This window comes from Lycium barbarum, chromosome 1, assembly GCF_019175385.1.
Source record: "Lycium barbarum isolate Lr01 chromosome 1, ASM1917538v2, whole genome shotgun sequence".
NCBI classification, from domain to species: Eukaryota; Viridiplantae; Streptophyta; class Magnoliopsida; order Solanales; family Solanaceae; genus Lycium; species Lycium barbarum.
Window position 1 is genome coordinate 140,758,641 of NC_083337.1, and position 72,089 is coordinate 140,830,729.

At 35.5% G+C, this 72,089-nt stretch overlaps 3 protein-coding genes across 3 annotated transcripts; 1 reads left to right on the top strand and 2 right to left on the bottom strand.

The window, feature by feature from the left end:
* Positions 1-24,606: 24,606 nt before the first annotated feature.
* On the bottom strand, positions 24,607-26,132 carry LOC132640449 (RING-H2 finger protein ATL52-like). The gene has a single exon (XM_060357045.1). It carries the CDS (start codon positions 25,777-25,779, stop codon positions 24,703-24,705), a length of 1,077 nt encoding a protein of 358 aa, XP_060213028.1. The 5' UTR covers positions 25,780-26,132; the 3' UTR covers positions 24,607-24,702.
* Positions 26,133-55,518: 29,386 nt separating this feature from the next.
* Positions 55,519-56,021, top strand: LOC132615158 (secreted RxLR effector protein 161-like). Its single transcript, XM_060329738.1, has 2 exons — positions 55,519-55,727; positions 55,832-56,021. Exons 1-2 carry the CDS (start codon positions 55,519-55,521, stop codon positions 56,019-56,021), a joined length of 399 nt encoding a protein of 132 aa, XP_060185721.1.
* A 6,591-nt stretch (positions 56,022-62,612) lies between these two features.
* LOC132640457 (protein RGF1 INDUCIBLE TRANSCRIPTION FACTOR 1-like) lies at positions 62,613-64,908 on the bottom strand. The gene is made up of 4 exons (XM_060357056.1): positions 64,663-64,908; positions 64,373-64,561; positions 63,873-64,088; positions 62,613-63,481 (listed from the first exon to the last, which is right to left on the bottom strand). Exons 1-4 carry the CDS (start codon positions 64,663-64,665, stop codon positions 63,245-63,247), a joined length of 645 nt encoding a protein of 214 aa, XP_060213039.1. The 5' UTR covers positions 64,666-64,908; the 3' UTR covers positions 62,613-63,244.
* Between the last annotated feature and the right edge of the window lie 7,181 nt (positions 64,909-72,089).

The window sequence follows — 72,089 nt, forward strand, 5'->3', positions numbered from 1 at the left end:
AATCTTTAAATTTTGTCCTTCGGCTAAAACTCATGGGTTCTAGGTTCGAACCCACACACAGTCAAAATTTTAAAAAAAATTCGCAAGGCAGAGTTTAAATTTCGCTATGCCCCCACCGGCATACACTTGTGAAGGAATTACCAAAGTTATTCCGGACCCGGCATAGTTATGCCTTATGGGCAAACTTGGCATAAGTATGCCGGATCCGGCATAACTTTGATAATTCCTTCACAAGTTTATGCCGGGTCCAGCATAAAAGTTTGTCCATTAAAAGTATGCCCCCACCGGCATAAACTTGTGAAGGAATTACTAAAGTTATGTCGGAGGGGGCATAACTTTTCCTCAAGGCATAGTTTAGTTATGCTTTATGGGGCAAAACTTTTCCTTAAGGAACTATGCCTTATGGGACAGACTTTTAATTAAGGCACAACCAAAAGTATGCCTCATAAGGCAGAACTTTTCCTTAAGGCAAACTTTTAGTTATGCCTTAAGGAAAAGTTCCGCCTTATGGGGCATACTTTTAGTTATATTTTATGGGGCACACTTTTAGTTAAGGCATAACTAAAAGTATGTCTTATAAGGCGGAACTTTTCCTTAAGGCATAATTAAAAGTTTGCCTTGAAAAGTAAATATATATATATATATATATATATATATATATATATATATATATATATATATATATATATATATATGTCTCAAGGCAAAGTCTGCCCCCTCCGGCATAACTTTAGTTTTTCCTTAAGGATTGTATGCCGGATCCGACATACACTCCCCAGCCCTGCCTTGCGAAATTATTTTTTTATTTTATGCCTGAGCGGGGGTTCGAACCCTGAACTTCAGGTATCCAAGCGAAGGGCAAAACTTAAAGAACACAAATATGAGGGGGAAAAATTAAAGACCACCCCAAAAGAAGGGCAATCCGTGCAAAAAAATGGAGAAAAAGCACTGAAAACATAGGGAAAAGATCACGGATGCTCCCTCAAATCAAAATAATTACTCACCTAAACTTTTATTATTTTCGTATTCCTAAAAAAAATTAAAAGTATTTACCTGAGATGTCCCCAATTATGATACCAACATGGTATATAAATATACTGAAATAGTATTATGGAAGATGCTTCAGTCCTTCTCTTAGTCCTCCATGATACCATCATGGTATATAAATATACTGAGATGGTATCATGGAAGATGCTTCAGTCATTCTCTTAGTCCTCCATGATACCATCATGGTATATAGATATACTGAGACAGTATTATGAATGATCACGTTCATTTCCTAAAAATGACACACTTTGCTTGAAAAAAAACCTATATAATACCATCGTCTTATATAAATATATTTAGGGGCAAATCTAGTAACTAAATTTGGGACACGTGAACACATGGTCTCTTCATAAAATTAGATACTTTATGTATATATTTTTTTTAAATTGGTATAATATTACCGGCCGGAACGCATACTACAAGAAGGCTAAATAGTGCACTTGCTTAAAGGTTGAATTATTTACCAAGTGGACTGGGGATCAATTCCCACTAAGCACACACCCATGTTCTAAAAATCCTAGATTCACCTCTGCATATATTGTGATGGTATCATGGAGGACTGCTTCAGTCCTTTAATGAGACACTCCTCAGAACCATGGTATCATCGTGGTATATAAATATATTGAGACGGTATCATGGAGGAAGGGGTTTGGGTGAGGGGGCACATCGGGTAATTAGTTTGGGCTGGACTTGGCAGAAGTGAAAATAATTTGGAAAGAGGCATGGACACAGAGGCGTATGTAGCCTATAAGGTTGGGGTTCAACTGAACCCCAAACTTTGGACGCGGAGCCTAAATTTATGTGTAAAAAATTATTAAAATTGCAATAAATAGTAGATATGAACCCCTAGTTTTAAAAATATAATGGGTTCAATGCTAAAATTCTATAGATTGAACCCATAAAATTTAAATCCTGAATTCGCCTCTGCATGGACAGGTAATTAGTTTGGATTGGGCGGATAAATAGTGATGTTTTCCCGAAAACGTATTGCTCCAAGAGGCCCAGTTGTATATTTCTCGTATAGTTAATCAGTGCATTTCGTTTTCTCAGTGTAGATGTTGACAATAGTTCCTACTTTGGTTTTTTGATGAACTTTTAATGCTTTTAAAACATTAGAGATTCATATTGCTACTTTTCAATAATACGCTTTAATTCTAACCCTATTTTCTAATTGTACAAAAATTAGTACGACATAAATAATGAATAATGTGATAAAGCTAAGTAATAATACCAATATTATAACAATAATTTGTTGTCTCTGGCTTTTTGAAAATGTGATTGGCCGCTTTAAGCATTAGTAGAACCAAAGTCTGTTTTCCAGGCCCTACGTAATTACCCAAATTTTAACATACTTCATTATTAATCATTATAGAGAATTCTAATGACATCGATTACTTATCAATTGATATACTCTAATGATTCTTTCCTAAGCATATTACCACCGATTCCAATATAAGCAATATTTACTACTAAGTTAATCGCTTTCATATATTTAAAGAGTGAAATCACCTTCCTTTTTGAACTTTTGGTTTGAAAATGAAACTCCGAAGTGTTTTTTCTTTTTTTTTCTTTTTTGATGTTACATTACAAATTGGTCCAAATTAACTCTCCATAGCGCACAAATTGACTGGAAAAAATGCCAAAATAGAAGTGGGATATAATTCCCGTGTTCAAATGCTTTAATAGACAAACTCTATGAGATTTGAACAACAAATAATCTTCCACTCCCCATCCCTATCCTCCTCACGCAATTTAATTTAATGCGATTGACTCACCAAAAATATTACCAAAAATAGTAGCTTATGCTTATATTATAAAAAAGTAAGTAGGAAGGAGCGAAAGCTATACGACCAGACGGGAGAGGCAACCAAAAGAAATCGATTCACCTTCTCTCCTCTTTTCCAATCCTGAATGAAAATATTCCAAAGATGAAGTCAAGGAAGAAAGTTTGCGTCCTTAAAAGATCGATCTGATAATAGTGTATATAAGGTTTACCTTGATAATGATAATGAAAAATACAGTTACATTCGGAAAAAAAATAATTAGAATGAGGCGCAGATAACTCGCTTTTTTTAAGGAGATTCAAGCCTACAGTGATAGAATCTTCATCGATAGTAATACTCTTGACTTACCCCCTACGGGATGCAACAACCCGAAAGCATCATATAACTCAAACAAGCTTTGAACAAGTTGTTGAGTCCAAAGCTCCAAAAAAAAAAAAAAAAAAAAAAAAACATTCCTTCAACAAATAAAACTCTCTTTTTTGACATTACTAACCTCACTTTTTGATCATACCCTCTATAATTTTTTAAAACTTTCTCATAACAGACACAGAAGAAACACCACTATTTATAGATGTAGAATTTCTAATATAGAATAAATAACAAAGTAGTGGGATAATACAATTGTAGAACATATGGGTTGGTGATTACAAAATTTAATTTTGTTGGGTAATTAGTGATATATCATGGCATGAATTACACCAAGAAATAATGACCACTTTCTTGTCAATTTACACTAACATGAGAAGAAATCAGGGTTGGCTTGGCTCAACAAGCTTGGGACCTAAAGTCAAAATTCACAGAGAGGCTCTAATTTTTATTTTTATTTTTAAATGAAATATTGTCATATAGTATATTTTTATTTAAGTCTACTTTCTAGCCTTTATAGATGCAAAGCCATTAGTTACTGTTTTAAAATTAATTTTTTCTAACAAATCATTTTCAATTGATAATGTAGCTATCCGGGGCTCCTTTTTGAGATTTAATTAATTCTTCGATTTTTCTCCTTTAATATATATATATATATATATATTGCTAAGCCCGAGCCCAAACTCAAAATATCAAAATAACTTTTTTTTTTGCGCGGATTGGCCTTCATACGGACTGGTCTTTAATTTTTGGCCCTCAAATCGCTAGTCTTTAATTTTCTCCCTGCTTCTCATTTAATAAAAAATTGTGGGCCAAAGTACCCTTATTCGATAGTCTACGAAACCAGAGATTCTGGGTTCGATCCCCATCAGAGTAAAAAAAAAAATCGCAAGGCAAAATTTCATTGTCTGACATAAGTCGTGTAGAAACGAAGTTATACGACATAATTTGTGTAGTAACTAATTCGCTCATCATAAGTTTATAGAAACTTTGCCTTGTCCGGCATAAGCTCAATAGCAATGAAGTTGTGATGGATAACATAATTCCTACATAACTTATGACGAACAAGGCAATGTTTCTATGTAACTGTAAAACCTCGTACCTTTAACGTAAGTTTTGACCATGATCCTAGACTCAGAAAATCAGATAAAGAATGTGGGAATTGAAATTTCCCTATTCCGTTGTAGGATGAGAGTTTACGCCCATGAACAGTGACCGTATTTCAGTATACGGGCCGTAATTCAAGTCGTAAACTGGTACCAAGGATTTCTGAGCATTCTGGAATTTGGCATTTGGCATTTGGATGTCAAATGGTTAAATACGGATCGTATTTCAAAATACGGCCCGTATTTCAAAACGTATTTGGAATTTGGGAAAACTTTCCCATGAAAGTTGTAGAGCTTTGAAATACCTTTCCAACGGTATATTATAGGGGTCAAACGGACATTTGTGCAAAGAGTTATGGCCATTTTACTGAAGAGACGCAGTGCAGTCCGTATTTCAAAATACGGTCCGTATTTCAAAATACGGCCAGTATTTAACTGGGCGGAAATTTTAATTTTCCAGAGCAGTATATATTCGTCCGTATCAGATCACATCATTATTTTTCATTCCTTCAAGCCCTAGAACGACCTCCTACCCTCCTCCATCATCAAGAACACCAAGGTAAGCCTACTCTAATTATTCCAAATCAATTCTAATACATATCCTTGTAATCTAAACAAGAAATTATCATTCCAAAACTAGGGTTTTCAAGAAAACCCATCTCAAGGTTCAAGAATTCAAGATTTTGGAAATCTTCTTCAAAGCTCAAGTCTTTAATTCAAGTTTTGGAGCAACTAAGGTATGTAGAGTTACTATCTACGTGTGGGAACATCATTGTTCTTCCCCACGCCTCATAATCCATAAATTATGATTCTTTACGAAAACTAGAGTTTCTATACCATGCTCATGATAACCCTAGATCCACGTCCATGATTATATTATGTATGAATTGTTATAATTCCATCATTGAGTTCTTAATATTTCTTTATGATTATTAAGAATCTGTCCGTAATCTATGAAAAACCCATATATCTCATTCCATGAGTTCATGCATGCTAGTTTATGATATATTATGTTATTTTCAAGAAAATACTATACATGTTTTACAAGTTCATGCAAGCAAGCTATAATTCATGATATCCACATACAAGCAAGTTATATTCATGAAAACCATGGGCAGCAAGTGTTGACACCCAATTTTGTCCCTCCTTTATTCCAATTTATTTCCTTAGGCTTCTAAATTTATTAACGAGCTAAATACTTTGTTTTCACTACTATTTTTTATTGCTACTACTATTAATATCGTTATCCCTCTTATTACTTACATTACTAGCATTACTTTATCACAAATTTTTAATGGTTCGTCATCATTTCATTTTAGGATTTGTACTCGCTAAATTAATTATAAGTCAATACTTTAGTAAGTCTTTTACTCCCTACATATTAATTACTAATTGTCTTCACATAGTATATATTGTACTAGTTATTAAGTTAGAAGCCCAAGAATAATTAAAATGAAGGAAGAAAGACCAATATTTCAGCCAATTAATGGTCCAAACGACAAGCATAATATGCTTCAACATTTATGGCCCAAACAGTCAAGCCCACTACCGTTTCAACGATCAGCCCACTACCCGGACAATGATCAGTCCATATTTTTAAAACTCATCAGCCCACTACTGTTTCAACGACCCAGCCCACACCCGCCTAAACTACCCGACCCGGCCCGTACTTTTTCATTATCCTAAACCTAGTGAAAAGAAACTCAGCGCCGCTCTTGCTTCTCCTTCTCTCTCTCTTCTTCAACGAAGAGGGAAAAAATCACAGAGCTCTTTTGTGCTAACAGGCCATGCATGGTCATTTCGGGGAAAGGAAATTAATGCTCGTCCTTTTCCCGTCAGCTCTCAAACCGTTGTAAGTTTGTTTGTTTCTTCCTTTTTATGTTTCGATCTGAAACCCTTAATGGGATTTGTCCAAACGTGAATTTGAAAAGCTCGCGCTTGGAGGGATTTTTCCATCTATTTCTACTCGCCTATCAACTAAAACAAAGGAAGATTAGGGTTTCCGGGGGGGGGGGGGGGGGGGTTCTATATAAAGAACCCCCACCCCCAGTGTCGATGAGAAGTCTGGATACCTAAATTTCTAATTGAGTTTCTTTCATTTAAAGCCTAATCCCGTTTAATCCATAAATCAGCTCTAAGTAGAGTTTCCGACAAGTCCAGTTCATTTCTCTTGTTTTTAAAACCTTCTTTTGTTTCGTGTGTTTGGGTGTGTTGAGGTTTGCACTCAAAAAGATTCGAGCATCGTTCGTGTTCGAGCGTAGAGGCGAGACCCCGCACCCTATTCATTGCACACGAGGAAGGTCAGAAATTCTCTATTCTTTTTATCTTATTGCATTTTACATTCCTCTGTATGTTTTAGTGTTTTATCTGCTTAATTTGGTTTTGCTATGTCTATTTTCTGTTGCCTGTCTAGTTTAGTTATCATGTTTTAGGGTAATGTTTATCTTCTGTTTAGTTTAGCTATCATGTTTAGTATAGTTTAGTTTAGTTATCTGTGTTTAGTGTGGTGTTTATCCTCTGCTTAGTTCAGTTATCATGTTCAGTATGGTTTAGTTTAGTTATCTGTGTTTAGTGTGGTATTTATGTCCTGTTTAGCTTGGTTATCATGTTTAGTTTGTTTAGCTTAGTTACTAATGTGATTATGTGATTTGTCCATAGGATAGCTGACTTTAACGAGTGTTACGTGTTGCCTTGTGTTAATCCCAATTCCTTGACAAATGATTCAGTTTGAACATGGTGCTTAACTTAAGTTTTGAATCTGGTTCCTGTGGAAGGCTATGCAAATAGATTTCATGAATTTGTAGTCAAAATACTGTGTAATTAGCATTGTTCATTCTTATTGTTAGAATGCAGTAAAATAGTTTAGTAGTAGGTTAAGACTGATATCACATATTAAATTGAGAAACTGTTAGTTCCCTTACAGGACTTTATAGTTTAACATTTTTGATAAATTCTCGGTTCCTATGAAAAGAGTTTAAGTTGTGGTGTGTGGACCTTGGTCATGACTTGCTTAAATGTCTGACTGTATACTCTCTTAATGATTCATGAGAGTTTTTAAACTTAACAAGGGTCTTCAATATGTTTCAAACTAATTGTGAAAGTCCCACGCGTAAAAATGAACTTGAAATACTATTTTAAGACTGTAACATAACCTTTTAAACTTGTCTTCATCTAGTTTAACATAAAAAACTGCCTGGAGTTTGCTTAACACTGAGTGAAGAGATTTTTGTCCTTTAATGAACATTCCCTACTTTGTTTTCTTTGGTTAATATGAAATCTTGGGGTCTGTGGTGCATTCAGTGATGGTCTAAAAGTGTTTTGTTTGTTCTTATGTGTTGATCAAAGTCGCTTTTAGTCTATTAAGGTAGTCCATAACTCATTTGGAAATAAGTATACTTCATCCATTATAGTAGCCAATAATGCCTTTGCATATTTATAGTTTCTTGATATCAGCTTCTGTGTGCCATCATTTGTCCATATATGACTCAAGTTATCCTATCTTAATGAAAACTCAACCTATTTGTTCGAGAAAATTCAAGGCTAGCATAAACCTTTCTCTGAGAATTGATGTGTGACATGTTTGGCCATGCTCTTGCCTTAGGAGACTTCATATGCCTATCTTGAGATTGAATTGATCCTGCTATATCTAAAAGTGGTTTAAATCTTCTTCTATGAACTATGTGTTTGCTTAGTTGTGTATCTTTTCTTGTCTATGACAAATGTAGAATCAGCATTCTCCCATATTGTAAACCTCTTTGCTTTCTGATAAACCTTGTCTTTTGATCTGTATTAGCATGATGGGAATTTGAAGTTTGTTTACTACATAAATGTGAAACTCATGTATGCATTATGATGTATACATGAGAGTATACCCTGTATATACTATGAGTTCATTCCGTGAATTGGACATAGACATGATATGTTTAGGCCTGCCTATTATCATTTACCAGAATAGTTTCTGAAATCTTTAAGTCATACCAGAATACTTAAAGTCATACCAGAATACTTAAAGCTATTTACCAGAATAGCTTCTGAAATCTTCAAGTCTTTAAGGACATAGACATGATATGTTTGGGCCTGCTTCTGAAATCTTTAAGTCATACCAGAATAGCTTCAGCGAGAGTAATTTAACATTACGTGACGTAGTGTAAACATTTAAGGGATCGGCTTGGATTTTCTAACTACTTTATATGATGACATGCTTTTATCCCTGTGCTATATAAATATCGTGCTTTCTTATGCATTGAAGTTGAAAAACTAAGTACCATGTGATTTTTAGTTTTCATCTTCATATATTATTCCAAATCAGATTTCTCCTCTAATTATTTTGTCTCTTTCCTGTTTTTGCATGAACACCGGAGCCGAAGAGTTTCACTTCGAAACTCAACGACACCGCTACCGCATGGAGTATCCGCACATCCTCATTCTCTCTCGTCTCCCAACGTCGAGTTACAAAGGAGATTTTTGCCTTTCTGTTGAAGCCTAACATGGCCATTGATCATATCGCCTATTTTCGCTTCTTTGCTTACTCATGTTGTTGAATGATTTTTATTTTTATGTGTTCACTGTTGAAGGTAGAATCGTTATATAATTAATTAGTGACTAAGCTGTCATTAGCTATTTAAAATCTCTGCCTCATAACATAAGCTTCCAAAACCAATCCCGAAGTCCTGAGTTTTTCTTTTTCAAAGCTTAAACTCTTAGTCAATATTTTCCTAGTATATGCCTTTGTTAAAATAAACCTATTCTGGGCTTTAACAGAATTCAAGAATCCTTTTTAAGTTTAAGGGCCTTCAGGCGTTTATACCGGTTAATGACGATTTTCCTAAAATTGAACGAGGATGTTTGACTTCCATTTCATCATTGTCTAGTTTCACTTTATACTTATTAAACTAATTATATATTTATCACTGCTGTCCTAATCATGAATAACTATCTTATCTAGACTTATATTCTGCACCGTAACACTAGCCTTAATTAATCAACATAAGTCCGGTCGGTTAACCATTTTTAATAGATCTTAAAGGGTGCTTAATACCTTACCTTTAGATTAATTGAACTCTTACCTAGAATCTTAAATTAGTAGACCTTAAAACGGAGTTAACTTTAGAAAATAACTTTAATGAACTTTAGGTGTCCTAATTCACCATAAATAATTAGGTGGCGACTCCTTAACTTTAATTAACCCCGGAATTACCGAAATGTTATAAAACATTTTGATTCCGGTTAAAATGGGGTATAACAGCAAGTGCCACTTATTTTACATGTTCATGTTTTTGGGAGTTGCTTTAATTACCGAGGAAGGCTTCAGATAGCCTGAAACTACGTAGCCACCGTAAGATGAGGATCGCTTCACCCATGTCCCGGACGATCTCTCATAATGACTGGATCCTTTCATATTTTATTAAATCTCATGTTCCCTGGCAAGGACTGAGTGTTCTGCTAGCGGGACGCAAGCACCAGACCATGGATCAGTTATAAGTTATTGCACTCCCTACCTATAATATTTTTACCATGTTATATATGTATTCATGTTCATGACCAGGTTTCAGTTCTTATCATTATTATTTCATATCCCATGTTATTTCTTTCAGTTGCTTTACATACCAGTACATTCAATGTGCTAACGTCCCCTTTTATTGCCCGGGGGCCTGCATTTCACGATGCGGGTACGGATTTACAGGACGACGCCTCTGCTCAGTAGGATCTGCACGTACCAGCTTATTGGTGAGCCCCATCTCATTCGGGGTTTAGACATTGTCTTTCTTTATTTAGTTTTGCATCTAAAGGTATGTTGGGGGCCTTCTTCCAGCAAGTATGTTACATGTTTTTCAGACTCATGTTAGAGGTTTCATAGACGAGACAAGTGTCATGTTAGACTTCCAGAGTTGGTTAGCCGGTTTGGCTCATTTATGATATTGTTCGCATTCATGACTTAACCAAGTACTTATGTTTAATATTATGACTTACTATGTTTTATAAAAGCTCATCATGCACTTCACGTTATATTTCCGCTCATGTATGCCCCATGATGATTTAGCAAGCCATGTGGTTCGCGCGGTCACATGCAGTTAGGCACCGAGTGTCGTGTTTCGCCCAGGCCATGGTTCGGGGCGTGACAAAACTTGGTATCAGAGCCTAGGTTCAAGTGTCTTAGGAAGTCTATGAAACCATGTCCAGTGGGGTCACTTTTATATGTGTGAGGGCCCCATACATATAAATAGCTGACCACTAAGACATTCTGGATTGTCTCACTTCTTTCATACTCTAGATCGTGCAGTAAGAGCAGCACTTCAGGAATCCTTCTAACTCGTGCGAATTTCGTATTTCAGAAAATGCCTGCAAAAAGGAAGTGTTGACACCCAATTTTGTCCCGTCTCTCTGCCGAAATACCTATTTTGCGCTTCTAATATTTTTGGAAAAAATAAATATATATATATATATATATTATGTTTACTATAATTATTAGCCTCTTATCAATACCGCCATTGTATCATTCTATCAATTATTATTATTTACCGTATTTTATTATTATTATTATTATTATTATTATTCACAATTTTTATCATTTCGGCATTTTACCAGCTTACGCGCACGCATCGCATTTATCTTTGCATAATTAAATAAAAAGTATTTATTTTAGTGCGGATTTTCGAAGAAAAAATAATATATATTATTACACGGCTATCATAACACCATATGATCTTATTACCCGAGTCTAATAATCACACATTTTTTGGTATTAAGTAATATTTTGTCACCCTCGGTATATTCATTAATTAAATGGGTCTTTTATTCAAATTTAAAGCCAAACTATTTCTTGCACTCAGTCCGCATTTTGACTTACCGGACTCCAAATTAAAGCCCGATTGACTCTTGGTAATTTTAGGACTAGTCCGTATCCCTTGTCTCAATTTTTTAGAATAATCCATGTTTAATTTACTGGTCCGTTCTTTTAATACCCAGTCTAAAATTTGACCCGGTCCACAAATGGACCGGGTCCAATTCATTTTTCAGCTGAATAAGGAAACCCTTTTAGGGTTTCCCCATGACTTTCCTCCTTATCACCGCCGCACCCCCTCCCTTTCTCTCCCTTTCCCTTTCTCCCTTTTCCACCTCATCGCCGTCTCCACCATCCCCTCCATCATCGCCTCCACCACACCACCATCTCCCCATCGTTCCCTTCCTCCCCTTTACCCCTAAACCCTAGCCGCCACCCCATCCTCTTTTGTTCCCACGTTACCCCTGTCACACCCGCGCTACCTTCGCCTTACCCCTGTCCCTCACACCTCTGACTTCGCCCATACCCCCCACGACGCCTCCACTACACCATGCGTCTGACACCTCCACTACACCACGCCTCTGACACCCCCACTTCCATCTTCCCACCACGCTCACTGTCACCGCCATCTTCCTCTGTTCCCCGCTCCTCTTCTCCCTCGATTCCCTTTATCATTTTCTTTTCAACCCAAAAACCCTATAAAATGGGGTTGAATAGTCTCAGATCGAGGGGGGATTTTTCGGGTTCATGAAATGACCCTCAGGAAACGGAGAAAAATTGGAACTAAGTAGGAGCCGCACAAAATCCCTTTAAAAGTTAAGTCCGTTAGCCGCCTATAATCCCCTAAAATACGAGTTCGATTAACAGTTTTTATCTTGTTTTGTTATCAAGTCAAAATATCAAATCAATCTTGTTTTCTGTCGATTACTGTGGTGTTTCTGCGAATCCGAACATCGCGAGCTCGAATTTGGTAGTGTTCGAGTGTAGATCGAAGACTCGAAGCCTCACTTCGCTGCACCCGAAGCAGGTAATTCTCCACCCCTTCTTTTATTATGTATTTTGCATTAGTTGGTTGCCTTGTTTATTCTGGTTTAATATTCCGTGATTTCAGGCATGCTAGTTTTAGTTAAGTTGATTTAGTTTGATAGATAAGCCTGCTTCTGTGTTGGTTTGTTTGTGCGATTAAGCATGTTTGAGTATGGTAATGCAGTCTAGTGTGTTTAAGTATGTGAGATGCTTTTCCTTTAGTGGATTTCAGTTTTAACGGTTTAACGTGTGGTCGTGTGTTTATATGCTAAGTTCGATTCATGTTTAGTTAGACACGCTTCCGCATCAGTTGTTTTACTTTATGCTGTTAAGCCATGTTCTGTGCAGTTTAGTCGACTGCTTTCGTGTGTTGTTGTTCATACTGTTTATGCTATATGTTTATTCCTGTGTTAGAGTAAGCTTGATTAGGATAATTATGTTTATTTTGGTCAGAGTCACAGTAATAGGCGTTATCGGGATTAAGTTATGTTACTTGTTTAGTTGTAATTATAGTAGTAAGCATGATTAGTGGTTAAATGCTTGTATGCCTATGTTGCTTGGCTAAGATTTATTGTTTAGATGCTCATATAATGAGCATGATTGGGGTAAAGACATGCCAATACGATTGTGTTGTTTGATTAAAATCATAAGAAATGTTATTAATAAGCTTGACTATGAGTCCTTAGAATGTTATTTAATCCAATGTTTTCACTAAATGTCCATTTAAGTGGCCTATCCGTTGATTAATTGGACTATGTTTGGTTTAAAGCACTTGCTAGTTTCCATAAGCATGTCTGATCTCCAGATGACAATGTTCGAACGTGTTTAGATGTGCTGTGGGATTGGACCTCTATTAATATAGTTGGTAACTCAAAAGCGATGTTTATCTTAGAGTGTTCGAGTCCTGCTCCTTTACTCAAAAAATGAATGCTCATATGCTGAACTTAAAAAACAGAGGACTAGTTTTGATTCGGTCTGTTTAGTATGGGTCTGTTCCAGAATTGTGTATGCTCACGGAAGCGAATGTGAATGATGTTTTACTTCTGTTTGGAACTATAAGTTGTTGCTTGTTCTCGGGTCATGGTGTCTCCTTTGGTTGTCTAATTTGAAGGCGGCATGCTGATTACAATATAAGTTGTTTTGTTGGCATTGCTGCTGAGTAATTTAGTCTCTGCTGAAATCTCAACTAGCCTCGACATGCTTACTGCTTAAGAATGCTGAAATAAAAAATGAGGATGTAGAGCTAGAGTATGTCTGTCCATTCAACTAGCCCCCTTATTTTAAGAGATAAAGAAAATCTGTTATAGGCGTTGTTGCCTTCCTAATTGTTAATATTAAGTCTTTAAGTTGGCATCAAAGTTCTGTGGTTCGGTATTCCAAAGTCGCAGAGTGTGTATAAAAGGATTATTAAATGAAACTTGTAGCATCTGTGAATCTATTCTGGGAAACTTACGACACATGTTGAGGTTCTATTTTGGTCAAATTTGATGAATACATGCTGCGTGAACCCCCTCGGAACCTGTTCAATTCTTGAAGGAGTTGCTGTGCTTAAATGTAGAAGTCCATTGTGTTGGTTAAGTTACATATCAGTTAGTTCCTATCTATATTTGTAAGAGGTCTTTAGTAGTTAATTTCTTCTTAGCAGATATATTTTAACTCCACGCTTTTGAATTGCCAAATTGTTTTGAATAACATTCGAATATGTATCTGTGTTTAATGGAGCCTATTGTATCATGCTTTGTGTTTTTTTTACTGTGATACCATGACTCATATTCTATTAATAAAACTAGCTGTACGATGCATCTTTATCAACTCAATGACTCATATTTCCACTATTCCTCTATGTTCTAGAGATTATATTTGTAGCTTTAATTTAGTTGCTTAGCCTCATTTTCTCTTATTGTCTGAAGTTGTGTCTGGTGTGAAAATTAGTCTTAGTGTGTTAAATGTGCTTTAGTTTCCAATTGGTTGAATAGACGAAAATGTATATTTATTTTTATCATCCTTCGGCATGCTATTAGACTTACAAGTGTATTTCTAATCTTTATTTCTCTTTTTATGCATGACCATCGCACATGAGTCCGAAGGATTCATCTTCTTCCGCATTCGGAGTCGGGCAAAAAGCCCAACAAAACCATCTCCGCCCAGCCCAATCCGCAGCAAAAACCCAAAAGAACGAAAAAAAATGGAAATTCTGGGCCAAAGCCCAATAGCGTGGACAGTTCCCAGCAGTAAAAAAAATGGGCTGGCCCATTCGATATTTATTTACCTCTTTTATTTTATTTTGTGCATTTAATTTGTATTATGCAACTAACTTTTGTTTGTTTTGTTTTCTTAGTCTAGATAAATCCTAATGAATTAGTAGGTTTAGTTTTAGCAACGGGTAGTTAGTTTAGGGAAAACTAACAATCAATTCCATAAGTTTTATCCTCTTCTTTTCATGTTAAAACTATTTATAAGGTCTAACATTTATTTCATTTGGAATAATTTATTTGTAAAATGGCATGACTATATATTTTAAGTAAAAGGAATCATGTGTTATTCTTACTATCACATACCTTTTAAAATGACACTAATACGCAAATATAAACTCAAGTATGTTTCATAAACACTATTTTCAAGATTCATCCAATTATACATATTTTTTAGCCAAGCATAATTAAATAAAAAGATAAAGAAAATTCATCTTCTTTTGCATTCTATTTATAAAATAAGTTTTAGATTTTCTACACTACTACTCATATAATGTAATTTTATTCTAAGTTTAAATTGGCTAGGTCTTCTCTTAAAAACTTCTATTTATATGCGAATCATTATATTTTGCAAGTCTCATTTTTAAAAAAATAACATTATTAGTTAAAGCTTAACAATATTTATAGTTTACTTTAAATAACATTCAAAATCTCTTTTTGTGCAAATTATCTTACGAATCTTGTTCTAAAAATAGCATTTTATTTAAAGCCTTATCATATTTCTAAATTTTATTTTAAACAGTGTTATTATATTTTAAAGCCTTAGTAACTTTACAAGACATTTTCTTAAAATTTAAGCACCTTATTTAACTCTAATTAATTAACTTAAGTTTGGTCGGATAACCGTAGTTAACGGATTCTAAAGGATGCCTAACCCCTTCCCTTTAGGATAATATAGAGCCCTTACCTAGAATCATATTGGTTAAGCAGACTATTAATTGAGGTTTAGTTTTAACTTTGCCTTAGTTAATCTCTAGGTGTCCTAATTCACCGTTAAATTAATTAGGTGGCGACTCCTTAAAACAAAAATAAACAGGAATCACCAATACGTCATACTCCTAAATCGACCCGGTTAAAATGGGGTGTGACAGGAAGTACACCAGAAAAGCCACAGCCACCAGCCAGGGGGCTACTGCAGAGGCAACTGGCGAAGAGACTGTTCCGACTCAGACAGCAGCCCTCACTGCTCCTACAGCTACACCTCTTAACATTTCGGATATGGATGTTAGAGGAGCCATCCTACTGCTTACTCAGATCGTTGCCAACCAGGCACGGCGACAAGAATCAGCCCCTAGCTTAGGTGCTAGTGGTTGGTCAAACAGTTCAAGAACTCAGGAATTCTTGTGGATGAAACCTCCCACTTTCACAGAACTATATTGATGGCCTACAGAAAGTGTTTCGTATTATGCATGTCACTGAGACTGAGACAGCAGAGTTTGGTGCTTTTCAGCTACAGGATGTTGCTCATATTTGGTATGGGACATGGGAACAATCTCAAGGGGAGGATGCATCTTTTGCTACTTGGGACGAGTTCGTTGACGCTTTCCTTGACCATTTCATGCCTATCGAGGTCCGGGAAGCAAAGGCTATGGAATTTGAGAGGTTGAGGCAGGGTAGCTTGACCGTTCAAGAGTACTATCTCAAATTTATTTCGTTGTCCAGATATGCTCCTCACATGGTTCCCGACATAAGGGAAACGATTAGAAGATTTGTACTGGGGTTGAAACCCGAATTGTATAGAGATGCCAAGACTGCTGCTCAAAATAATAAGACGACTATCTCTAAGATCTTAGCATTTGTGCAAGGTAATGAAGCTGAACTGAAGGAAGAGGAAGCTCTGCAGAAACAAAAGGATAAAGAATTCAACAAGAGGGCTAAATCTTCAGGTAACTTTAGTTAGGGAGGAGGTAGGCAGTTCTTTAAGAACAGGTCAGCAGGACCCGCTCTATCTACAGCTAGTGCCCCAGTCCCTAATTTCATAAATGACAAGAAGCAGAACTTTAGACCATCAAGTTCTTATTCTCAGGCTAGTGTGCGTCAGTCAGCCTATACTATTCCAGCTTGTAGCAAGTGTAGCAAGAGACACTTAGGTAAGTGTCGTATGGGTACAAATGCGTGCTATGGTTGCGGCCAGAAGGGCCACATTCAGAAGGACTATCCATCAGCCAGACAGGGTACCGGAGGTAATGTGACGCAATCCATAAATTCAGCAGCTCCTCGTTACAATCAGGCCCAGCAGGGGTGTGGCGCGACAAGGTCCGGCAATACAGGCGGTGGTCAGAACCGTTTGTATGCATTGACAGGTCGTCAGGATACAGAGGCTAGAGCAGATGTTGTCACAGGTACACTCACAATTTTCACTTTTGAAGTATATGCCCTTATTAACGCAGGATCCACCTTATCTTACGTAACCCCTTTTATTGCTAAAAAGTTTGGTATTAAACCTGAAAAATTGTATGAACCCTTTGAGGTGTCCACCCTAGTTGGGGAGTCAGTCAAAGCTAGGCGTATTTATAGGGGTTGCCCAATTTTAGTCTATCACCGCAGGACTATAGCTGATTTAGCGGAATTAGAAATGGTAGATTTTGATGTGATCATGAGTATGGACTGGTTAGCTTCATGTTATGCCACATTATGTTGTAGAACTAAAGTGGTAAGATTCGAGTTTCCTAATGAGCCAATCATAGAATGGGAGGGTAATTCAGTAGTACCCAGGGGTAGATTTGTTTCTTATCTAAAAGCCAGAAAAATGATTTCCAAGGGTTGTATCTATCACCTAGTTCGAGTCAAGGATTCAGATGCCCAGACTCCAACTCTCCAGTCTGTACCAGTTGTAAATGAATTTCCAGAGGTCTTTCCCGAAGATCTTCCAGGAGTCCCTCCTGACAGGGAGATTGAATTTGGAATTGATCTACTTCCCGATACTCAGTCGATATCTATTCCGCCATACAGAATGGCTCCAGCAGAGTTAAAAGCCCAGTTGAAATATCTTCTTGACAAGGGGTTTATTAAGCTCAGTGTTTCTCCTTAGGGTGCGCCAGTCTTATTTGTTCGAAAGAAGGATGGTTCCTTACGTATGTGTATAGACTACCGTCAGTTGAACAAAGTCACCATTAAGAACAATTACCCTCTTCTTAGAATATATGACTTATTCGACCAACTTCAGGGCGCCCAATGTTATTCCAAGATTGATCTCAGATCAGGCTATCATCAGTTAAGGGTTAAGGAAGTTGATATTCCGAAAACCGCTTTCAGAACCCGTTATGACCATTTTGAATTTCTTGTTATGTCATTTGGGTTGACAAATGCGCCAGCTGCTTTCATGGATCTTATGAATAGGGTCTTCAAGCCTTATCTCGATTTATTCGTCATTGTCTTCATTGATGATATTTTGGTGTATTCTCGTAATGAGGTTGATCATGCAGAACATCTCAAAATAGTGTTGCAGACCCTTAAAGATCGCGAACTCTTTGCAAAATTCTCAAAGTGTGAGTTTTGGCTTAAGTCAGTGGCGTTCTTAGGCCATGTGATCTCAGGTGAAGGTGTAAAAGTTGATTCTCAGAAGATTGATGCCGTAAGGAGTTGGCCCAGACCCACCTCAGTTTCTGATATAAGAAGTTTCTTGGGTCTGGCAGGTTATTATCGACGCTTCATAGAAGGATTTTCTTCTATCTCTGCTCCGTTGACTAAGTGGACTCAGAAGAAAGTTAAGTTCCAATGGTCAGATACTTGTGAGCGAAGCTTTGAAGAGTTGAAGATGAGATTGAAGCTACGGGAGGGAACCGAAGGGTTCGTAGTTTATTGTGATGCTTCGGGAGTTGGTCTCGGATGTGTCTTAATGCAATATGGCAAGGTTGTAGCTTATGCATCTCGTCAGCTCAAGGTTCACAAAAAGAATTATCCGACTCATGACCTAGAGTTGGCAGCTGTAGTTTTTGCACTTAAGATATGGTGTCATTATTTGTATGGAGTGCATGTCGATATTTTCACTGATCATAAAAGCCTGCAGTATATCTTCAAGCAAAGGGAGCTAAATCTTAGGCAGATGAGATGGCTCGAATTGCTTAAAGATTATGATGTGGATATCCTCTATCATCCGAGAAAAGCGAATGTTGTAGCTGATGCTCTTAGTAAGCGTTCCATGGGAAGTTTAGCCCACGTGGATTCAGATAAAAGAGTGATGACCAGGGAAATTCACCGTTTGGCCAGTCTTGGAGTTCGACTTTTGGACTCCAAGGATGGTAGTGTGGTTGTTCAGAATAGAGCTCTTTCCTCTTTAGTCGTTGAAGTTAAAGAGAAACAATATACGGATCCCTACTTGTTGCAGCTGAAGGATGGGATTCACAAACATAAAACAACATATTTTGAACAAAGGGGAGATGATGGTACCTTGAGGTATCGAGGCAGATTATGTGTTCCCGATGTAGATGGGCTCAAAGAGCGAATCATGTCAGAAGTTCACAACTCCAGGTATTCCATTCACCCAAGTTCCACTAAGATGTACCATGAACTTAAGGAGATTTATTGGTGGAATGATATGAAGAGGAATGTAGCAGATTTTGTAGCTAAGTGTCCGAATTGTCAGCAAGTGAAAGCCGAACACTAGAGGCCTGGTGGCTTAGCTCAAAATATTGATATTCCTGTATGGAAATGGGAAATGATCAATATGGACTTTGTATCAGGTCTACCTCGTTCAGCTAGGAGGCATGACTCTATTTGGGTGATCGTTGACCGGCTTACTAAGTCGGCACACTTTTTGCCAGTCAAGACCACAGATTCAGCAGAAGATTATGCCAAACTGTATGTTAATGAAATTGTCAGATTGCATGGGACACCAGTGTCCATTATTTCAGATCGTAGTGCTCAGTTTACAGCGAACTTCTGGAAATCCTTTCAGAAAGGATTGGGCACCAAGGTGAACCTCAGCACAGCTTTTCATCCACAGACAGATGGCCAGGCAGAGCGTGCTATTCAGACTTTGGAAGACATGCTGAGAGCATGTGTCTTGAATTTCAAAGGTAATTGGGACGATCACTTACCTCTCATTGAGTTTTCTTATAATAACAGTTATCATGCTAGCATTGGGATGGCACTGTTTGAAGCTCTGTATGGGCGAAGGTGTAGATCACCAATTGGTTGGTTCGAAGTTGGTGAAGCAGAGTTGTTAGGACCAGATTTGGTTTATCAGGCTATGGAGAAAGTCAAGTTAATACAGGAGCGTTTGAAAATGGCTCAGAGTAGCCAGAAGTCTTACACAGATGTGAGGCGAAGGGACTTAGAATTTTTAGTTGATGATTGGGTGTTCCTTAAAGTCTCACCCATGAAGGGTGTTATGAGATTTGGCAAGAAAGGAAAGCTCAGTCCCAGATATATTGGACCTTACAGAATCCTACGAAAGGTCGGTCTAGTAGCTTATGAACTTGAGTTGCCACAAGATTTGGCTGTCGTACATCCCGTGTTTCATGTGTCCATGTTGAGGAAGTGTGTAGGAGACCCGTCGTTGGTTGTTCCTGCTGATACTATAACAGTTAAGGATGGTTTGACTTATGAGGAGATCCCCGTAGCCATTCTTGACCGTCAGGTTCGCAAGTTGAGAACTAAGGAAATAGCCTCAGTGAAAGTCCTGTGGAGGAACCAGAAGGTTGAGGAAGCTACATGGGAAGCCGAGGAGGATATGAAATCCAAGTGCCCATTTTTGTTTGAACAGCAAGCAGAGAACTTCCAAGGTAACTTTCCATAGCCCATGTCATGTTATGTCTCATGTTTCACGCTCATGTCATGTATCCAGCGCTCATGTTTCATGTCTCATGCCAGAAGTATCCATGTTTTCATGTAATCACATCATTTCATGTCCCATGTTTCATGTCATGTTTTCTTCACATTCATGTATTCAAGTCATGCTCAGCCATATTCTTAACCATGACCCATCATTCGAGGACGAATGATCCTAAGAGGGAGGTATTGTAACACCTCGTACCTTTAACGTAAGCTTTGACCATGATCCTAGACTTAGAAAATCAGATAAAGAATGTAGGAATTGAAATTTCCCTGTTCCATTGTAGGACGGGAGTTTACGCCCATGAACAGTGACCGTATTTCAGTATACGGGCCGTAATTCAAGTCGTAAACTGGTACCAATGATTTCTGAGCATTCTGCAGTTTGACATTTTGATGTCAAATGGTTAAATACGGACCATATTTCAAAATACGGCCAGTATTTCAAAACTTATTTGGAATTTGGGAAACCTTCCCTCATGAAAGTTGTAGAGCTTTGAAATACCTTTCCAACGGTATATTATGGGGGTCAAACGAACATCTGTGCAAAGAGTTATGGCCATTTTACTGAAGAGACGCAGTGCAGTCCGTATTTCAAAATACGGCCAGTATTTCAAAATACGGCCAGTATTTCAAAATACGGACAGTATTTAACTGGGCGGAAATTTTAATTTTCCAGAACAGTATATATTCGTCCGTATCAATTCACATCATTATTTTTCATTCCTTCAAGCCCTAGAAAAGACCTCCTACCCTCCTCCATCATCAAGAACACCAAGGTAAGTCTACTCTAATTATTCCAAATCAATTCTAATACATATCCTTATAATCTAAACAAGAAATTATCATTCCAAAACTAGGGTTTTCAAGAAAACCCATCTCAAGGTTCAAGAATTCAAGATTTTGGAAATCTTCTTCAAAGCTCAAGTCTTTAATTCAAGTTTTGGAGCGATTAAGGTATGTAGAGTTACTATCTACGTGTGGGAACATCATTGTTCTTCCCCACGCCTCATAATCCATAAATTATGATTCTTTACGAAAACTAGAGTTTCTATACTATGCTCATGATAACCCTAGGTCCATGTCCATGATTATATTATGTATGAATTGTTATAATTCCATCATTGAGTTCTTAATATTTCTTTATGATTATTAAGAATCTGTCCGTAATCTATGAAAAATCCATATATCTCATTCCATGGGTTCATGCATGCTAGTATATGATATATTATGCTATTTTCAAGAAAATACTATACATGTTTTACAAGTTCATGCAAGCAAGCTATAATTCATGATATCCACGTACAAGCAAGTTATATTCATGAAAATCATGGGCAGCAAGTGCCACTTATTTTACATGTTTATGTTTTTGGGAGTTGCTTTAATTACCGAGGAAGGCTTCAGATAGCCTAAAACTACGTAGCCACCGTAGGATGAGGATCGCTCCACCCATGTCCCGGACGATCTCTCATAATGACTGGATCCTTTCATATTTTATTAAATCTCATGTTCCCTGGCAAGGACTGAGTGTTCTGCTGGCGGGACGCAAGCACCAGACCATGGATCGGTTATAAGTTATTGCTCTCCCTACCTATAATATTTTTACCATGTTATATATGTATTCATGTTCATGACCAGGTTTCAGTTCTTATCATTATTATTTTATGTCCCATGTTATTTCTTTCAGTTGCTTTACATATCAGTACATTCAATGTGCTAACGTCCCCTTTTATTGCCCGGGGGCCTGCATTTCATGATGCAGGTACGGATTTATAAGACGACACCTCTGCTCATTAGGATCTGCACGTACCAGCTTATTGGTGAGCCCCATCTCATTCGGGGTTTAGACATTGTCTTTCTTTATTTAGTTTTGCATCTAAAGGTATGCTGGGGGCCTTCTTCCAGCAAGTATGTTACATGTTTTTCAGACTCATGTTAGAGGTTTCATAGACGAGACAAGTGTCATGTTAGACTTCCAGAGTTGGTTAGCCGGTTTGGCTCATTTATGATATTGTTCGCATTCATGACTTAACCAAGTACTTATGTTTAATATTATGACTTACTATGTTTTATAAAAGCTCATCATGCACTTCACGTTATATTTCCGCTCATGTATGCCCCATGATGATTTAGCAAGCCATGTGGTTCGCTCGGTCACATGCAGTCAGACACCGAGTGTCGTGTTTCGCCTAGGCCATGGTTCGGGGCGTGACAGTAACATTTTGAAGAAAAAAAAATCATTAGATTATGACATAAATTAACATTGGGCAAACATATAACATGTGGATTGAACAATAAATAGTAGCCTAAAGAAATGCAAAATAAATACATTTTGGGCTATTTCTTAAAATAGTTTGGGTCATAGACATAGATTTAGTCCTTTCACTATGAGTGCAAATATATAGGACTATATTAGTACATAAATAACACTTATATAATTTTAGAAATAGAATCCTATCTCTTGCTCGATATTTTTAAAGGAGAGGTACACAAAAAGTCATTGCATCTGGTCAATTTAGCAAATATACAATGAAAAGGCTTGAACTTTCTTAGAGTATAGTTGCAACTTTAAAAAATTAAAAAACAAATGGTCCCTAAAAATGTAGAGGGAGATTGGACAAAAAGACAAAATATGTGCATGTAGTAGAGTAATATGTGGACCCTAAGCAAACTTTTGAAAAGAATTCAAGGACAGCTGTCAATTGTTTGTTGATCCCTGACATCACTTATATTGTCTTTTGGAGTATAATTGTCCTCCATCTTTAAAAAAATTATCAAAACACATACATGGTAGCTATGCAAATAGAGGCCAAAACAGGGGCAAAAACGAAAGTTCTAACTTTTAGGAAAAAATGAGGCCCTACAAAAGTCGAAGCCCAAAACATTGTTAAAGTGACCTTATGGTAGAGCTTACCTTGCAAGAAATAATACACTTTAATATTATAATTTTAATATTAAAATACATAAATCTAATATATCTAACTAACCCCTAAAAATAACTTTAAATCCTTGAGCTCTTATAGATATGTTTTTCCGAAATTTTGGCTTTCATTAAAATGGTATCAGAGCTTTATTACGAAGATCACATCTAGAATATATAATTCCACTTATGATTAGTCGTAATTATCTTTTTAATAGTTATATTGAAATTTAGACTTTCTTTTTTAGTTTGTTTAGAAAAGAATGTCACCATTGATATCATTAGTACTTCAACTTTTTAACTCCAACATCTCACATTTATAACCACACCATTTGAGGCATTTTGATACATTTTCGTTTAAGAAAATCTCAAAGTCACATTACTTTTATTAAAATTTATGTTCAATCAAATTAAGACAGATAAATTACATTGAGAGGGAGTAATATACAATAGACACTATGTCACCTCTCACTACTTTCTTACCCCACGATCGAGCAAGTGCATTGCTTTACCAACATTCACTAGAGAAATGATTAAATTGTTCAAGCATACTAAGACACTTTTTTTTTCTTTTACAATATCCATGGTGTGAAGATCAATTTGTACACACCTCGATTCCCATATGATATTTGCTATCTTTCACCAATATAAATATCACTGAGATTTGAATCTAAACCCTCGTGATTAATTCTTCACTGATTTCATTAACCACTAAATCATACCCTTAATTGATGCAGTAAAACGCCCATGACAATGGCTTTGTAGTTTCAGAGATCTCATGGCATTTAAATGATACACATCTCTTCTAGTGCTAGTAGAAAATATTTGTTTTTGTCCTTTTTAATTTTTCTTGCAAAATGAAAATTAAAAGATAATTTATATTATAAACATTTATAGCATGAAATAATTATTAGTAGAGTAAAGAATGGTAGTGGGTATTTTTAAGGTTAACAACACTCAGTTACTATAAACAAGGTGTAAGTTCCTATTTTTTTTTTTTTAATTTCATCGCATTACATAAGCATTGGTATATGTAATATCCTCATAAAGTATACTATTAACTTTGTGATGATCATTGTATATTTGATCACATCTAGTTCTAGTGATGTTGAGATTAAGATTTGTCTTGTCCTCACTGGGTAGGGCTTGACCTACTTGCTTGTATTTTCTTGTTGAGGTTTTTTATTATTACCAAAATAACATATGAAGGCATACTGCCTGGTAGTATATTAGCTCTAAAAAAAAGAGTTAAATGTAATATGGTAAACTAAATTATCCCTATAATACTCACTCGCAACATTCCTTTTTTCTTTCCATGGCTATTAAATCCAGCTACAACAATCCAACTGCAATACCACAGTTGTAGCTGGACTAGCCTCTCATCAAATAGGACTAGCCTCTCATCAAATAATCAAACAAACAAAACTCAAGAAAACATGCCAATGGAATCCCACAACATGGAACTCTCCCGTAATTTTTGCATAGAACAATCGTCCACTCAGTCCCCCATACAAAAACAGTGGATGCAAAAAGAACATAAAAACTCAAATTCTAAGAAGAAATTAAAAACCTTTCAAACTCATGTTTTATCAACTCTTTGTTCAATAGCATACACAAATCCTCCTAAAAATTGGCATAAAAATATTCAAACATTTGACAAATGATTAACCATGTTTTGACCTCTCCCACGTTTGGAAAACAAGAATCTCCCACTTGATAATGATCTCTTCATCACCATAGGACTTGCTACACAATATTGTACTAGTACATTGTTCCTAATCACACTTCTACTCATTTCTTCACCATTGTTTTCTTGTTTTGATGTGCCAACATCTCTTTGCAACTCGCATTCGTCTCCCGTTACACAATCTTGAAATTCATCGTGATCAATTCTTAGTATATCGGCTATAGATAAACGACCTTGTGATGCACAATCCAGTGATACTGATCTCCTCCTAAATAATTCTTGATTGATACGGTTCGTTACATCTTCTCCTTCTTGTGTTTGTTCTTCTCTGATGCCCATTTCAATATCGTGTTCCGGTTGGATTTGTGGAGTGGTTTCAATTTCTTGAGGAGCTTCCATTACCGGAGGAGGTAACGGAGGAGGCAAAGCATTTGGAAAAGTTATATGAGCGCGACATAACGGGCAATTGGAGTGAGATTTAAGCCATGTATCAATGCACATTACATGAAAAGCATGGCTACATTTTGGCAAAAGTCTAAGGCTTTCATCTTCTTGAAATTCACTTAAACAAACAGAACAATCTGTCCCTTCTTTCAATAATCCATCACCTTTCTTGTACTTGAACACTGTAATAGACTTGATTAGAGCTTCATCTAAACCACCTACACTGACATTCCATGCCTCATGATTTGAAGGATCATGATCCTCTTCTAGTTCTGATTCTTCTTGATGATTTTCCCTTCTTCTTGAATTCCCACAATACTTTGATATTATAGCATAGTAGCTAGCTAATAGGAAAGCACTTGCAAGAATTCCGATGATCGCGATAACTAAGGGAGATAAATTTGGACCAGAATCATCATCATCAGGGAAGTCAAGTTGAGGTGGTGGAGGGAAAATTATGTAACACCATTGTGGGCAGTATAAACTGCAAAATCCTTGAGAACAATCCCTAGTGCTCATATAGGGTACCCAAGTTCTTGGATTACTTACTGGCACCAATTTGTCGTCGTTGGAAAGACTCTTGCTATACATAGGGATGCAGAAAAAAGAAAAATAATATGGCCCCAAAACAGGGGAAAACAGAGGAAAAACAGAGGAATGAGAAGAATTTACCTGAGCGTACTGTGGTTATATTAGATACAAAATAGGGGAGCAGATCAAAGCAGCTTAGAAGGAAAGCAGTTGATAAAGCATAAAAAAGGAGAATGCTTAGCTTTTTTTTTTTTTTTTTTTTGCCATTTTGGGTTGTGTTATCCTTTTGTTTGCTTTTTCTTTGTTCTTCTCTTTTTTTTTTCTTTAATTTGCTTTATTGGAGATAGTGGTATGTTGACTAACATGGTCTTGTTGGTTGGGCATTCATCAAAGTAATCAATGCTTTATTATGGGTTCAAGCCACTTGCTACTAAAGTGAATTAATAGTATAGATTACATGTAGGTCTTGGTCTTTTTATGCTAAAGAAGTATAGATTACATGTAGGTCTTTGTCTTTTTATGCTAAAGAAGCTTAAATTTGACATTACTCACTTCCAAATATCTTCACTCTTAAGTAAATCCAATAAAACTTGTTCAATACCAGAGGTCAACTCAGATTATGAAGTTTATGAATTTCTATAATGACCTCAAGTTAATACTATAATTGTAACTGGATTCACAGATAAATATTTAGTAAATTTTTTACCAGTATATATACAAGGTATGGACTAAAGCTAGTGGATTTATTGTGAACCATGGCTAGGCCTCTAGATTCAGTCCTGTTTAATACTAGCCACTAAGTTGTATCTAAGATTTATCAGTTTTTAATTACTGTTTAACCAACCTAGTGAGGACCAAAGCAAGCATGTACTATAAAATTTGCAAAGGAATTTCTTCATGTTGTCTTAGAGAAATGGGAAATGGGAATCTGCTTAAAGCCACAAGATAAAAGAAGTATATATTCTATGCTTTGGTTCTTGATACTATATTTCAATTCAAGATGTTGAATTCAATGCTACTTTTCTGGTGTATTCTGTGCCTGGTTTAAAGTTTTATTTTATTATTTTCTTTTATTTGGGTGTGAGAGAAAAAGTGAATGAAGGGACCATATAATGGAGACATGTATTGACAGAAACTGAAGGAACTAAGAACTGTAATGGAATTTTAATTCTACAAATCAATCATGTGGGTGAAAGAATCAAGAACAGTCAATAATTGGCTTTGCCAAATGTAAAAACCAAGAAATTCCTTCTTCCCCACTCCCTATCCCTCGTCTTTTTCATGCACTTAGATAAATTCTTTTCCACACATAGTTCTGTTGCATCAACCGTTGCTTAATTTTCTGCTCGAATCAGTGGTTGAGTTAGAATTTTTCTCTAAAGAGATTATCAACATCTATTATATATGCATAAAAAAATGACGTTATATATATAAATAGGCATATAATGTTACTTTTAGTAAAAGAGATTCGGGTGAATCCCTTGCCACCCAAGCTCCGGTCATGGCTCGGACTAGTCACTCCAGGGTCAAAAATAAGTATCCTTTTGGTGATATTTCCCTTTAGCTTTCACTTTTCGGAGTACCTTGAGAAGTTATCACAGGTAGAATGTGATAATATTCTAACAAAGTCGCCAATACCTGAAACAATTCTAGTGTTCCACAACAGAGTCAATTTTTCCACTGAAATTCATGCTTCGAAAAACGAGATAATTATTGTGATTGCAATTGAATATCAAGGACATTCCAGATGGTGACAAGAAGATAATAGAGTGCTTATTTATCCTTTTCTTGCATGCCTTGCTTGTCTATACACCGTGAGGAAGACATGTGGGCCTTTTTTATGATCATCAATTTAACAAGAGTCTTGCTCTTCTTTTATTTTTTTGGGGGTAGGCGTGGGATGTTTTCATAACTTTTCCATATGAATATTTTACACCACACACCAGTCCAAAGTAGCACATTAAAAAAAAAGAAAATTTATATGGTATGGCTAACTCTGAGAGGTATTTATGGTTAGTAACTACTATTAATTTAATTACCTAATATAGCTATATTATGTATTTAATTACCTACTATAGCTAATTATGATGTATTCATCCACAAGGATAAAAAATACTACCAATTATTTCATTCTCACACACAACTCTCTCTCTCTCTCTCCTTCAAGCAACAATAATCACTGTTCATCTCCGCTGCTGCCAACCGCCGCATATGATGTCAATCTCTCCACCGCTGTCGCTAGAAAAGTATATTCAACAGCGAATTGGTAGTTTTCGAGTCTATTTTTGCAAATAAGGAGTTCAAGTTTCTCTGCCAAATAGTCGATCTGATATAAAAATCGTCGATCTAAGTATATTTGATGTGAAAATTGTCGATCTGATGATATGGGTGGCCGCCATGCCCTCGAGTCGTCAGAATCCATGGCGATTGAGTAGATCTGATCTAAAATCTAACCGCCGGAGTTGGATCTAATATGAAAATCATCCATATGAGGGTATTTGATATGAAATCGTCGATCTGATCTAATATGGGTGGCCGCCATAGCCTCAAGTCACCAGAATACAGTGTTCAGAGTACATTTTCCCCTCAGATTTGGTCGTCGCCATGGTCTCGAGTTGACGGAATACCTTCGCCCCTCAGATCTGGATATTTCTTGTATCTCCAGATCTGAGTGTATTTGTGTGTATTTATGCATTGTAGTATCTATTTAAGTCTGTATTTATATCAGATGTATTTCACACAGATACATGTGTGTTTTGTCTGAATTTATGCATTGCAGTATATATGCAATTCTGAATTTCTGACCAATGTATTTCATACACATACACATGTATCTGTCTGTATTTATGCATTGTAGTATCTACGCAAGTCTGTATTTCTGACTGAATTTTCTGTATTCAACTTTTATATATACATAGCGTGAAGAGTAAAATGCATAAATACATTAATAACCCATATCAATACCAACTAACCAAATATCTGTACATTATGAATAGAGTCAAATACATCAAGTTAGCTCGTTCAAATACTTAGAAACAATGGAACAATATATTCAAATACAGTCAAATACACCAAGTAGCTTGCTAAAATATTGAGATACAACGGAACAATATATTTGAATACATTCAAATACCCCAAATTAGCTCACTGAAAGATCTAGGTACAACGGAACAGTGTATTCGAATACAACAAACACATCCGAAATAGTATAAAATTAGCTGCGAAATATAATTAACAAAAACGTAGCTACTGTTGGTTAGAAGCTCCTAAACTATAGCTATTTACGTAAATTCCTAAAATAACCCTATTTTTTATTTCTTTATAAAAGTTGGTCAGTATTATTATTGTATAGTCTATGTACAATCAGTGTGTATATACTTATTAAACAATCATTATACCCTTGACATACACTAGCTATACATTGAGTATATAGTTGCCCCCAGCTATAAATGGTTACGACTAGGCACGCATAAATATTTTTGCCGCCGGGCTAAAACAGTAAACTTTCACCTTCCATATTCTGTATGCTAATAATCAAATGATGGGTATATATTTTGCCTTGGAGAGTAATGACATGTCTTCACGTTGAAGAAATCATTAGTGGAACAAAATTACTATACTTTTTGCGTATGCTGCTGAAGATATTTGGTACCATTGCAAATTATATTATATATGTTCATAAGATAACAAGGATGAAGGGCTGAAAGTTCGGCAAAAATTACCAGCAGAACAACCATATATGTGAGGTACCAATCTCTTATAAGGCTAAGACAACAGGACTGTTATGATAATTGATAATAGGGATAAGACACTATTACTCCCCTGAACTATACCCGAAGTTACTACGACACACCTTATCTTTCCCTAGATCCTATTACTCCTCTAAACTTATTTAAAACGAAATAATTACCCCCCCTAAACGCTGATGCCCACTCTGATATGGGAGAATGACATACACTCTCCTTGCCACATGTGTGTTTATTTGTTTTAATTTTTTTTTTCAGCTTACTTGTCAATTTAAAAAAAAAAAACTGAATTTTCTTTAAAAAAAATGATTTTTAAAACCCCTTTTAAAAAAAAATTGAAAATTTGATTTTTTTTAAAACCAAAAAACAAATTGAAAACATGGATTAAAAAACTGAATTTTCTTTAAAAAAAATGAATTTTAAAACCCATTTAAAAAAAATGAAAAATTGATTTATTTTAAAACCCGTTTGTTTTTTTTTTTTTTACAAAACTGAAAACATGATTTTTTTTAAAATATGAAAAAATGGATTTGTTAAAAATATGGAAAACTTGATTATTTTTTTAAAATGTCTTAAAAAATCTTGATTTTCATGATTTCATTTTCTTAGGACACTTTTATTTTTCAAATAAAATCCGGAAAAAGTGTTTTTTCTTGTCAAAATGTGAAAAAACTGAATTTTTATAAAATTTTGAAAAATGTGGAAAACCCGTTTTTTAAAATTAAATTTGGAAAACCAGATTTATTTTCATATTTTAAGAAAATACAGATTTTTAAGAAAAAAATTAAGTTTTCCCGTTTTGTATGTTTCTCACTTTCTCAAAGAGAGTGAAACACACTCTCCTTGCCACGTCAGCATTTGGGGGGCTAATTATTCAGTTTTAAATAAGTTTAGGGTAGTAATTATTCCGTTTTAAATAAGTTTAGGGGGGTAATAAGACCCAAAAAAATGTAATGTGTGTCGTAGCAACTTTGGGTATAGTTCAGAGGTAATAGTCCCTTATTCCTTGATAATACAAAATCTCCAACATGAAATTGACCTATGATTCTAAATGGAGATAGGTGTGACACAAAAGTAGTACTCCACTCCTGGATGGACCTACGTTTACGTTATGGAAAAACCGAACTTATGGTGAATGGTTATTCAAACTATTACTAGTAAAATTGGCTGTCCGATTTTGTCTTGCAATTAGAAAAAGAACGCTTTGAAGTTATTGTGCACAGGGGCGGATCTACAGTCCATTGAGGGTGTTCATCTGAAAATTCTTGGCAAAAAATTACACTGTATATATAAGGTATTTTTATATGTTTTATGTATATATATAGATTTTGAACACCCTGAACACAAGAATAGGGGTTGGTTTAGTGGTTTAGGGGAGGTCAAAATTCACCTTAAGGTTCCGAGTCCCAAGCCTCAGGCACTACATTTTTATTTTTCGAACCCCTTCAGAGAATATTCTAGATCCGCCACTGATTGTGCTGTGGCTAAATGCAAAACATTTCACCCTCATATCCTTTCATAAGAGAATTATTTAGAAGTTTGAAAGAAGGTCAAAGTAATATTTTTTTGCATGGATTTTTTAATGTAAAAATCTTAAACGGTTGTTAATTCAAGTAGTCCCGTGACATCAATAAAAATCCCCCGCTTCTGTGTAAACCAATAACTACAGAACCAACATCTATCTCGGCAAAGGTATGATTAAAATGGGCATGTCAGCAAAAAAATTATAAAATAAAATAAAAAGATTCATAAAGTTAGGTGGATGATGAACAAAAGTCGAGTTCCAAGGTTCTAACATGTCCTAAATTGTGATCCACACAAGTGCTGTTGGGAACTGATTTACGGATCTTCAGGATTTTCCTAAGTCACTGCTTCGTCGTTTCTGAAATTTAACCGAATTGATCTGCCCAACACTTCCTGCATTTTCAATAGATATAGAAAATCCAACATGCCTTGTTTGCCAAATATTTACACCATCAAACATAACGGAGAAAAAGTCAAAAATTGCCTCTGAAGTATGAAAAAAGGACCTAAATTAAAAGTTGGTTCAGATGTATTCTTGCCCTTGCAATATGCCACCTCCATCAGTTATACGTATTTGACTTAATAAGTGTAAAATTTCAGGCTTATTTCAACTGTGGCTGATCTATATTTAAAGGAGATTGACATGTTTTTACGGTTAACTTAACTACGTAATAGACGTTTGAAAATACACGCAAAAGTCTTTCCAAAATTTAAACCGTAAGTGACTATTAGGAACACTTTATTATGTGTTTAGGTGTTCAATTGGAATAAATTTTAATTCGAGTGTCTAAATAAAATTTACTAGTAAATTTAAGGGGCTGTCTATGTATTAAGCTTTAAACTTTACAAAATTGTTCATTTCTCTTAGGACAATAGCGTTCATGGTGGAGAGTAGTGTACTGTAATAGTTCACCATTAGTAAGGGCAAATCTAGTCTATCGTTGTAACCGTAAGTTAGATATGATTCCATTATTAACGAATAGTAAATCAAGACTATTTCTCATAGTTAAGGACAAATTTAGACTTGCCCGACATATATACATTAAAAAAAGAAAAATCAGACGTAAGTTAGATATGATTCCATTATTAACGAATAGTAAATCAAGACTATTTCTCATAGTTAAGGACAAATTTAGACTTGCCCGACATATATACATTAAAAAAAGAAAAATCAGATATTTTTATTAAACATCACACTGAAACAGGGCCATGTTTAAAGATCGTATGACAGAAACTAAGCTTTCCATCCCTATTATCTTTACTCGCTTTGTTGTTACTCTACTTACGGCTATACAAACCAAAACGATAAATCGCACCAAATCGACAAATCGAATCAAATCGGAAAAAAAACCGACTAGTGATTTGGTGTTGAAAAAAAAAAACCGATCATTATAGGGTAGATTTGGTTTTAACTAAAAAAAAAAATCAAATTGAACCTAAACCGACCCGATTATATGTATACTACTTTTAAATTATTTAAACATAAAAATATTTAATAGAATGTAATTATTAATATTTTCTTGATTGTTTTCATAATTTCTATATTTTTACATTCAGATTTGGACTTAATTTTGTGAAATTTGGTCCCATATTTGAAGCTCATACAAAGAATACATAGAAAGCCCAATAAAAAACTAAATGAAAAGGAAATGAAAACATATGTAATGTAACAAAAGAAACCCTACGGCTACAATACATTTTCTCCTAAAATCAGAAACGCTCTTTCCTTTCTCATTTTACATTTTTTTCCCTCTTCTCTTTCCTCTCAAATCAGCAACCTGTAAGGCTCCAATTATTGTTGTTCCTCTTGGTGTTTTAAAATAGAATCAAATCAAATTTGAACCCAGATTACCTGAATCGAAGGAGGGTCCCATCAATGAACTAGGTGTAGAGGTTGAGAACAACATTATTCTGCACTTTGAGAAGGTGTTTTGGCCAAATGTTGAGTTCTTGGGGGTAGTTGTAGAGAGCTCATATGAATGTAGTTACTTTTGAATCTTCACAAGGCCACTGGCCAACTTTTTTGCTTCAAGTTTATTATATAGCATGATATTACATTAATCCAAATGACTTGGATGCTTTAAAAAATGTTTTGATATGAATATTCTGTATCTAAAGAAAATAGTTTTGAGTGAGAAGTTTGCAAATTATCAAGTAGATGTTGTTGTATGATGCTTTTCATTAAATACAATGAAAAACCCGAGAAACCCAAAAAAAAACTGAAAAAAACCGAGAAAAACCATTATTGAAAAACCCGACTTTTATTGATTTGATTTGGTTTATAGATTTAAAAACCCGACACAAATAATTTTTCAAATACCAAACCAATCCGATTCATGTACACCCCTTACTCTACTACTAATTTCGTTTGGTTGGTTGGCACACAAGCTAGTGATTTAATGTTTACTTATCCATGTTATGGCACTGTTGCACAACTGGGATCGGACGTACCACCAGAAAAGTAATGGCTTAATACGCAAATTCTTTCAATATATCCCTCTGTCACAGATAACTTTTAACACATCAAATGTTTCGTAGATGTGTCTAGTACCTTTCTCCCTTTTATAATAGGAAAACTGCTCCCTATTGATAGGTTATTCATTTCCAGGACCTGAACCTGAATCATCTAATTACAGATTGAGTGGTCCCAACCATCTCACTAACTCCTCCCTCAGATGGCATTTATTTTCTTTGCCATATTTCGTAGTCTCCATAGACTATTAAGTTTGCCTCGTGTAGGTAATAGCCCCAAACCATATACTCCTTCCGGTCCAAAATAATTGAGGTTTTAACCTCTAAAAATTGGTTCAAAATAATTGATATTTTCTTTTCCAAATTTGCCACTGACGCATTCTCATATTCCCGTAATAATTATGTCAACTGAAAAATAAAAGAACATTAAGGGTATCTTAGTAGGCGTTTGGACATGCGATTTCAGAGATGAAATTCCAAATCATCCAAAAAGGTATGATTTGGGATTTCAAATCATGATTTAAAAAAATTTAAATGTAAAACTTGACCCATAAGTTTATATTTTGTAAAAATAGATCCATAAGTTGGTAGATATATTTATCAATTATGTTTACCAACCATTTATATTAAATATTAAAATATCTACAAGTTGATAGTATATTTATAACAAATTTATTCTTACCAACCATGTGGGAGGATTACAGTAAAGAGTAGTTACGCTACAACTCATGTTCAATTTTTCATTTTATTGAACTAAAGTTTGTTGAATTGATGTTATATTTTTCAGTTAGTAGAGTATTAATTTTGTTATGAACTATGTCTTGCTCATTTGGTAAGATTGTATACGAATTGAGAACGTTTTGATTATAAGAAAAAATATAACTTAAGAAATTCAAATTGCATGTCCAAACATGATTTCATTTCATAATTTTAAATTATGTCCAAACGGCTCCTTAATCAAAAGACATCTTAACTTTTGGGAGTTAGTGAAATCTTTAATTCATGCGCCAAGCTTAAAACCTCAATTATTTTAAACCAGAGGGAGTATGAATTAAAGTAGGACATAAGACCAACATCAATCAAACTACAGAAATAAAAATTAAAGTATAATAGAGTTGTTTTTTCCGTCTCTCAGCAGGTAATAAGGAGAAAAGAAACAGAGAAATAACAATAAGTGCGTGCTACTACTAGAATGCTAACTGAATCGCATAAATTAATTTGAAGAGATCTAGAACTTGCATCACCACATGTTGTCTACATTTCACACTTATGTTTTCCTTCTACCATTTATCTCCCTATAACGCACTGCATCACATATTCACGTTACATTTTATCATTTGAAAATTTTAATGTTGACATGCTGATATATTGATCATATTTTATAGAACCAGGAATCTTTTAATGAAATATAAATAAAATACTGGTAGGTCATGTGCATCTGAATTTCATTATTCTTTGAAGCATACAAATCAAACGGATGACTCTAGTTGGGAGTTGGGATTATTTGGTGAAATCAGTGGGACATTATTGGAGAGACCTCTACGGGCTCTACTTAAACTTACTTTAATTGAACTATCTCATTAATCCAACAATTTGAAGCTACTCAAGTTGACTTTATCTTTGCTAAATTTTCATGCAGCTTTAATGTCCATTGAGAAAGAAGAAAAAAGATAAAAAGACCATAATGTTGGTTAGAATTTGACCTCATGAAGAAAAAGAAAAAAAGTGTACAACTTCAAAAATTTCTTGTAGTCTTATGCAATTTATACCAACGGAAATCGTGCATATATACCATTAAATTTTCTTGAGGGTCGACATTTTCAGTGAGGATTTATGTAGCTGGCCCCAACTTGCTTGGGACTGAGGCGTAGTTAGTTATTATTGTTGATATTTTCAATTGTTTAGATTCAGTGTTCTTGTTCTAATTGTTCCAAAGCTAAGTCGAGGTTTTCTACTGGGGAAGAACACTAAAATGCTTTGAGACTTGTACTATAATTTCGTTAAGGTGTCTAGAAAAAATTGCTTTTTGATACAAGTGAAGGAGAGTTTTGGAGCAACAGTAAAATTATCTCCGTGTGACGGTGACCTGTAGATCACGAGTTCAAATGGTGAAAGTATAAATGCTTGCATTTGATTAAACTGTCTACATTACATCTCTTGCTAATGCCGGATGTTTGTGCATCAGACTTTTTTATTTTTATTTTTTGGTAGGGTCCCCTGCAACTTTGCGTTTTATGAATTAATTACTTCTTCTTGAAAGCAATATGATCCCACCCTGAAGTGAGAGGTTGATTAGATGGAAACACTAGTCATGGCTTGGTATTTTCCAACATTGACTTGTCTACTAGTACAACTCTATACTATAATTCTCAATCTTATCACTTCTCTTGGGCTTATCTCCAATCATGGACCCAACACCATAAGACATAGTGCAATTCGCAGAATTGCCCTTCTTTTGGGGTGGTCTTTAAATTTTACCCCTCATATTTGTGGTCTTTAAATTTTGCATGTTATATTTGTGGTCTTTAAGTTTTGCCCTTAGCTTGAATATCTGAGGCTTTGGGTTCGAACCCCCGCTCAAGCATAAAATAAAAAAATAATTTCGCAAGGCAGGGCTGGAGGGAGTGTATGCCAGATCCGACATAAAGTCCTTAAGGAAAAACTAAAGTTATGCCAGAGGGGGCATAACTTTTCCTCAAGGCATAGTTTAGTTATGCCTTATGGGGCAAAACTTTTCCTTAAGGAACTATGCCTTATGGGCAGACTTTTAATTAAGGCATAACCAAAAGTATGTCTCATAAGGCAGAACGTTTCCTTAAGGCAAACTTTTAGTTATGCCTTAAGGAAAAGTTCCGCCTTATGGGGCATACTTTTAGTTATATTTTATGGGGCACACTTTTAGTTAAGGCATAACTAAAAGTATGCCCCATAAGGCGGAACTTTTCCTTAAGGCATAATTAAAAGTTTGCCTTGAAAAGTAAAAAAAATAAAAATAAAATATATATGTCTCAAGGCAAAGTCTGCCCCCTCCAGCATAACTTTAGTTTTTCCTTAAGGATTGTATGTCGGATCCGGCATACACTCCCCCCAGCCCTGCTTTGCGAAATTATTTTTTTATTTTATGTCTGAGCGGGGGTTCGAACCTAGAACCTCAGGTATCCAAGCGAAGGGCAAAACTTAAAGAACACAAATATGAGGGGCAAAATTTAATGACCACTCCAAAAGAAGGGCAATCCGTGCAAAAAAATGTAAGACATGTATTTGTTTTCTTTTTTTTGCGCGAAATGTCCTTCAAAAGGACTAGTCTTTAATTTTTGTCTCTCTTGGTTTTTAATTTTTTGACCTTCGCTAAAAGCCTCTTAATTTCACGTTCGAACTCTTGTTCAGTCAAAAAAATTTTAAAAAAAATTACAAGGCATAAGTTGGGATTTCAAACTCTGCCTTAAGGCATAAAAAACAAAAATTACTTCGCCGGAATTTAAGGCTTGTTTTGGCTAAAAGTTTGCCAAGTCGGGGTCCAACTTATATCTTGCAATTTTTTTTTATTGGTTTTTTTGACTGAGCTTGGGTTCGAACCCAGAACCTTGGATATTAAGCGAATGACAAAAATTAAAGACCACCCCAGCGAAGGCCATTCCGGCAAGGCATTCTTGGGCTTAACCCAATTAAATGGGCCTTGACAACCAACCACTTTGTTTCTTCAACTTGGCAAGTATAGCATACTATACTACAAAGCTATACCGGTTATTAGATTACTAGCTTAATCCTCCCTATAGAAGATAGTTTAGAGCATAGAATTTAACACCCCATAGGCAAGTGGTCTCCAATGTAGTGGTCCTATTGGAGAAATAGGCTCATAGGGATGTTATAAGATTTTCTACTTGCTAGAACTAGAACCAGAGACTTTGAACCGACATATCAACATTAATTTTACTTTAGCTAGAATATGACTTTGAAAAAAATTGGCTTCTAGTAGGTGCATAGCAAGTGCAATGCTTGGTTTATTTTGGTAGAAATGAAGCGATGAAATTCATGCATGTTCATTATCCCTCGAGTTACGGTTCTTCTGATCCACCTAAAGTTATATTCTAATGCCTAATTTTCTTTTGAGTGAAAAAAGGTAGCAAATAAGGGAAAGTACGAGATGTGATTTTTTTCCCCACTCAGTGTTCTGTATCCATTTTGGGGCTCGATTAATTATTCAGATTAATTTGCAATTCCAATTTGGGGGTAAATTTTCTCTACGAAAGACAACTTCATTATCAGGACTTGAACACGAGACTTTGTTAAGCTCGGAGGGACACTTATCACTCCATCACAACCTTTGGGGGTAGATAATGATTTTTATTGTTTCATTGAAACGAAGATAATTCGCTAGTGAGGTGTCACCCTTTTTGGGGTTTTGACTAGATAGTGTACTTTTACCGGTTGATCTGCAAATACTAAAATAAATCCAGATATTTAATTTTAGCCAGTAAATCTAAGTCCTAAGCCATTAGGATTAAGAAGATGTGAATGTACGTTAATAGCCCTTATTCGTAGCTTCATTAGAAGTAAGCTGTGTTGAACACGGTAGATCCCATAATGTACAATAGTACAATACATATGTCTGCCTAATATGGGAGTACAATTTGTTATTCCTTTTAGTAATTATACAGTCTTTCTACTGCATGAAAATGTGAAGTTACGTTGTACATGAAACAACATATAATTAAATCAAAACAAATTAAATCTATTCATTGAGAAATTTGATTTTCTGATGTAAGTTGATGAGAGATTAGAGTTTCAATTAAGTGATTAAAAGTTCACCCTACATGCACGGTTACAATTCAATGAAAATTCATCCACATTCTATTATTTTTTTCTTCCACTATTCACATGTCATTCCACTTAAAGGGATTTTTTTCTTTTTAAAGTGAATCCATTTGGAGTGTACAATGGCCATGAAAATTGCTAAAGCAGTTAATGTAGGTAAACTGACAAAGACTAATACATCATCTGTAACAAATTAAATGGCGTTTATAGAAGCCTCACAGAGGAAAGATAGTGAAACAAAAACATCATCAACAATTGCCCTTTCCTCCGCTTTATTTTATTGACGTATATCATTAAAAAAAGGTGGTAAATTTAAGTGATATCATGGCTTGGGCAACTTACCGTTTGGCCATGAAAATTTTTCAATTTTTTCCGAAAAATATTTTCGCTTTATTTGGAAATTAACATTTGTCAATGAAAATTTAAAGTTGTATTTGAAATTTAAAAAACACTAAAAAAAACTTGTTTTCACTTTCAATACATTCAAACAACCAAATATTCTTTGTAAAAAGTATAACCAAACACAATTCCATCTTCAACTCCAACTCCAAAATTCCAAATAAAATAAAAAATATTTGATTTTCATGGCCAAACGCCTACGTAACTTTCTATGATTTGTTTCTTTAAATAGTTTAACTTGTATACAAAGATACATGTACTTTTTGGCACTATTAGATTATATAAAACATATCTATAGATAATCCTCCATAAAAGGTGAAATATATAATTTTGATATTGAAGGCAAATAATCCGCGCTACAATTGATAAAGATGACATAATAGAGTAAAAAATATTTGTTGTATTGATTTATATGTGTTTAGTATCGAAAAGGAGGCAAATTTGAAGAGTGCATCTCTGAAGGCATTGGAATGACTAGGTATCAATAAATAAGATATTGACCATGTACTTTTTATTTAGTTCTGGTCCATGAATGAATGGGCAATGCATCATACAAGTATATAATATGCTAATTAAACACAACACTATATCTTTTTTATCGGATAGGGTGGTGTGATCCACATTTATCGCCCACTTCAATTATTGAGTTCATTGAATTGTGTAAATTCTTACTTGGCCAGCACTAGCCAGAAGACAGAATTCAATAATTTCACCTTCTTTTTCCTTTTTATCTCTTGTAGAATTTTAGATTTTTTATCTATGTAATTTAGGTCCAAACATAAATCCCTAACAATATCTTTCAGGGTCTTTCGACTATCAAGAATATTATTGACGGTACTTTTGGAAGACTGGCCTAATTAACGTCAAAATCTTCATCTAACTATAGATGCTTTGATTTGTGTGTTCATATTTTCTAACGAAATTATAAAGAAGAACTTACTATTGTCTGAATGTACTTTTCTTAGATGTGTTATATAACAGAGATCTAAAAGGTTAGGCTACACAATATTACATTTAATAGGTTTTAAACAACATTCATAGAATGATAGTGTTGTAATTCTTTATATTAGTAGCCTATAAAAGTTAAGCTCTTTCACTTGTATATTTCACGGATTCACGTGGAGATTTTGTTTTGGTGTTCTTCATCCACTTTCAATATTGGCACACCATTCTAAGAACAAAGTGTTACATAAATTCAAAATGTAAGCATTTGTTTTGCAGCACGTGGTTTATTTTGAAAGGAAGTACTACTTGTTTGGCACCAAAGAATTACGATGAAATTTATGAAAAAATGTTATCGTTAACCTTGACTGATTTTTGAATCTCTTATTGTTTACTATTAATTGTCTTATTTTATGGCAATTTTAGATGTAATTTTTTTTTCCGTTCTAATTCTGATGGGTCTGTGTGAAACCCATCACATAAGAGAGATGGGGAAGAAAGGAGAAGGGGTGGGGGTGGGGGAGCTCATATTTTTATCTAATTTTAAATGCTCATTTTTTAAAATTTTATATTAATATTTTTTAAATTATTTTGTTGATATAACATTTAATTACTATTTTATTTAAATTTTATATGTAATAATTTTAAAATAAAAATAAATTATACATGTTCAGATGTTGAAAAACAAACAGTCTTAATCATTCAGTGTCCAAATCTATAGACGACATCTTAATCGTTCAGATTTGTATTCAGATGTCTTAATCTTAATGAAAACAAATGCAGCCTTAGAGAATAAGTTGAAGACTTAGATAATAATTTGAGGTGTTGTGGGGTAATTAGTAGGAGATAATAGGGTGAACAGTCATGGTAGTTACATCAATTTCAATAACCACTTTCTTCACTTTATGCCCACTAATATGTCATGCGCTTTTATATTTAATATTTAAAATGCTTGTTACTCCAACATAAGGTGTTGTCCATAGAGTTCCTATTTCAGAAGTGCTTTATTGTTATATTTTCTATCTTAGAAAAAGCAATAAGATCTTTAGCATATAAGATGTGTATACGGTAAAAATCGAAGCAATTTGTCTATGGTAAAAAACCGGAGTAAATATCGCAGTTGTCCGGTGCGAGGTCGAAGAAGAACGAGTTCATTAGCCTCGGGTAAGAACAAAGGGAACGAGGACCAAGGATTTGTGAGTTTTTCCAACTAAGTGTCAAAAACCGATGGTATGTTGATAAACACAGAAAACCCGAACCTGAGGGGAAGACACTTAACATAGGCTCGGAGTATCCGTTACAGGCCAGGCTGCACGTCTTCTAACCATTCCGCCATTTGCGCCGCCATCCGTACGGACACTGTCTTATCCATTTTAGGGTTTCATTAAAAGGCTTTTTTTAGGGTGTACCGAGGCCCATCTATTTGTAGCTATAAATAGGGATGTACCCCCTTTATTTTAGGGCTAGCTTTTCACTACTTATCATATTTGTAATCAGAAAAAAAAAAAGAGGAGTTTTATTACTGATTGGCTCAGGTTATAGAAGCAATTTCCAAAGCGGGACCAATTCTCAGAATTTACAATTTGGCTTCTTAAGCTTTACTTTCTCTTATTCATCAATATACGTTTATCATTTGCATATTATTATTATACATAACTTATTAATCTAACCACGTATCCTATATACCACTTACAAATTTAATTGTTACCATTTTAAGGGTAAACAGTTTGGCGCCAACCGTGGGGCATAGAATAATAGTGGTGATTAATTTACAACTCCGTATTTCACTTGTTCTTTGAAAGCTTGTGACTCAGGTAATTTCGAGATGGCAAGCAATGATCAATCTGGGCACGTGAACAACAACGAGCTGATCGGTGAAAACGACAACAACAGCGGGTTGCCGAACCCGAATGCGCTCCCTGCTGATCCAGCTAATCCAAATGCGGTCAACTTGACCGAAGGAATTAACTAGAATACCGTCAACCAGAACAATACTAGCCTTCCGGCCACAGATCCTTTAAATAGCAATAATTCAGCGACTTTGCTTCTAGCACAAGCCCGAAAGACGCCGGAAGTCGTGCAGGAAATTAACTTACGTTTGATATTTAAAATGTTGCAGGAACAATAGGTGGATAGCTCAGCTCCAAAAGAAAGACAACGGAACAATATCGACAGGGCCAAGTCAGGCTACCGAGCCAAGGCGAGAGGAAGATTGGGTCGTTGATAGTGATAACGGATCGGGGTCTGCTACATTTGTTGAGGTCCTGAAAATGCTCGAAATATTGGCTAAACAGGTCGAATCTACTGAGAAAATAGTAGAAACGTATAACTCACGAGTGGACCAGATTCCGGGGGCACCTCCAATCCTGAAAGAACCGGACTTAAAGAGATACATTCAAAGGCCTTTCCCTCCGAGTGCGGCCCCGAAGTTGATCCCGAAAAGGTTCAAAATGCTAGATATCCCGAAATATGATGGGACGACGAACCCGCAGGAGCATGTGACCTCATATACTTGTGCCATAAAAGGTAACGACGTTGAAGAAGACGAAATCGAATCAATATTACTAAAAAAAGTTCAGTGAGACACTATCCAAAGGGGTACTGACTTGGTACGACCATCTGCCCGAGCATTCCATCACTTCTTTTGAGATGCTTGCAGATGCATTCATCAAAGCCCATGTCGGAGCCAAGAAGGTACAGGCAAGAAAAGCGAACATCTTCAGAATCACCCAAAGAGATAACGAGCTACTCCGAGAGTTCGTGAATAGATTCCAAAAGGAACGAATGGAACTCTTCCCGGTTCCAGAAGAATGGGTCGCTCAAGCATTTACTAAGGGTCTCAATCCCCAAAGCTCCACTACTTCGTTCAAATTAAAGGAAAACTTGCTGGAATACAAGGCAGTAACTTGGGCCGATGTTCACAATAGGTACGAGTCTATGATTTGGGTAGAGGATGATCAACTTAAACTTCCCCCTAGCCTGATAAACGGAAGTAAGAATTCTAAAAGGTCGAGGAGGACTTTTAAACCGGAGATAAGGCCACCGAAGAATATGTACCAACCGTATGCTCAACCGGAGAAATCCAGCTTTAGGTCGGATAGGGGAAGAAACAGTCCCAGTTATCCTTCGAGTAGTGATGACAGGTGAGCTGATCGAGGATCAAGCAGTCAAGGTTTGCTGTTTAGAGGTGATACCGGTGGCTCAGCCAACAACGGGGACAGGTCGAGGTTATCAGAGTACAACTTTAACATTAACACCACAGATCTTGTCTCGACCATTGGCCATATCAAGGATGCCAAGTGGACGAGACCATTAAGATCCGATCCAGCTCAAAGAGATCCAAGCGTGATGTGTGAGTATCATGAAACTCATGGTCATAGGACCGAGGGTTGTCGCCAATTGAGAGAGGGGTGGCTCGGTTGTTAAAAAACGGTCACCTTCGCGAATTCTTGAGTGACCAAGCCAAAGGACGCTACAAAGGGAGGGTTCCGTAGAGACTTAACACGTGAGTAATATGATAATCGGAGGAACGAAAATGCCACGAGGACGGATGATGACGAAGACAAAGGTTTTAGTTGTTCGAGAAAAACGAACTAGGGATTATGTACCCGAAGGATCTATTTCCTTCAACGATGAGGATGCAGAAGGCATCATTCAGCCACACAACGATGCTTTGATAATTTCTATCTCAATTTTTAAATCTCAGGTTAAACGTATTTTGATTGATCCAGGTAGTTCGGTGATGGGTGTAAACTATTCATGTAATTTTATACATAAAAAAATAAGTTTTAAAATAAAACATGAATATTTATAACTTATTCTCGCATATTTTCTGACAGAATCTTGCAGGAAAAAGAATATCTCAGAAGAATGAAAAACAAGCAAATGCCAAAGAGATAAGAAAATATTTCATGGGTGCAACCACAAGTCCATGTTCATAACCGTGAAATTTCACATGTGGGAATTACAAAAAGACAATATTGGGAGAAGCACGGGTGTGGCCACCACTTTCATCTTCACACCCGTCAAGTGTAGGCATCAAGGGAGAAGTTGTAAAATTCACGGGTGTGACCGCCACTTTCATACTCACATCCGTCAAGTGTTGAAATCCACGGGTGTTACCACCACTTTCATCTTCACACCCGTCAAGTGTTGGCATCAAGAAAGAAGTTGTATAATTCACGGGTGTGAACACCACTTTCATACTCACACCCGTCAAGTGTTGAAATCCACGGGTGTGACCGCTACTTTTATACTCACACCCGTCAAGTAAGGTCACGGATGTGAGCGCTACTTCAAAGAATGCATTCGTAGGGGGAGACACTATATTTTCCTACAAATATAGGCATCACTTGTCTTAGAAATCATAGAATCCAATCTTGAGAAAGACATAAGAAATAGTCTTTGCTCTATTTCTCATCTTTTTATTTTATATTTGTAGGAGTAGTATTTTATTTTTAATTTCTTTCTTACATGCTCCTTAATGGAGTAGTTTCTTTTTGTTGGGATAGTTGAAGAAGCTTGGTATGATGTTATAATATTATCTGTACTTTATTTTTTTTTCATGTCTTGATATTCAAATCTTTGATCTTGCTTCTTTTAGTCCTAATTCTCATGGAGGGATTAATTCAAGCTAGTTTATCGATTCAAAAATCTCAATATTATTTCTTTTAGTCCTAATTCTCACGGAGGGATTAATTCAAATATTTTTGTTGGTTTAAAATTGTTATGTTATTTCTTTCGGTCCTAATTCTCACGGAGGGATTGACTCAAATAAGTTTAATGATTTTGGGGGTCTCTATCTTATTTCTTTCAGTTCTAATTCTCGCGGAGGGATTGTTTCAAATAAGTTTAGTGATTTTAACGGCTAATCGCAAGAGGTCTTTATTCCTCATAACACAGATCAAGTCACATAAGTTTTTCTATTCTTTTGTGAAATTTAATAGAATGGGATTTTATTATAATTGTACCAAGTGGATTCAACGACTCCCAACTCTTTTCTTTTTAAATTTTCTAATAAGTTATTTATTTTATTTTAAGTAATTTATAATTTCAAAACCTCTCCTTTCATCAATTTGATTCTCTCAAATAGTACCCAAGACAATACGCATTTGTCGCCTAGGTGATTCTAATCTCTGTGGAACGATATCTTAAACTATACTAAAATTTGACAGAGTACGAGTGAATTTTCCTATGCACATTGGCCTCGTCATTCGGCCAATATTATCCGATGGAAACTGGTAGAACAACTCAGGCTGTTAGACCAAATTGTGCCGGCGGCTCGGGTTCTTAGCGAATTCAACATGGCGAGCAAAACTACAAAGGGAGAAATCTCTTTACTGGTAAACGTCGCCGGGACTATTCAACAAATGGTGTTCTACGTTATCGAGAAGGAGATGAAGTACAATGCTTTGCTCGGCAGGCCGTGGATTCATAGCATGAGGGTAGTACCCTTGACATTACATCAAATGTTGAGGTTCCCAACCTAGGAAGGGATAAGAACGGTCCATGGTGAACAACTCACGGGAAGGGAGATGTTTGCAGTCGAAGAAGCACCCACCATTCAGAAGGAACCATCCGTAAAAGCTATTAAATCAACCAAAGGCAAAGATGTTAAACTAGTAATTAAAGAATGAAGGCTTTATAAGTTCGGGTGAAGAAAAGGAAAAGATGATCCTGAACTTCAAAGAAGATGATTTCGGTGTGCCCTGATCGTTTGTGCTACCGGATGATTCGGACGCAACCAAGTCTACAGTAGAAGAGCTAGAACAAATTGTCTTGTTTGTACACTTACCGGATAGAAAGGTATACCTGGGCACAGGGTTAACCTCAGAGCTTAGGAGTAAATTAATTGAATTTCTTCAAGCTAACGCCGATTGGTTTGCGTCGTGCCATTTAGACATGACAGGTGTACCACCGGAGGTAACAACGCATAAGCTAAGCATCGATAAAAATATTTCCCCGGGGAAACAGAAAAGGAGACTGATAGCTGAAGTGAAGCATGCCTTCGTCAAGGAAGAGGTAATAAAGCTTTTAAAAATAGGTTCCATCCGGGATGTTAAATTCCCGGCCTGGTTAGCTAATGTTGTTGTCGTGCCAAAGAAAGGTAATAAATTCAGAATGTGCGTTGATTATAAGGACTTGAACAAAGCATGCTCGAAGGATTCATTCCCTGTGCCTCATATTGATCGAATGATCGATGTCATGGCCGGGCATGAGATGTTAAGTTTTCTCGAAGCCTACTCCGGGTACAACCAGATTCGAATTAACCCGGAGGATCAAGAGAAAACTTCTTTTATAACAAGGTATGGGACTTATTGCTATAATTTAATGCCATTCGGATTAAAAAACGCCGGTGCAACTTACCAGCGCCTAGTTAACCAAATGTTCGAAGAACAGATAGGTAAAACAATGGAGGTATATATTAATGACATGCTAGTTAAGTCCCTGGAAATGAAGGACAATTTAAAGCATTTGCAGGAAACCTTCAACATACTTCACAAATACAACATGAAGCTGAACCCGGAGAAGTGTGCCTTTGGAGTCAGATTGGGCAAGTTCTTGGGCTTTATGGTTTCGAACCAAGGAATTGAAATCAACCCAAACAAAATTAAGGCCATCAAAGACATCAAAGTAGTTAACAATATAACGGCAGTGCAAAGGTTAATAGGAAGGATAGCGGCTCTGAGCAAATTCATTTCAAGGTTTTCGGACTAAAGTCATCGGTTCTTTTCGCTACTAAGGAAGAAGAATGACTTTGTACGAACACCGGAATGTCAGAAATCTCTGGAAGGCCTAAAGCGGCACTTATCAAGTCCACTTTTGTTACACATATCGAAGGCAGACAAGCAGCAGTTCTTATACCTTGCAGTATCCGAAGTTGCGGTAAGCCGTGTTTTGGTTCGAGAAGAGGAAGGTACGCAATTCCCTATCTATTATATGAGTAGAACATTAGGGGATGCAGAGACACGTTATCCCTATCTCGAAAAATTAGCTTTAGCTTACATAAGTGCTTCTAGGAAACTGAAACCTTATTTTCAATGTCATCCCTTATGTGTAGTGACCACTTACCCGTTAAAAAATGTCATGTATAAACCGGAGTTGTCAGGAAGGTTAACGAAATGGGCCGTAGAAATAAGCGGTTATGACATCAAGTATAAACCTAGAACGGCATTTAAATCCTAGATTTTGGCCGACTTCGTAGCGGACTTTACACCCACAATGGTTCCGAAGGTAAAAAAAGAGCTTTTGCTAACCTCAGGGATCTGGACCCTATACACGGACGGAGCATCAAACGTGAAAGGGTCCTGACTGGGAATTGTTCTTAAGGCTCCCGCAGGTGATATTTTTCGACAATCAATCAGGACTTTAAAATTGACTAACAATGAAGCCAAGTATGAAGCTATAATTGCAGGTTTGGAATTAGCTCGAAGTTTTAGGGGCCGAAGTCATCGAAGCAAAGTGTAACTCCCTTCTGGTTGGGAATCAAGTCAACGGTGTTTTCAAAGTCAAAGATGAACGAATGCAGAGATACCTAGAAAAATTCAAGTAATCCTACACCGGTTCAAAGAATGGACTATGCAGCATGTACCGAGGGAGCAAAACAATGAAGCAGATACATTGGCCAACTTAGGTTCATCGGTCGGAGCGGAGGAATTCAATTCTGGCACGGTCGTTCAGTTGATGAACTCGGCAGTAGAAAATGGCCACGCCGAGATAAATACAATGAGTTTGACATGGGATTGGCGCAATAAATACATAAATTACATGCGAGATGGAAAGCTCCCAGCGGACTCTAAAGAATCAAGGTCCCTTCGAACTAAAGCTGCAAGGTTCTGCTTGGTCGATGGCCAGTTGTATCGCCGATCTTTTTACGGACCTTTGGCTAAATGCTTGGGGCCCGTATAAATGGATTATGTGATGCGAGAGGTACACGAAAGGACTTGCGGCAACCATTCGGGAGCCGAGGCTTTGGTTTGAAAGATAATCAGAGCAGGATACTACTGGAACCGGATGGAAGAGGACGTGAAAAATTTTGTGCAAAAATGCGACGGATGCCAAAGGCACGCACCAATGATACATCAATCGGGGGAGTAGTCCGGTCCTATCACCTTGGCCATTCATGAAATGGGGAATGGACATTATTGGTCCTTTGCCTTGGGCTCCCGGTAAGGCTCATTTCATTTTGTTTATAACTGACTACTTTTCTAAATGGGTTGAAGCGCAGGCCTTCGAGAAAGTCAGATAGAAGGAAGTCATTAACTTCATTTAGGACCACATCGTTTGTTGGTTCGGCATCCTAGCCGAGATAAGTTGCGACAACGGTCGATAGTTCATAGGTAGTAAGGTCAATGACTTCCTCGAAGGTTTGAAGATCAAGAAGATTTTGTCAACTCCGTATCACCCGAGTGAAAACGGACAGGCGGAGTCGATGAATAAAACCATAATTCAAAATCTAAAAATGCGACTAGAGTCGTCGAAGTCAAAATGGAAGGAAGTTTTGCCCGAGGTACTGTGGGCCTACAGAATGACATCGAAATCAAGAACTGGAGAAAAACCGTTTTCTTTGGTATACGGTGCAGAAGCCTTGATTCTTGTGGAAGTTGGAGAACCGAGCCTAAGATTCAGTTATGCGACTAACGAGTCAAATGAAGAGGCTATGGCCATGAAGACTTAGCAGATGATCTTCGCGAGAATGTGCTGGTCCGTTTAGCAGCTCGAAAACAAGAACAGGGAGATATTACAATCGAAGAACGAACCTTCGACATTTCCAAGTTGGTGACTTAGTGCTTCGAAAAATTACCGTGCACACTATGAATTCCGCTGATGGAAAATTAGGCCAGAACTGGGAAAAACCGTATAAGATAATCGGAATTACCGGCAAAGGTCGTATCAACTCGAAATTGGAGACGGCCAACAACTGCCCAACAACTGGAATGTGGCACACTTGAAAAAAAATTATTGCTAAGGTACGAGCTACTAACCCTTTGTGAATTTTAATAATTCTCACCTTTTCTTTGCAGGTTCAAACCGGAGCAAAATTTGGAAAAAGTAGAATTAGGTCTGAAAACACGTGTTGCACTCTTTTTTCCTTAGCTCGATTGGTAAGGTTTTTAACGAGGAAACAATGTACAACGTGTTACTTTACAATTCACAGATAGAGATAAGTGCCCTGAACTCGAAGACCAGCTAAGTACTGGGGACTGGGTATTCAACAACATCGTTTTCTATAGTGTTTCTCCGCTCATACTTCACACACAAACACTAGAGGACTAATGATACCCTCGCCAGAAATGACAAGATCGAAGAAAGCTCAAAGAAGCTAGTAAGAAGTGAAGTCAAGGTCGAATTACTTTTTGTTTTTTGTATTGACCAAACCTTCTGCATTAGGATTCGTTGTAAGGGCCAAAGAACCTAGATAGTTTTTCTACGGCAAAATGCAGAAACGGTCAGATGAAGTCCTTAGTTTCTTGTACGAGACAATTATTTGAAATATGAAGAAAAATACTTCGGTAAAAATACGCATCAAATATGTTCTCCTATGAAACCACCCGAGAGTAACTATTTGTTAAGGCATATGGGCTACCTTCGACTGGGGGCTGCTGTCAGAAAATAGACGAAGGCACCAAGGTAATAATTAGCCGAGCCCAACTTACAAAGACTTCAAACAGTCGAAAGAGGGTCGAGTAATTAAAGACCTCAACTCATATACCCGAAGTGGTTCGGAGACGTCCGAATTCACAAAGCATAAAAAGGCTTCCGCGTACAAGCCCTTAATAAGATATCAGATGAAAAGAAACCAGTATAAGTAAAGCCCAAAACTCCGAAATTAAGTTGGCTCGTTTTTTTTTTTTTCGTTATAAAGCGAAATTATTAACTATTCGTCTGATAAAGCAAAAATTATTAAGGGCTCGAGGTCGAACCTCAGCCGTTTACAAACGAAACAGTATCTCAAATTCTATCCTACTCAAGGATTTGTCCGTTTAAATCAAAGTCTCACGTGACTAAGTATCAGAAATGACCAAAAGAAGGACTGTCAAAATAAAAGCCCATACAAATTTTATATATCATAAAGGGTCGAAGCCTATCTTTGTAAAAATTACAAAATCAACAGAAAATACAAAGGTCCTTTGAGCCTATTCAATCTGCCGAAGAAGAACCTTCATCACCAGAAGCGGACTCTTCAGGCCCTTCCTCGAAACTATCTTCAAGTGCTCTCTTGGACCTGTTATTAAGATCCTTTGCCTCGACAATTCAAGCACAAATATCTGGAATACCCCGTTGAGCCACTTCAAGCATTGACCTTCGAGACTTCCACTTCTCGTGTTTTACTAAATGGATAAACTGAGCTTAAGTAGCCTCAACTTCATCAAGAGTTCCTTTAGGTCGTCCTGAGCCTTTTGTAATTTGACCTCCAGCTCGGACCTCATTTCGCTCAAAAGTATTGTGAATATGGTTAGAATCTACCAGCTCGGCCAGAAGCCCATCAATGTCTTGAATAGTAGCCTCGAGGTCACTCTTGAGTTTCTCATTGGCCCGGGCCCAACTCTCGGCTTTTTCTCGGGAAACCTTCAATTCTTCCTTCTCAACGATCCTTTCGGTCTCGAGCTGCCTAAACTTCTCCTCCATTTTTGCAGTTGCGCCTTTAACGAAATCTTGTTCCTGCCTCAATTGGGTAATAGTGGCCTCTAACTCACTGAGCTTTGAGATGTACTCGGAGTTCCCCCGGTTGAGCTGCTTATTGTCCTCTTCTAGGACTTTGTTTTTCTGGACCGAATCATCGAGCTCATTTTTTAACTGAAGGTTACCTTTCTTTGCTGCTTCGAGTTCGGCTCGAAGGGTTGGAGGACCGACTGTTTGGCTCAACTGATCTTCCTTTTGTTGGAGGAGAAGTTTGAACTTCTTAGTCTCTCGGCCTTGGGCGTCCAACTGGGACTGTAAGTCATTTATTTGTTGCTGAGCTCGAAGAAAACCTTCGTTCTCGAGCATTATAGACTACAAAATAGGAAATAAAGCTAGAAATCAGCAAACATTGAAGGTTACACCAAATGAGTTAAAACGTTTTGGAAGAGAAAATGAGTAAAATGCTCACCGGTTGCCAACATGCATAATATCTTTGAGAAGGCACTGCCACGAGAGTCCGGTCATCTTCTCTTTATCAGACTCCGACACAGGAGGTCGGAGATAACTAGCCACTCTCACGGGACGGGATAAAAAACTGTAGTCTTCAGGAACGGTGGAACGGTGACCATGGTCGACCTGTTCCTCTTCGTCACTACACTTAGAGCCGAAAAAATATCAACCAGTCGGGACTTGGAACCAGACTCAGTAGACCGGTTAGCCCTCCTCGACACTTGTGGAATAGAGAGGTGTCCGAACCCGGAGGCCTCCGCTGTTGCAGGTGGATTATCGGCGGACCCATCCTCGGGAAGCACATGGTCAAAACTCTCCTGCTCTGAGGATTGAGGAGGAGGAGGTGGTGAAGTTTTTCCGGCACGCCTGGCCCTTTTGGCCAATGGCTCCACTTCGGAGGAAGTGTAGCCCGTAACGTCGATCATTTCGACGACCCTTAAAGGAAGCGGGGCTTGGAGAAACTCTGTTTTCGGGGGCAAAGGGGGCTAAACTTCCCTACCTGTGGCAGAGCCGGGTAGATTAACTGCGGCACTCTCTTCCGGTACCTCCACCGGAGCTGCCTAGTCTCGGTAGCAGCAATAAAGGGATCCGAGCTAATACTCGCAACCCAGATGTCGTCATCGGGATGATTCTTCAAACCTCGAGCTTCGGATGAACCCGCTGCGTCCCTCGAAATTTTCTTTCTTTTATGGCCCTTAGAAGATTTAGGCTTCTTTTTCTTCTTTTCAACCTCGGCAATAAGGCATGCTAACCCTGAGATATCAAAAATCTGAACTCGGTGTGGAGGGTTCCTCCACTAGTGCCGGCCAAGGGGTTGAAGAACCCTTTCCAAACCTGAATATCGAAAGGGTTGAATCAATAATTGGGGGCTGAACAAAAAGAAAATAACAAGAAGCAAAGGGAAGAGTCTTACCATGATTTTGTGCTGCCCACCTGTCATGGGACAGATCTTTCCATGTCCGCTCTTGGTGCGGATGTTGGCTGATAATACTTTCGATCCACTTAGTAAATCGGGGGATCGCCTCGAGAAGCCATCCATCAAATGAGACATCAGAAATAGTTAGGAAAATGTGCAAAGCACATAAAAAGGAGATAAGTCCTATAAAAATTACGTTTGTCGTTCCACCTTTCGGGAAAAGGCATGAACTCCTCCGATATAATGTCCGCGGCCCTAACCCGGACAAAACGCTCATACCAGCCTTGATCTCTGTTCTTATCTACGCAGGAAAGAATGGGGTTCCTCTCTCGTTTGGCGAGCTTTATAACCCCGCCACGAAAGATCCTCGGGCAGTATGACCGAATCAGATGGTGTAGGGTGAACTTGACATTCGCATTGTTGGCTAGAAGGCGAAGGCAGACCGCGATCCTCCAAAAGTTCGAACCAATTTGAGCGAGGAACACTTTATATGTCCGACACATCTCAAGGATAACCGGATCTGTCGGGGAGTCGAGCTTGAAAGTTAAAGGGTATGTGTAAATGTACAAAAACCCCTCCTTGAAGTCGGTAATTGCTTCATCATCACCGGGAGCAAGGATCTCTATAGGGCGGTTATCCCAACCACACTCAGTTCAGACTCTGAGAAGATGCGCCTCTTTAATGGATGAGGGGTAACGCTTGACGTCAAAACCCCGATGAGCCTTTTTTTACAGTCATCTCAACGACGAACTAGTGATCGAAATTGTATTCCGAGAGGATTATGTCTTGTCCTGGGGCTCGAAGGAGCTAGCTTGTGCTTTGCCTCCGGGGCTGGCGACAGCCTCGATATTCGAGGAGGAAACCGAAGGGAAGTTTTTGGGGAGTAGAATCGGTGTTCGTTTCCATTTCGTGAGTTTTGAAGATCGAAGTATGAAGATGAAGCTATGCAGATTTGAAGACTAAAAATGTGAAGATATAAAGATTTGAAGATTAAAAATATGAAGATATGAAGATTTAGAGATTAGGAAATGAAGTTATGAAGGATTAAAGAAGATTTTCCAAGAAAATGAGAGGATTTCGGGTCCTCGGATGAGAGTTTTCTCGGAAAATATCAAGGTTCAGAAACTCGAGAAAAAGTTAAGGAGTCGAGCAAGATGAAAGAAACGATCAAAGGAGGTGAAAGGTGAAAAGTGAAAAGTGAATCACTGTAGCGCCTTTTATAACTGATTGGCTCGGGTTATAGAAACAATTTCCAAAATCGGACCAATTCTCAGAATCTATAATTTGGTTTCTTAAGCTTTACTTTATCTTATTCATCAATATACGTTTATTATTTGCATATTATTATTATTATACATAACTTATTAATCTAACCGCGTATCTTATAAATCACTTACAAATTTAATTGCTACCATTTTAAGGGTAAACAAGATGTTTCATCACCTTCAAAAATGGTCAGATAAACTACATTCTAAACTGAGAGATTTTCTTGAGACATATCAATTCGCAGAATTCCTGATTAATTTTTCCCTTTAATTATTAAAACTTGTTTTGGCTTTCATTTGATGAGGGGTCAGCTTTCTCGAAGGGGCAGCTCTACGAGGATTATTTTGCGAAAAAAAGTGGGGGAACAGCAAAGAAAGGAGGACCAACCACAACATGTGTGATTCGTTGGCATTTTAGCATGTAAAATGAACATACGAGTCGCATTATGCACACCATTTACATTGACCCCATCCAAATTAAAATTTTAACAATAATAAATAAAATAAAAGAAAGGCTAGAGGGCTTGAGAAAATGTATACTATGTGTCAAAAGACCCCACCTATATGGATAGAGTTAATTATATCCACTAATAGTGAGAGCACCATCCTATTTGGTTTATCTATAACAAGTAATTTTTCATACCAAATTATATCCCAAAATAGAGTAATAATAACATATTATTGGAGTACTTAAATCCTGATAATCCTCCCTTTTAATTGTCCTAAATAACTCCACACTTTGAAGTTCTAGTTACTTCCTCAAACTAGGGGTGTCAATGGTACGGTTCGATCGGTTATTTTGCAGAATTTATACCATATCAATTTTTGATTATTTTATTTTGTATAACCAAAATTAGAGTTTTCAAAACCGCTCTATTATCTTAGTTTTTCTTCGGTGTAGGCTCGGTTCGGTTTAGTTCGGTTAATTTTCGGTATTTTAAAAGGTTGCCTAATGGCCAATGGAATGCCAAAAAATAATTGAAGTTATGAATTATTATTATTATGATTATTATTATTATTTTCTTAATAATCAAAAAGTTATAAACAAAACCGAAATGCAATATTATTGATAAATATCATTAATGAATGTCACTACTAATTATATACTTGTAGTTGTTACTTCTAATAGAATATCAATATCATAGAAAAAAAATGTTAAAGAGAAGAACTATGTTAATAAATTAAATAGGGAATCTTCATACCAATCAGTTAATTTGAAATAGATGAACCAATATTTATAACCTACTTGAACTATTAACGCTTAGGTTAAAAGGTAATTGCATTTTAAGCTAAAGAATTTAAAAGATAAAGTTAATAGATTATACCATACTCACTGGAATAATCACGTCCAAAACTTAGAAACAAATAAAGAGGAAAGAAAAATAAGAAGATGATAAAACAAACCGTTTAGTCTTCTACGGTTGTTGATAAGTGATATTACCTTAAGTAGAGTAGTGTTTGAGACCTTTTGTACAGTGTTTGATAGGGTATGGTAGGTTTAGATTTTAAATGTAGCCCTCTCCATCTAAATTCAACTCAAGGCAAGGCTCAATGTAAAAAGTTAATGCTTTGTATTTTTAATTTAACACATAAAATATATTTTCTCATGAATTGTCTGAAGAGCAGCAAGTTCTAGAGCCATCACCACATGAGGAGCCACATGAAGATCAAACTGCTTTACCTGAACTCATTGAAGGAGTGTATGAACCAGTAAGAATAAGAAAATCCTCAAGACTTTGCAAATCAGCAATTTCTAGTGACTATGTTATATACTTTTAAGAGTTTGATCATGATATTGGACTAAAAGATGATTCATGCTCCTTTTCACAAGCCACGAGTGGAGAAAACTACACACTTTGGTATGATGTCAATGAAAGAAGAGTTGGAATCTAAGGCTAAGAATAAATTCTGGAATCTTGTTGAATTATCAAAAGGAGTCTCTACTATAGGATCCAAATGGGTTTATAAAACCAAAAGAGATTCATCAGGTAATATTGGACGATATAAAGCCAGGCTTGTAGCCAAGGGTTTTACTCAAAAGGAAGGCATTGACTGCCATGAAACCTTCTCTCCAGTTTCAAGGAACGATTCATTAAGAATAATCATGATTTTAGTTGCTTATTTTGATTTAGAGTTACATCAAATGGATGTGAAAACGGCTTTCTTGAAGAGGGGGTATACATCCGTTAGCCTGAAGGTTTTTGTGATAAGGATAAAAGTCACCTTGTTTGCAAGTTGAATAAATTCATATTTGGACTGAAACAGGCTTCCCGTCAATGGTATATTAAGTTTCATAATGTTGTTTCTTCCTTTGAATTTACGGAGAACATGATTGATAAGTGTATATACCTTAAGATGAGTGGGAGCAATTATATTTTCATAGTTCTATATATGGATGATATTTTACTTGCTAGTAGTGATTTGAGATTGTTGCATGAGACGAAACAGTTTCTTATTCAATTTTGAAATGAAAGATATGGGTAAAGCCTCTTATGTCATTTGCATAGAGATTCACATAGATAAATCTCAAAGATGACTTGGACTATCTCAAAGGGCCTGCATTGAAAGAATTCTGGAAAGATTTGGTATGAAGAACTGTTCACCTATAGCAGCACCCATCATTAAAGGTGACAAGTTCTCATTGAATCAATGTCCACAAAATGCATTGGAAAAAGAACAAATGGAAGGCATTCCCTATGCTTCAGTTGTTGGGAGTCTTATGTATGCACAGGTCTACACTAGACTTCATATTGCCTTTGCAGTAGGAATGTTTGGCAATGTTTGGCAGATATCAAAGTAACCCTAGTCTTGATCATTGGAAAGCTGGTAAAAAGGTTTTGAGATATTTGCAAGGAACCAAGGATCTTAAGTACACATATAGATATTCTGACTCATTGAAGGTCATTGGATATTCAGACTCTAATTTGGGTGGATGCAAAGACACTGGTAAATCTACTTACTTCTGGATACATTTTCCTTCTTGCTGGAGGTGCTGTATCCTGGAGGAGAGTTAAACAAACCATTGTTGCAACATCCCCAATGGAAGCTGAATTTATGGCATGCTATGAAGCTACATCACAGGCGTTATGATTGAAGAATTTCATTTCGGGCCTTAGAGTTATTGATTCTATTGCAAAGCCATTGAGGATTTTTGTGATAATTCAGCTGCCGTATTCTTTTCAAAGAATAATAAAAGTGGCAGCCGAAGCAAGCATATCGACGTAAAGTGTTTGATGGTTAGCGACTACGTCAAGAAGCAAGATGTGAGTTTTGAACATTTTAGTACTACTTTGATGATTGCTGATCCTATGATTAAATGTTTACAAGCTAACATTTTCAAGGATCATGTAACCCGTATGGGTCTTAGTAACTCATTTTAGTCTTGTTTTGTTTTCTAACACTTTGTCTAGACACTATCGTTTCTTTGTTATACATGACAAGACACATTTTGGTTTTCATATTTTATGTTGTAATCATTGGATCAATAAAGTTTGACTCTGAATGACTTATATTAAGTTTATTCACAAAAATGTTGGACACTTTGTTAGAATATATTATACAGCGTAATGCATGGAACGAGGTGCTTGTTTAAGGGCATGACCGCCATGATTCATGCAGTAATATGTTCTAGTTGAAGTGATTGTTATATAATAGTTTAGTCGAGTGAATAAAGTTTATGTCCATGATTATCACTCGTAAAGGATTATCTTATTTCTAATATGTAGACCAAGTGAGAGAATGTAAGAATTACATGTCTCTTTAATAAGACATTTAACGTGACCCACATATTATGGTAATAATTTTTTTACCTTAAATAATATATGACATATAATATCTTAGTTATTACATACAACTTAACTATTTCTAAATGATAATTCTTATTTTGCATATCATCTGCACAGGTGCAAAAAATAGGATTCAAGTAAGTATGTTTCGTTGATAATTGTGTATCACTTAAATGAACTTTTGTAGCAATCCATAAATCAGGAGATTTATCAGAACTTAATTGGATCAAGATTTTATATCAGAACTTAATTTGATCAAGATTTTATCTTCACTTTTTTGTACTTTTTATTGGGAAAAGCGAAAATCAGTGAGCTAGGAGGAAGCAAAGTCAAGGGTCTACGAGCAAGGAAATTGGTTGTCAAAAGTCAAAGCATTTAGCAGCTCATAAAAAAGCAGTCAAAGTCAAGAAAAGGTGTCCACCCTTCACAGGGTTAAACAAAAAGGATGTAATCATGATTCATGCCTACGTAACCTTACTTCCATTTAGGTGTCGTTTGAGCTAAGGAACATGGGATTATAATTTACAAAATTAAATTTTAGATTAGTCTCACGTTTGGTAAGTTTTTACTTTTAGAATTAGTAATTGCAAAGTTATGCATAACTTAATTATGATATTATTTTTATCCCACACTTTATGTAGAACAATTGAAAATTAGTGATTTCGGGATTTAACACAAAAGTAACACATTTTTCATTCTTCAAAAATTTTCTTCCAAAGTCCTTTAAGATCCACTTTATTTAGTGTTTTATATAATACTATCTACTTATCTAGTATCTCTAATTTTCAGTCCAATAAATCAAACATTTATCAATAAAAATATGTCTTAATACCCCCATTATTGTTAATCTCAATACTATAATCTCATTATTATTAATAGCGGGATAACTTGTTCACCAACCAAACAACCCCTTATAAGTGATGATATTATCTGATTAACTGATTTTATCAAAATATCTTACCTACGAACATATACTAATATGACAATAATGTGTCCATTCTTTCTTCACCGAGGATAGAAGTCAAGAACTCACTCGTGCTAAATTGCTAATTTCTCATCTAAAGTACTTCCTCGGTTCCTCCTGTTCATTTATTGCAAGATTTTGATATATTTAGTGAAAAACGTTAATTAATACTAGTATTAATAAACATAATAGATACTTGATTAAAATATCCTTTATCTCTTCCTCAAATGACTATCGATTATATACATACCTTTTTGGAGTAGTAAAGATGGAAATGGGGAAAAATAATTAAGAGGTTTTTTTTCTAATTTTATAAATTTAGAATATTTTTTAGAATTAAAGTGTCAAATAAAAGGGGCGAAGATATATAATTGCATCGTATTCATTTGGGGCATGAGAGTGGCAGTTGGGTCCACAATGCACTCACATCTCTTTTCAATCAACGACTTATATAAAAAGACTTCTAGTGTATGGAAAACGGCAAGGGTATTGTCACTTCTCAGTTGTTGGTAGTTGATGCTTCTCCGTCTTAATTTAGGTTTCTTAATTTGATTATACACAAAATTTTAAAAATAAAGAAATATTTTTGTATCTTATGATCCTAAATTAAAAATGTATTTAATATATCAAAACGTCTTTTGAATCTCGTGATTATAAACTTATCATGTAAAATGTTTGAATTTTCAAGTTATTAAATATTAAAGAGACTCTTTTTTGGATAAAAAAAACATTTAAATTGAAACGGAGGGTGTATAAAATATGCTACCATCAAAACAAAATGACCGAGTTGAGGATGAATATATAAAGAATAAACACAGATAACGAGTTAATTTCTCAATTGCTCGCTCAACTTAATAAAATTACTTAGTAAAGTTATCTGTCTTTTTAAAATAAGATTACTTAAAGCTCATTCATGTATCTTACAAAGGTATTATTGCTTGAAAACCACTTTAATTTAAAAGTGACTTAAGAAGATTTTGAATATAAAATTATAATCTATTTGGCCAAGCTTATTTTTCTCCCAAAAGTATTTATTTTTTCAATAAGTGCTTATTTGAAAAAAAGTGAAGTGTTTGGCCAAGCTTTTGGGAGGTGCTTCTGGGAAGTAGCAGAAGCAGTTTTTCAAAAGCTAAAAAAAATAACTTTTGCCCAAAAGCACTTTTGAGAAAGATACACATAGAAGCACTTTTTAAAAGTTTGGTCAAACACTAATTGCTGCTCAAAAGTGCTTTTAAAATTAATTGACCAAACACAAACTGATTTTCGCCAAAAGTATTTTTTTGAAAAGTACTTTTAAAAAAAATATTTTTTAAAATAAGCTGATTTTGGAAGCTTGGCCAAACAGGCTTATTACTTACCATTCATATCATATATTGCCTACGTCTTAAATTATCTGTCGTGATTTCTAAAATTGTTGTCATAAATTATTTATCATTTTACACGTTCAAGGCACACATAATTATTTTTTCCTCATGTTCAAAAGATGAAAGTTAGAAATGAGGATGTTGTGGTGGATGTGTAGGCATATTAGGAGAGATAAGATTAGAAATAAAGATATCCGAGACATTGTGGGAGTGGCCTCGATGAAGGTAAGATGCGAGAAGCGAGACTGAGATGGTTCGGGCATGTAAAGAGGAGAGACGTGGATGCCCCCTGTGCAGATGTGTGAGAGATTAGCTATAGATGGTCTAAGGAGAGATAGATGTAGGCTTAAGAAGTATTGGGAAGAGGTGATTAGACAGGACATGTAGCGTTGTGGCTTACCGATGAGGAGATGACTTTAGATGGGAGGTAGTGGAGGACACGAATTAGGTTAGAAGATTAGTAGGTAGTAGAGGATTGTCTTGTTTATCCTTTCTCACTAGTAGTCGTAGTATTTCTCCTATAGTTTCTTGTTCTTCAATTTTTGTTATAGTTTATTGTCTCTTATTCATCACTAGCATGTTTTGTTGCTACTGCTCCTTTTTCCTAGGAGTCTTAATCAGAGGCAAATCTAGGATTTCATATGGATGAGTTCACAATTGCTTTAAGATAAAATATAATTTTTTATAGGGGCATCGACTTCCCGAGCAAAAGATAATTAATTACATTTTTTTAAGAAATAAGTTGTTTTATAATTACAATGGCATCAAAGAGATAAATAGTTACAAAAGAAGAGGAAATATCAACTCATACAAAGATAACAAAAAGCTATCATGAGTCTAAAGAGCTGGCAAATCCAAGAGTCTATCATAAGACTAAAGAGCTAATAAAATCCAAAAAACTAAACAACCCTTCTATTACAGTTGTACTCGACGAGGCTTCATCCTTTGAAAACAATGCATAATAGCATCATTGCTTATAGTTGCAAATACCTTACACTCTATCTCACAAACTATGCAACCATTTAGAAATTCTTCACCAATGCAATTGCGTAGATCATTTTATATGAGATTCATTGAGGAAAATGCTCTTTCCACACTTGGTTGTCCAATGCACAATTTAGTCATGTCTTTATCCATTTGATTCCTATAAATTTAAATAACTATTCAACTTAGTCACAAGTTTATCTCTTGCAAATTCATAATAAAATAGGGGAATCACACCCCTTTCACATTAAAATATAAGGGTATCGCACCCTTCCAAATTTGTAATAACACAGAGGAATCACAACCCTTTCGCATTCAAAAAAGGGAATCACACCCTTCCAAATTTGTAATAAAATAGAGGAATCACACCCCTTTCGCATTAAAAAATAAGGGAATCACTCCCTTCCAAATTTATAATAAAACAGAGGAATCACACCCCTTTCGCATTCAAATATAAGGGAATCACACCCTTCCACATTTATAATAAATTAGAGGAATCACATCCCTTTCACATTCAAAATTATAGAAAAGTGTTCATTACCGTCTATCGAGCTCGAAATTTAGTGCAAATACGATCCAAGAGGTCCAAAACTTTACGCCTGTAGTGCAAGTGGTACTTCTCCTTCGAAACAAAATGATGACTCCAACCTAAAAATGATAATTTGTTAAATTTCTTAAAACCCATAAACCCCAAAATTCAAAAGAAACAAGAAAATAAGCTTTCAAAAGTCAAAACCCATAAACCCCAAGATTCAAAAACTCAAAAAAACGAATAAAATTCAGAAACCCAAATTCAAAAAATCAATAAAAAGACCAAAAGGGTGTTCGGAATTCGAATTCAAAACTTACCGGATACCTTGTTGTTCTGAGATATTTTGTTTTGGGATTAGAGAATAATATTTTAATAGAGAATACATATGGGAATGGAGAATAGATTTGCCTTTTGAAACTTGGGACTTTAATTTTATTTGATGGATTCATTGCTGGCTTGCAGCTTAGCTATCAACTATGAGTTTCTAAGTTTCTTGATTGTCATGACTCATGAGGTCATCGTTGCAGTGTAGCCATAGAGTTTTTTTTTTTTTTTAAATTACTTTTTGGGACTTGGTATAATTAGAAATAAAGGAAAGAAAAGTATATGATGCAATATGAAGTAAAAACACTTTATTACTTGAGTAATAATATTTATAAAAAGAAAGGTAAAAAGATAGCTTTAGAAAATAATAGCAAAAATTTAAAAAGCTGTCTGAGCTGGGGATTGAACCCGTGACCTTGAGAATACAAAGATAACCTTTGACTAGTGCTCCACTCAGCCTAATATGATCATGCAGTGGCAGAGCCACATAGAGCCGAGGGTGTTCATCCGAACCTCCTCGGCAGAAAAAAATACTGTTTTTACAAGGTTAAAATTATTTTTTATGTATATATAGTAAATGTTAAACCCCCGTAGGCTTTTTTCGTATGTTTACTTTTTTATATTTTAAACCCACTCGGAGGAAATCCTGGCTCTGACACTGTCATCATGTGTTCACTTAATTAATATTAGATATATTTTGAAATTATACACATAATATATCAAAATTAATCGAGTGATCATGTGTTCACGAGACCTAAAATTTACACATAAATTCGCCCGATCTTAATACATATATTTTGCCCTCTTAGCATGAAAGCAAATCTCTTGGGCATACCTCAATTTTACGGGCAATAATTTATTAATTTACACTACCAAAACCACTCGTGTATGCGGAAAAGCTAACTTTCCCAATTTACAATCATGACCGTCCAATACCGACACACATTCAACAGCCATAAATAGACCCCACCAAAACCTCTCCACCAAAAATAGAAAATCCTAATTTATATCAGCAAGGGCGGCTGGCCTAGTTTGTAGATTCCACGAACCAAGACATCTTGCTTTCTTCACCACCAAACAACATTGGACACGTGCCCTATCTGATGCCGCCACCATTTCGCCCAATGCCCCCTAAGCTGGGGCCATTTTTATTTGCCTACTTGCCTTTTAGTCAAATTTTTCGTTTATATGGTGTCACAAGCTTAAATTATCAATTGTGTCAAATTTTATCACAAACTAGAAACAAGACCATTGATGTACTATAGCGAGTGAAAGGATCAAATCACAAAATTTTATTGTACGCAATTTTTTTCTTCAATTTTACAAGAGATTATTTTTACTGACTTGAACTCATGATCTCTTAATCACATTATAACAATTTTACCGATAGACATGAATAACTATATGCATATTTATAATTCGAGTCCTAACTTCGTGACAGTTCAGTTGACACTTGTTAAATCTGAAAGAAAACAACTCACAGTTCCATAAGCAAACTTAATCAAAAGAAGCATTAAACATTGAGTCATTTTGTTTCATTTTAGACGCATTAGATTAGATACAATCAAAGTGCTTTTAATATTAAGTGATTTTCGACCCGTCATGTCAATTCATATAAAAGTATGACATTGCGATAAGATGGAATATTAGCACTAAAATTTAAACGATGGGGAAGTGTCCATTTTATATATTAAAAAAAACCAGATGAGACAATTATAATGCTAAAGCTCCATTCCAAATGTCGACACTTTGTTAAGTATTTTAACCATAATAGTACCAATATATATACATTTTACATTTATACAGGGCTCAAAGAGACGATCAGAACTTTATGTATAAACATCTAATAAGTAGTTCATCAAGCTATAGTAGTAGCTTATTTTCTAAGCCCAACTTCTAACTTAACCCTATTAGTCCTTTCACATTTTCTTATTTCAACTTCCACCGCTCTAATTTATCATCATATCCTATTTGATCCTAACAACTATATACAATAACACACTTATGAACGAAAGAGCTCTCAGACACTGGCCTTTTTGGAGAAAGCACTAATGTTTGGTGGGGATTTGGAGGAGCTGCATTCTTAATAACTAGTTTGTATTTGTGTAGACATTATGCATTTTATACGTAAATTAAAGGACGGGATGCAAATGCTAAATTGAAAAAAAGGGCAGTCTGATGCACTAAGCTTCCGCTATGCACGAGTCTAGGGAAAGACGGGACCACTAGGGTCTGTTGTACGCAGCCTTACCTTACCTTGCATTTCTGCAAAAGGCTGTTTCCACAGCTCGAACCCGTAACCTCCTGATCACATGACGTCAACTTTATCAGTTACGCCAAGACTCTTCAGGATGCGAATGCTAATATTCTAGGAATAGTCCTCCGGTTGGGGCTCGATGAGGAATTCCCTTTCTACGCTTGGCCGTTTTGTAATTAGCAGAAGTTGGAGGGGGCGTTGACGGAGTGAAACTTTGAATCTTGTAGCGTTGACCATGGCTGCTGCTACTGTAAGAGTCTTCAGATTCCAATGACCGTGACCTCTTCTCCTTGGACAAATTCCTCGGCTTCTTCACGAAATTATTTGATGTCCCAACAATCTGTAAAATTAATCAAATGTAGAAGGAAAAATATTAAAATTAGGAAATTCCCTTGAACAATTAAAGATTCGAATCTCAATTTTTATTCCCATAGGGAAATACAATGAATGCAAGGAGAAAAAAATTCATTCCCAATCTCAAAAATTCCAACTTTCATTAAATTTCCCGAAAAACTTTGATAATGCCAAAGATTTCCCATTTCAATAAATTAATGGGCCAATGAGCAGACACAGTGGCAAATGGCAATGACCATTGAGCCATTACCTTGAAATGTACGCAATAAAAGAATTTATGGGCATCCTTTAATTTAAAATTCAATGACATTAAAAGTTAAATTAAATGGAGAAATTAATGGAAAATCTAGAAGGACGTGGTAGTAACTTTTTTGTACCTTGCAACCAAGAGAGCAGAATTTGAATGAGTCAAGAAGACTCCTTTCACAAACTTCACAGGTATTTGTCACCCCTTTGCCTGGCCTAGGCTGTGGCCTTTCATTCAAGAACACAACTTTGGCACTGTTGATAATGTATGTTTGGACTGATGAAATGTCTAAATACTTCTGAATCTCATTCACCCTTATCACATCATGGTATGATGACCTCCTTATCTGTTAACAAAGAAAAAAACTCTGTTTAAGAAGAGTAGCTAAAACAGAGAAATTTTGAGGGGCTAAACTCCTTATCTCATTAACCCTTATATTGAAAGTAGAATATAAAACGGCAGCAGCCCAGTGCACAAAACATCCCGCATTAAGAGTGATCGGGAAAGGACCACACCTTTTTGATGTAGACAGTCTACCTAATATAAGCATTAGTGATTGCGGCCACAGCTCGAACTCATGTCCTATAAGAACAAATTATGAAAGAAAAGAATAAAAAAATAATAGCTCACCTGAATGACACGATGGTCTTTGTGATGAGCTAAACAGAGAGAGCAAAGAGGGGCATCGATACAGTCAAGGCAGTACATATTACATTCACTCTTATGAGAATCAGCATGTAGTTTGCATTGAACAAAGAATCGTTCCCTTAGCAATGGATTCAACCATGGAGGCCACCTATTGTCTTCCTCATCAGGTCCCTTACATAACCAAAAAAAAAAAAAAAGTCAGCAAAAAGAGAGAAATATCACCAATGAATGAAACAGCATGGTAATTTGTTTTTGAGTTGTTGAAATAGTACCATGGTACGCCTGTTCTTAGGCTTGATTTCACGGATTGCGGTTGCTTGGTTGTCGATCGCCAGTTTGATGTACTTTTTTCAGTAGTAACGCTTTGGTTGTTAATTTTCTCAATGTATGGTGTGAGAAAAAAGAGTGGCAATATATGAAAGAGAGAAAGAAAAGAGTTTTGGTTTGGGGAAGTTTTAGGAAGTGGAGGCGGTGAGAGAAATGATGGGTACTTGTAAGGACTTTGGGATGACACTGTGACTTTGGGGCTTTTATTCTTTCCTCATTTCAATTTCAAGTCCTTTTATATTACTCTTCTATCGCAAAATATTTATCGTAATTACTATTAAATAATTATCTCAATTTATTTATCGTTTTAAAAGTTTAAAGTAAAATTAATTATTTTTTACCATTTTACCCTTAGTGTTATTAATGAAGATGACACAAAATAAAGTAAACATTTAATGAAAAGATATTATAGCTTAGATATAAATAAGAATAAAGTAGTCAAATATTTTTCCTAATTAATATTTTTTAATGGCGTGTAAAATTAAAAAAAATGACAAATAATTTGAGACGGAGGGAGTACTCCCTTCCTTCATTTATTTGTTTAGTAAAGAATAAAATTAACAAATAATCATTAATTTCTTCTATTTACCAAAGTGGACAAGTAACAATTTGTTTTAATATACGAAATAAGTAAAGGTAATAGAGGAAAAAATTGTGAAATTCAATCAGAGGACCTTTGCCTGCTCCGATATCATATCGAAATATGTGGCTAACTCATCTAAACGCTTAGACTGTTAGAGAGACACACTTTTATTTACTTAATTATATTTTTAATAATTAAATTAAAAAGAAAATTCATGACTATAAACTTTCGTGGTGGATAGATTCCGGTGCTTTGAGTTCAGGTATAAATTTTAGTTGAGTGTAATAGCAGTGTACTGTGTAAAAGATGTAACGAATACGATGACATCTGTCAGGTTATACACCATGGATCGATAGTTTAGATTTGAGCCTTTATATTGTTAATGTTGTTTTTTTAAAGTATCAGGTCACCTTTATTTGTGGTTGTTTTTATTGTTGAAAATAAATTTTCCATCTACAATTGTTATTTGGGTAACTTGATAGTGTTAAAAGAATTACTTACATTAAGTTTAATTTTAATTTAATGTAAATCTATTAGAATCATTAATTTAAAATCTTAGAATCTGCTGCTTATCGACTTGTTGGATTCACGAAGAAATGAGGGCATTTGTGAGTCGTTCTGATCTATTATTAATAATAGGCTTAATGCATATATGCAGCCTCTTAAATTTATTCATTTTTTCTGTTTTGACACCTCAATTGAGTGTTGTTCCTATTAAACCTCTGAACTCTTTTTCAAGTGTGTCTATCAAACCCTCTAAATCTGTTTTTTATTAGAAGCAAAAATTAAATTGTGGTAATGAAGGTGAAGTGATATTTTAAACGTGTGGTAAGCTATTATTTAAGTCATGGATGTATCGGTTTCTGCTGGTTCTACTCTTACACTGCCAGCTTAACTAAGAGCTTACACTTTTTTTCCCTCTCAATTGCTGCTAATCTTAACTAAAAGATGACATAATTAAATTAGAATATATATATATATATATATGTTGCTACATTGAAGATAAAATAGTATTCAAGTCAGATTGTATTTGATAGATACACTTGAGAATGAGTTTAGGGATTTAATAAAAATAACACTCAGTTAAGGTGCCAAAATGAAAAAAAAAACAAAGAGATAAATTCAAGGGACTGCATATGCATTAAGCCTTAATAATAATAAAGTGTTTATACATAAGCAAATACCGAACTTAGCTCCGAGGCTGAACCAAGAAATGAAGTGTCTATAGTTTATTACCCTTTCATTTTCATGCGTTAACATATCCTTTCTTTAGGTCCAGTCATTGTTAATTTTTAGTATTTTTTTTCCATTAGTTTATTTTGCTTTCCCCTTTTAATTGTTGTTCACCAAATAATCATGTCCATTAGATTTATTAAATACAATTTGTAATATTCAATTGGGTTAGTGGGTTTCAATAGTGTGTTGGCATATTGTTCCCCTTTTTACAATTTGGTATATTTGGTCCATTATTGACCATTTTGGTGTTGTGCTATGTGCGCACGGTGTGAATAACAAATTACAAATAGTATCTCTTGAAAACTTAAACCACCAAATCGTCCCTCTTGAAAATGTAATTTTTATCATTTATCTCACTTTTCTCTCTCTCCTTTTTCGTTTTTTTTGGTTGGAATCTACGCATTATTCGTCTAGACATTTCTATTTAACTTTTGCAGAATGTCAAACAAGTAAAATCAAAGAAAAAAAAAGTTATTTTTCAATGACCAATCCCGTCAAAACAAAATTTCTTTTCAAAATATCCTACTCCCTCCGTCTCAAATGATTTGTCATTTTTTTTACATGCCCTTTAAGAAAAATTCATTAGAAAGGATATTTGGCGTACTTTACCTTTATTTACGCCTAAGTTATAATCTCTCTTATTCTATTTATGTGTTATCTCTATTAATGACAAAAATCTACTAACGGTAAAATGGGGAGAAAATAATTAAATATGCCTTGAACTTGTCATCTCCATTAATGACAAAAATCTACTAAGGGTAAAATGAGGAAAAAATAATTAATTATGCCTTGAACTTTTAAAACGATAAATAATTTGAGATAACTATTTTTAATAACCACGATAAATAATTTGAGATAGAAGTAATATAGTTTGTAAATTCAGACAACAAAAGTTGGTTGCATAACACACCACGTTGAAATTGAAAATAATTATTTAGTATAAGTTAATGCTTTGTAACATATAGTGGAAAGAAACAGAAAAATATTACTATTAGATTTTCCCAACCTAAACGGGGATTTGTAGCTCTTCTTTGGTGAATAAAAATAAAAGTTGGATTAAGTGTAAAACCAAATAGAAAAAAGGACAAGTCAGTACACTCCATAAGTACTATTTAATCAAAATTCATTTTGTTTTCTTGTATGATTTCCTTAAGATCCCTCGCGATTTGAATAGAAGAAAACAACTATAAAGATATCTTGTGTGTAATTTAATAAATTTCTTACATAAAGATAAATATATTTGTGAAAAAAATATAAATTGACAAATGAATATGTAAAGAATTACAAAATCAGTTGACCCCTAAAATAAATGTCAACTCCTGGAGATACCAATCATTCAGAAAAAGGGAGCTTTTTCTTCTTGTAATTTTGCTCTCTGGCCATATTCTTGAATGTTTTTCTCTTGTAAAAAGGATCTTCTTAAAAAAGGAAACAAGAAACACCAATAAATCTCCCAGATTGAGGTCATAACCTAAGAAAACTTCTCATGCTATATGTTTGCCATAAATTTTTACCACAGTGAATATATATTTTCCCGCAATTAAAACTAATTGGTGGGTTTATAAGGTTAGGCATTTGAATCAAGCCTATCTGCCTATGGTTCAGGTCGGTTTGGTTAATTAATTTTCCTGTAATGACAGTATAACCACCTCATTAAAGCTAGCGGGCCCAGTTACTATACCTGGGGGCTGGCGCTGTATAGTCGGTTTTATAATAATATTATTATTATGATCTAAAACATTCGAGAAGTCAAGTCAGTAATGTGGTTCTAAGACTCCACCCTCAATAGTGATTAGATTAAGAGTGTCTGAGACAGACATTGGAGTTATTCAATATTGATTTTTATGGTTATAAAAAAGGAGAAATAATTGACTTCAACTGAAAAAAGGATTCCTTATCGTGAAAACGAAGAAACTCTTTGTTGCTTTTCTTTATAATATGATTTGTAAGTTGTGAATTTGAATTAGTTGAATGATGTAGTACCGGATATCATATGGTTATCCAAAAAAAAAAAAAAGTATTGGTCATCATCCTCATTAACCATCTCATGTAAGCTACTCCATAACTAAGTAACTGAATAAAAAATGTTAATTTTGGAGTAGTTTTTGGGTTTATGGTCCCATTAAGTGATTAAGAAAAAAGAAAAAAAGGAAAATTTTCAGAATTACAAGAATGAGTAAGGCTTCTTCTCTTCTTTTTTCTTTTCCCAGAAAGGTAGTTTTGATTTTTGAAGGTCCAAGTTTTTCTTAAAAACTATCAGAAGTACTTTTCTTGAACAAAGTTTACTTGTCCATGCTAACGAAACTAATGCGTAATTCTATATATGCTTCATGCCGCAAATCTCAAGTAATTCATTAGTGTCTGAACGATTGATGTATAATTAATTATAAGGGAAATTGAAATAGTTCCTTGAAAATGAGATGCTAATTGAGCATCTTCATCGACATTGTTCTTAATTAGTTAGTTTAAGAAGAGATTAGGATCTTTTTCTTTTAAAGGATTATAATTAGATAAGAGTAGATGTCATTTTTGCAAGGGAATATTAGACTCAATAATGGAGGTTGCTTATTCAAAGTGTCAACAAATATAATCCTGTAGAAGGAAGTACAACCACACAGACCAGAGTTTATTGAAGAATATCTAAATTGATGCCATCTTTTTCTTCTTTTTTATTTCACCTCTAGATCAAGTTCTAAGATAGAAGACTGTAAAAGTACTTGTGAATAAGGGTTTAAAATGCTCAATTTTTTAGACCAGTAAGAATTTGATTGACAAACTCGTAAATACGAATAAAGGCATGATAATTCTGGACAATTAAAGGGTTCCCAAGCCATTCCGCCGTATATAGACAATTCATTGAGAAAACAAAAAGAAGAATAAATGGAATAAGGTATGCAAAGGCTTAAAAGATTGGATAAATACGAAAGACATTGGAGTTTGACTAGAACCACTCCGTTTGTCCTTTGGTGCTGTTTGAGTTTGAAAAAAAAAAAAAGGCATTTGAAGTTTTGAACCCCCCACAGCACACTACTTGTGACCTCTTTGGATTTGGATTGTACTCCCTTACCTTACATCATGCCCTACAACTACAGAAAAATTTGCAAGAGACGATACAACATTTAAGAAATGCATCTTTGAGTCTAGTTAACTCCAAAAGTTACCTTATGAGATGAAGACGGCCTAAGACCACATAAAAAAACCACCCCCATCCCTATTGAGACAATATGGGGCTCGAACAAATATGACTAAGTCCTCACTACGACACTACTACTTTTGGATAATAGCATAAATGTATCAAAATTTTTTTTGAATTATTTAAATACTTAGCCTGTTTGGCCATGAGAAATTTTCATTTTTTTCTGAAACATTTTTTTTCTTTACTTGAAAATCAGCGTTTAGCCATGAAAATTTCAAATACAACTAAATTTGAAAAACACCTAAAACTCAGTTTTTCACTTTTTTCACTTTGTACATTCAAACAATCAAATATTCTTTGCAAAAACTATTACCAAACACAATCCATCTTCAACTTCAACTTCGAAATTTCAAATAAAGTGAAAAATATTTGAATTTTATGGCCAAACACCTTAAACTTCGTTCCAAAAATTTATTAAAGTACCAAAATAAAATACAACAATATAGGTGCTTGCTTTCTCGCCCACGCCCACATCTTGTGACGCTTTCAGGGCCGCAAAAAACACCAAATTCACCACTCAGCAGCCTTTTTCCTTGTTGCCATCCCCCATGACGACACATCTCACCTGTTTTCATCACATTCTAGAAAATATATATAAAGGTCATAACTACACCTGCTTTCTTTAGCTGAATTTTGGAGAATACATAGGTTATAACCACTTCCCAATTCAATATTCTCAAGTATGGTTTAAATATGAAAGATTGGCGTGGGAATACAATCCGGGTAAACTATTGGCACAAAATAGCCCAGGTTTTAGCTGTTGGCATCTAATAGCCTAATATTTTATTATCAAATAATGTATACAAATATCGGTTCACATTATATGTATATCACACATTTTATACAAATATTTATGTAGAACATATAATGTATATCACACAATGTATATCTAACACTTGTTAATGTCATTTGGTCTGGATATGCAGTGATTGTTGGGGAAGTTTCCAAATTGGCTGCATATATTTATGCTCCAGCAGTTCTTGTGACCCCTCTTGGTGCGTTGAGCATAATTATCAGGTAACATTTTGAAGTCTCATTAGCTGTTTTAAACTCTGACAAGGAACTCGTAGTGATGTTTCCAACTTTCCATAACTGAACTGAAAATATTTATGACTGAGGTGCAAATTTAAAATCGTGACAAACGGTGTAATTTTCTCAAATTAAAGACCAGAACAAAATAGGGACAAAGGTGCAAATGACCCATAAAAATGTCCCCTGAGAAAATCTCGGTTGCCCAATGGGCTTAGGGAAACGCCCATACAATTAAGGGAAAAAGACACTGTGTGTCCAATGGCCTAAAGTAATGCTACATTTGGCCAATATTTGGGCCTAATACCCCAGGAGTCCGCTTGATCCAAAATAATGCCAAAAAATGGCCGGCCGGCCCAAATAATGCCAAGCGCTGGCCGGCCCAGCAGCCTAGCGCTTTTTTTTTTTTTTTTTTAAAAGTCGGACTGTTACTAAAGGCCTGCTACAGAAAAATCAGGCTTTTTAGTGGCAATTATAAAAGTCGCCAGTAAAGGTTAAATATCCCAAAATATGTATAATATGTGTATATTTAGTAAGAAATATCCCAAAATATGTATAATATGTGTATATTTAGTAGTATATATAAGAATGATACAGTTTATATACATATGCTGGAATTATATATACACTTTATATACAAAAATGATACAGTTTATATGCATAGACACTTTATATACAAGAATGATACAGTCTATATACATATGCTGGAATTAATTATACATTTATTATACATAAATGATACGTTAATTATACATTTATTATACATAAATGATACGTTAATTATACATTTATTATACACATATTATACAATAATGATATGATATTTTTTTATATATACAATAGTGATACATATTATATACCACAATGATGCGGTTTCTATCATACATTTTTTATACGTATGATACACTTTATATACAAGACTGATACAGTTTATATACACATACTGGAATTATATATACACTTTTTATACAAAAATGATACATATTATATACAAAAATGATACAATTTTCTATTCTATAATACACATTATATACACAAATGATACATATTATATACAAAAATGATACATACCTTAGTGATTCATATTTTATACAGTTTCTATACATTACAGATAGGTACTGATACATATTTTTATACACAAATGATACATATTATATACAAAAATCGCCTCAGAGTTTTTTGGGATATTTCTTACTAAATATACACATATTATACATGTTTTGGGATATTTAACCTTTAGTGGCGACTTTTTCAATTGCCACTAAAAAGTCTGATTTTTCTGTAGCAGGCCTTTAGTGGCGACTTTTAGTCGCCACAAAAGTCTAATT

Excerpts from the sequence above, each read along its gene's own strand:
- LOC132640449 (XM_060357045.1), bottom strand. The coding sequence starts at position 25,779 with ATGTATAGCAAGAGTCTTTCCAACGACGACAAATTGGTGCCAGTAAGT.
- LOC132615158 (XM_060329738.1), top strand. The coding sequence starts at position 55,519 with ATGAAGAACTGTTCACCTATAGCAGCACCCATCATTAAAGGTGACAAG. Across the intron at positions 55,728-55,831 it reads AATGTTTGGCAGATATCAAA|GTCATTGGATATTCAGACTC; the intron begins GTAACCCTAGTC and ends GACTCATTGAAG.
- LOC132640457 (XM_060357056.1), bottom strand. Across the intron at positions 64,089-64,372 it reads AAGACCATCGTGTCATTCAG|ATAAGGAGGTCATCATACCA; the intron begins GTGAGCTATTAT and ends CTTTGTTAACAG. Across the intron at positions 63,482-63,872 it reads TCTGCTCTCTTGGTTGCAAG|ATTGTTGGGACATCAAATAA; the intron begins GTACAAAAAAGT and ends TTAATTTTACAG.